The following is a 72,089-nucleotide window of genomic DNA, read 5'->3' on the forward strand; positions in this document are numbered from 1 at the left end:
AACCTCTCTACCTCTCCGTCGGACTCGCACATCCGCCATGTTTGTAGTTTTTTTAAAAACACCTTTTATTTGTAGTTCTAAGTGAATCCTCGTCCAACGCACAATGGGTTGTGAGCAATATTAGCTGTTATAAGTGTGCGCGGATCTGCACTTCAGATTCTAATCGGAAAAAGTAGACCATCCGTGTATCTTTAGTATACTTATTTCAACGCTATGATTTTGGACACTAATTCTAATTCCAAATATTATTTAGGACGGATAGTATGCGAATAGGGACGCAGCAATGCTGGTTTTGTGTATGTTTTTAAATGCAAATGAGCTGCTGTTCCCCGCCCCCTTTCCAGAAGTGGGCTGTGCCTTTACAGCTGAGGCGGTCCTCAGATACTCCGGCAACAACAAAACAGGAGAAACGGTATGGGGTCGATTTAATATATTTTGCTCTTTCTTTTTTCTTTGTAAACACTCTAGACGGACCTTACAGAATTTTTTTTATTGTTTTCGTTTTTTCTCCCATTTGGGGCCATTCACACACGTCTAAACTCCGAGTTTAAATGCTAAACTCTAAACGCTAAACTGGGTCTTCACGTCTAAAATCCGAGATTTGTTTAATTGTTTAAACTTTAGCTACTGTAACTTGAGCGCTGTGTTTTTAGAAAGTAATTTCCTGCACTAGACGTTGTAAAAGATGCAAGACACGAGCGCGTCGGTCAAACACATCTGTCCTAGCGCGTTTACATAGAAAAATAATGGAAAAGTAGTGCAGTGGAATGGAAAATGTGTTCTGTTCATTGATACAACCAACAACAGAACATTTAGACTGTTTATCATTTAGCTGAGATATTCTTGTGTTTCCACGATCTGCTCTTGCAAGGAGATAAACATTATATTTCAATGTCAGAATGTATAGAAAATGTGACCAACTCATTTTGATAAACTGATTTACGGGGAATATTAAAAAAAGGAGTGGGTGGATTTTTATCATTATACGGTGGTTGTTTTCACACAACACGCATGTAAAAGGCAATTTTGTATAATAGGTCTCCTTTAAGGTTGAGTAAGCATGTCTGTGTGGCCTCAACCTTTATAATAAGGTTTCATTTTGTTAACATTAGTTAGTTATCTACATTAGTTAAGTGAACTAACAATAAACAAGGTTTCTAGAGCATCTATTAATCTTAAAGTTAATTTCAATGTTTACTAATATTTTTAATCAAAAGTTGTATCTGTTAACAAAACATTAATGCACTCTAACATGTATTTTTATGAAGGAGGACGACACTGATAATAGAGGATGATCATTTTTCATGCTCAAACAGCAACTTCACACACTAAAGAAAGTTCTATGAATTCAAAAATATATTGCTTATTGTTAGTTTGTTAGTCAATGCTTTAAATTATGTTAACAAATGAGACCTTAATGTAAAATGTTACCTTTTTTTTTTTTCCTTGTACAGTCTTCTCCGCAGAGTGCATGAGGTCTTGAAGCAGTGCCAAGATTTAAAAACCGAAAATTATCAGAAAGAGAAGAAAATGCATGAACTATCAGAGGAGAACCAAACTCTCGCTGCTCAGGTGAGATACTTTTATTTTTCCCCCTTCCTTTCTGTCTTGCTAACCTGTTTAAAACTCATTTCTTCTCACACTGGACTCATTAGATGCGAAACACGTTTGCTCAGCTGACGAGAGCTGAGGAGGAAGTTACAAAACTCACATTAGCTCATGAATCATCACTGGCTGAGTGGAGGAGCAGAAAGGAGTTTCTCGAGCACGAGTTGAACGAGGCCGTCACACACAGGGTAGATCATTTCAATTAAATGAATCATGTTGTGTTTCTTTGCTTTGTACTCGCCCTGATTGGTATTTATTAATCTCTATCGTTTTCTTCGTCCTGTTCTCCTCGTTCAGGAGTGTCTGAGTGAGCAAGTGCAGATCCTTCAGGGAAAGATCTCCGTTCTGGAGGATGAACTCCTGAAAGCTCAGTCTCAGGAGAGAGGAGAGGTTTTGGGACCCATCATGGAGGCGAGTATGGAGGACTAGGAGTGATACTTAAAAATAGGAGTCAGTTATCAAATTAATAGTTCAGACATAAAAATGGAAATAAATCAGTTATTAAATGGACCAATCAAAAAACATTTTATAAAAAATTTGTTTAATGCTTTAAAATGTTGTAATTTTTTTCCCCCTATTATTTAATAACTACATTTTAAAACATGAATCAAATAAGCAGTTTTAAATGTCTATTTATTGTTCTATTTTTCTTTTTATTAAATTGGCTTTTTAATTCATGTTTTGTTTTATTTTTTTAAAAAACATTAAATAGTTTTAAATGTCAATTTAATAAAACAATAAATTAGTATTATTAAATTGACCTGTCACACTGTTTGACTCGTTTTAAAATCTAGTTAAATAAAATAGTTTTATTGATTTGTTTATTATTGTTTTCTTTTTTCTTTTCTTATTTTAACAACGTTATAACATGAATTAAATTAAGTTTAAAATGTATTTTCCCATTTAAAAATGATTTATGAGTTTCATTAAATTGAAAAATAAATATAAAACTTTAATCAATTCATGTTTTAAAATGTAAAGATGTATTAATTTGCTTTATTTAATGAAATAAAACAAATGAATAAAATCACTTAAATAAAAAAAAACACATTTCATGTTATTATATTAAAATTAAATGAACATATTTAAAAATTTAATTTATATTTTTAAAAGCATTTTTTTTGCCTTTTTGTGAGATGGATTGCTCTTCATTTTAAATGATTTTGCTCTCTTTAATAGTCTTGAGTGAATCTCACTTCATTGTTTATTGTATACATTTCTAGGATGCAAAAAAAAAAAAAAAAATTTTTTATAATTTGCAAACTTGTCTCTTGTCAGGCTTTGAACAAAATTGAGAGCTTTCAAACTCACATTCTGGAACTGTCCGAGCAGATTTCCCTAAAAGATGAAGAAATCAGAAATCTGAGGAACGAGTATGACTCTGTTGACCACGAGCTGAAGCTTGTGAAGGAACAAAATATTGAAATAAACGAATTAATCAAATCAAATCGCAAAGAGCATGAGGAGACTGTTAAAAAACTCCAGCAAGAGCTTCACTCTGCTTCTTCAGCTGCATCAGAAAAACAAGAGGAAATGCTGGTTCTGTCAGCAGAGGTAACCTCTCTTAAAGAGCAGATCTGCCGGTACAGTGAAAATGAAGAGCAGAAACAACAAGAAATGTCTGTTTTAGAGACCAAACACAACGTGTTGCAGGAAAGCTTGACTTCTCTCCAGAACCAATTGCTTCGACGTGAGCTTTGCCAGCAAGAAACCCTCCAAGAACAATCTCAGGAGCTTGAGAAGATCGTGAGGGAACTTCAGGCTGAGATTTCAACTCTTTCCTCAGAGAGGGACGCTCAAATAAGTGCTCTCAAAACCACGATGAAGGATCGACAGCTGAAATCTGATAGGCTTAGAGCTCAACTGGAGCTGAAGCTGGAAAAACAAAACGCCGCCATTCTCGCTCTGAAAAACCTTGCTGGACAATGGGAGCTGCAGAATAAGGAGCTCCTGGAGAAGCTGAAGATAACATTCAGACAGTTACAGCATCACAGCAGTAGAAACCAGGCTCTTCTGGTGGAACGAGACCAGGCGAAGGTGAACATCTCCAAAGCGGTTTACACTCCCCCCCCCCCCCCCCCCCCCCCCTTTCCTGAATAGTAGCGCTTTTTTTTTTTTTGAAGTGAACTAATCCTTTAATTTTCATATTAGGGTTCTAATGTAGATCACTTCCAGTATGTATGTAATGGTTACAGTGCCGCTTTGCACTTTCATGAATCACTGAATTCTCGCACACACAGGTTCGGAAGAGGTCGGGATTTCATCTGCACGTCCCGGACACACCTGAGGTACGACAGCACGAGAATATGTACATATGAGGATTTATTTTATTGGATGGGTTCATTTGTTGAATTTTAAAGGTAAATTTTAATGCGCTTTCTTTAACCCTATAAAGCCTTCTTTATCATGTTAGATGCACACATTTCTAAGGGCTCAACATGATCAAAACTTTGCTGAGAAACCGGTTGCACACAGTTCTCTACATGCCTTCTGTCGTCTGGTTGATAGTTCATACTTTTTAGCAAGTAAAAAGCCTTTTATTATAATTGGAAAACGTCCACCATTAGTCTTTTTGCTGTGAAATGTTTATAAAGTAAATGTAACAGTAAGTTTGATATTGTCAGTAATATTTCAAGATCAACACTTGCTGGACTGAAGCAACTTGGGTTTATTTGATTATCCAGATATAAATTTTTAGGAAAATCATGAGTCTCAAATATGATCATCAGGCTTTAGAGGAAGGTTTATTTGTTCATCTCTTCATTTGTTTATTTGTTATATTAACTACAGAGCTTTGATCATAATACAAATCATTTACATGTCTTAAGACATTATTGGCAGATACAGAGTGACGACTGATATTTATATGCATTTTATGTAAGCATCTGCTATACTGTTATAAAGATCTGATTGATTTACAAGCATCATAATTACATCTTACTTTTGTCCATATAAATATCAGCATCTGCACCAAACTGCATGTTTTGCTCAGTTTTGGCTCAGATGTTTTTTCCCTCCATATTCTCAGTCATACTATATGATCCTGATGCATCTAATATGATTCTCACCAAAAAACACATATGCAAACTTATTGTCTGAAGGTTTAATAAGCTGTTCCATAAAAAAAAATAAAAAAATTTAGATTTTTTTTCAAATGTCAGCCTTTAAGTAAATCTATTCTGAATGATGTGTAAATGTGTAATCCATGTGTTGTTGCTGCTGAAGAAGTCGGCGAACTGCATCTCTGGGAAAGCAACGATTAAGAGCAGGCATGCCAACAGACTTTCAAACTGTCAGGTAAGGTAGTTTAAATATGTGCGCACACACACACGTGACACTGGACCACAACACCATTCACAAGGGTACCTTTTTTTTTTTTTTTTTGAGATTTATACATCATATGAAAGCTGAATAAATAAGCTTTCCATTGATTGTTAGGATATGACAATATTTGGTCGATACAACTATCTGAAAATCTGGAATCTGAGGGTGCAAAAATATCTAAACATCGAGAAAACCGCCTTTAAAGTCCATTTATGTTCGCGATTGTGATGCATTCACTCACACAAATTATATTTTTATATTTTTACGGTAGGAAATTTACTACATATCTTCACTGAACACGATCTTTACTTAATATCCTTATTATTTTTGGCATCAATTTTGACCCATACAAAGTATTGTTGGCTATTGCCACAAATATACCCGTGACTTGTGACTGGTTTTGTGGTCCAGGGTCACATATGATGTGCACACACACACACACATGCACCTAACTCTATTCATCTCCAGTCTAAGCAAAGGCAGTCTGTGATGTTCATGATTCCTAATACGCCGAAGAGCAGCGGTGGAGGTAGTCTGCTTCTGCGAGGCCTCAGGCTCCGTGAAGACTCCTGCAAAACTCCCCCAGGGGCCAGTGGTGGCCTGAGAAAACGTCCCCGCAATAAGTCTTCCAAAACCTCCAATGCCAAACAGGTACAAACCACTAGAGTTGGGGAAAATTGTTCATGAGACTTCAGTTGAGCTGGGAGCTCTTGTTTGATTATATTTAGGGTACGTTTACACGACAACGAGAAGCTTAAAACAGATGTTTTCCCACACACAGACAACGATCCCCATTCACACGGATCCACGAAAATGACTATATTCTGCTGCCAGGCCTTTAGATGGCGATGAAACCCTATAGACTGAACACTTGAACACGTTGTTTACACTGAGACCGTTTTCAAAAACGTGCAATTTGAAACCCGTTTTCAAAACTTTGCTTTTTCAGGCCAAAACGCCGTTATCATGTAAACAAACTTTACTTTACAATTTTTCTTCACGTTTTTAGTTAAACGGTGTTGTGTAAACGGCCCCTTAGACTAATGCATGGCTAATAAACACAATATTTAAGTGTAGGTTAAGAAAAGTATTTTGTGTGTGTTTAGGGAGAGCAATAGAAGTAACTGTGCCGACCGGGTTTCCTGAAGCGTTTGACTGTATGTATCTGCTGTTATGAGGCAATGCCACTTTTATTGTGTTTAATGAACTTTCTGAAACCACTTCTCTCTCCACAGGTGAACTCCAGGATCATTTGTGAACAAATCCTTGACTTATTTTTATTGGCCATTTTCTTGTTTGTTTGTCTTCTGTTCACTGTATAGATGTGAATTTATTGTTTTGCAATGTTTATGAAATAAAATATTTTTATTAAATTTTTTTTATTTTGTAGTGGCGTTTTTAAGGGTACCTTTTTTTACTGTTAAAGGAACCGTATGCAAGATTGTGGCCAAAACTGGTACTGCAATCACTTTCAAATTACTGTAGAGCGGTGTATCCCCCCCCCCCCCCCCCCCCACCCCCCCCTGACTCGAGGTTGCCAGATAGGCTGGCATTTTTTTTATCCGACACGTTTGTAGCTGCAGCTGTGGTAACTAGAGCAGAGCTGGCAACCCCGATGCCGAAACACTACTGACTTCGTGATTGGTAGATAGCCGGAGGGTGGAGCTTCAGGCCAAAACACAACATGACAACATCAACATCAGTTGAGGGCTGCAACTTCACTTTTTAAATGACAATATCCTGGCCGGACTACTGTTGTCAGTGATATAAGTATTTGAAATCAACATGATTTCTTAATGTCTAGTGACATATCAGGGCCATTTTATGATGAATTGAAATGCATTTCTTACATACGAACCGTTTAACATTTATCTTTAACATTCCAAAAAAAAAAACAGCAGGTAATTATTTAGCAAAGACTGTCGGTACACGATCCGTTCCACCTGCACGATCCGTTTCACGCATGCGTAGTAGACGCAGTAGAAAACGCACATGCGCAAATGATAATTCTGTTTTGCGACGATTTACGGCACTGCACGATCTGTTCCACGCATGCGCATATTTGTACGGTTTGTACCGCGAGACTTTCATTCACTCACAGCGAAAGAAAATGGAGTTCAGCGGAAGAAATGAGAAGTTTGTCCTTTACGCTGCCGTTAGGCAATATTTGGTTGACGGGTTGGTGGATGCGGCGTTGAAGAAGAAGGTCTCACGAATGGCTGCAAATTTCGTTATAAGAGGTAAGTGAGTGTGTGTATCTGAAATAATATTAGCATTGTTTTAGTTAACACGTGCACATGGACACATGTGCACATACGCGCTGTATTGTAATACCAAACAAAGCAGCAAAATCGTACGTAACAAACATTGTTTGTCTATCACAGAAAGTAAATTATTCTACACTGGCCCCAGTGCACAATTCATGAGGCTGGTTGTGCTGTCTGATGAGCAGAGGCGGGCTGTCCTGGAGGAGTGCCACAACAACCCTGGCACAGGGAACCATGGGGGCGTGAGGGCGACCATGGACAGGGTTGTTGTAGGGTACTACTGGGATTACATAAAGGCAGATGTGACAGATTGGGTACTTTTTTGGAACTTTCATGGAATTTAACACTATGGCTCTCAGGCAATGAATTGATTTAGTGGCTTTGTTTGACTTCAGATAATTATTTGGTCTAAATAATAAATGTATCCATCAGGTCAAAAGCTGTCACAGATGCCAAAAGAATGACCCCATAAAGACTGTGTCTCCTGCACTTCACCCTATTAAGGTAGAGCTTACCTTGGTGTACCACTTGAAGCAACAAGTTAGGTGATGTGGTAATATTACATATCTCTACAGGTGAAAGAGCCGTGGGAGGTGGTCGGAATGGACCTCATTGGTCCACTGAAAAAAAACATGAAAGACCATCAATACGTCCTCACGGTGACAGACCTCTTCACAAAGTGGGTTATCGCTGAGCCTTTGAAGTGTGGCTCCAGCACTGAGGTGGCTGAGGCACTTGTGTCAAAGCTCTACACATTTGGTATGGTCCGGAAAATCATCACTGACAGGGGCCGTGCATTTGTTAATGAGGTATGTGTCCTTATTACCCTCTCCTTTCACCCCCTTCACACAGGACATATGACATCATCACAATTCACGCTGTTTTAAAGGACAAATCCAGTGAAAAATGAACCTAGGGGTAATTAACACATGGTTACCGAGTCGATCGTTCCCTGGGGTGCGTTTTCATGATAATCGAATGTAAAGAGTTTTATTTATAAAAACAGATTAGCTCATAACACTAGTATATGGGGCACAGAGTAAGTAAAAACAAATCGCAAGTTAATACCACTAACAAGGCTCAAAATAGCCTCACACTAACACGGTAGCATAACTAGTCGAGCAACGAACGCCGCGCTACGTTAGATTTCACTATGCGTAATTCCTATCGACCAGCTCACTTAGCGCGGCGTTCGTTGCTCGACTAGTCGAGACTGTTTTCCAAGATGGATCCTGCATGTAAATGCGTAATGTACTGTCTTTATAAAGTATCTTCTTATTAAACTGTCTGTACACTTACAAAGTTCTCAATGCTTCGGTTTGCATGTATGGACCCTCATTATGCTACCGTGTTAGTGTGAGGCTATTTTGAGACTTGTTAGTGGTATTAACTTGCGATTTGTTTTTACTTACTCTGTGCCCCATATACTAGTGTTATGAGCTAATCTGTTTTTATAAATAAAACTCTTTACATTTGATTATCATGAAAACGCACCCCAGGGAACGATCGACTCGGTAACCATGTGTTAATTACCCCTAGGTTCATTTTTCACTGGATTTGTCCTTTAAGCGGTCATTGGTCATTTCTGAGACCAATAAATATTGATAATAACCATGTGTGTCTGAATTTTGTACAGCTTAATGCACACATATTTGCGGCGCTGAACATCAAGCATGCCATCACAAGTGCATACCATCCCCAGTCAAACGGCCAAGTAAGTGTGCTATCATGACATCCCGCAAAACAGTAAAGTCAACTTTAGCCAATGTATACTAAAGTGCATGTAGTAATTCCTTTCTATGTTGAAGGATGAGAGAACTAATCAAAATGTAAAGAGGACTCTCAGAAAATATGTTAATCAGCACCATGATGATTGGGACATCCACCTGCAGGCCATAGTTTATGGAATAAACACTGCAAAACAGGTTATTATTCAAAATGACTAGATAACGTATATTGCATACATGTTTTAAGAGTTTTATTTTGTGATTTGATGCAAAACATTTTGTTTCAAATTAGAGATCCACCAAGTACAGCCCGTACTTTTTAATGTACAATAGGCACCCCCGTCTACCACAGGCATTAAATGTCTGTGAGACAGACGCTGCCTTTGAATTGGCGGACCCAGAGGAGGAGCTGGAGCTAAAACTAGCTGGAGTCAAGGCCCTCAATGAAACGGTTTGTTCAGAATTGTGTGGCTGGCATGTTCAATTTGAAAAAGAATGTTCACATAGTAATATATTCTTATCTTTAAGGTACGGAAGAACATTGAAAAGGCACAGGGGAAACAAAAAAAGGCTTTTGAGGCAAAGAAAAGGAAAGGGGTTCGCCAGTGCTCAGTTAAGGCAGGGGACGAGGTCCTAATTGGGGAGCCCAAAAAGAAGGTGAAGAAGGGAAATTGTTTACAGGATCTCCACCAAGGGCCATTCACCCTCACATCCCTGACAGAGAAGGGTGTGGCAAGTGTGGCTATGTTAGGGAAAATACAGAAACTTAATGTTGCGCAGCTAAGGCCCTACTTTCGGCCACAAGGTATTGTAATAATCCTACTTGGTGACATAGCAAATATAAACATGACACTTGACAATGACGATTAGTTTTTACTTTCCTGTTGTGTAGGTCATAGCCATGAATCTGCTGCAGAAGACATTGGACTGGTGGACCACCAGTATGCCAATAAAGGTCCACTGTGGTCCAAGAGGTTGTGTCCTCAGCAAGAAAAAGTGGTGAGTGCCAAACTAAACTGGATAGTTCACATGCACAGCTTGTTGTGTAAAATCAATATAAAATCAATATAGTTGTGATATAAATCATGCATTTATAAATAATAAATGCATGATTGCTCATTCCTAACAGGGATATTTTTTATTTCTAGCTGACCTATGTGCTGGACAGAACACGTCCAGCAAAAGAAATTGTTGTTCTGGATGGCCCAGTTTGTCTTCAAAGGGAGGACTTTTGGAGCCTGGGGCTAGATGAACAGGTGGAGAGCAATGTAAGTGGATATTGCTGTAAAGAGTTTGGATGGTTCTAATGCCTTTATTGTAATTATGCAAAACATTCTGTGCTTTCAGATTGGGAATGCGTGCTTCAGGCTGGTAGAGGAGGCAGCCAGGAGACATGTATGTATTTGTATTTACCTTGATGACTTACACATAAATTTGTGCAAAAGTGAGTACACCTCTCACATTTTTCCCAAATACTTTTCATGGGACAACACTATAGAAATGAAACTGTGATGCATCTTAAGGTAGACTCACTTTTGTGAGATATATGTATATGAAATGCAGACATACAATTTTATTCAGGGAATGGATGTCCACATTGCTGACCTATTTGAAGTCCCTAAATGGAAACTAAGGGAACCTAGTTTGCCGGTAAGTTGCATAATGTGTTGACAAGTCCAGCAGATACACCTCTTTAAGTGAAGATATGTCCAAGGAGATCTGAACATAGTTTTTTTTTTTTTTTCATAGGACAATGTGGAATCTAAAGATATCATAATTTTGCCAGCATGGTCTAGGGGGTCACAAACAGCAAGCCACTACATGCTTTGTGTACAGTTACATTGTTTTTTGTTTTTGTTTTCCTCTATTTTTAAACCATTTGGTGCCCCTATACCTGACATTAATAGGGTATGTTCTTCACAGGTGTTATTAGTTGATAAGAAGGAGGCTATTTTTCTGGACTCATTATGTCCAAATGGGTTTGGAGATGAGAAATACCGAACCATATTTAGGTTTGAAACGCATAAGCAGAGGACATTAGCAAGGTTTGACCTGTGACCGATGAAGGCTAACACAGAGAACAGAAAGTGCATGTAGTTACATGCTACTATTGGAATTAAAGTTAATACATGATAGATTATGTTTTAATAATCTTAGTTTATAGTTTATAAGTATAGTTTTCTACTTTTTTATTTAATTTTTTTTATCCAGTTAAGCCTGAACAGCACTCTGAAAATCTTTAATCTGATGACACTGTGTAACAGCCTTAACAAATACAGATCAAACTGAGTGAAATGGACTGATATCCTGTTCAGGCAAAGCCTTGTTCTCTGGCTTCAGGTTTGAGTAAAAGCCTCGTTCTCTGGCTTTAGGATTAAGTAAAAGGCTTGTTCTCTGGCTTCAGGTTTGAGTAAAAGCCTCGTTCTCTGGCTTTAGGTTTGAGTAAAAGCCTCGTTCTCTGGCTTTAGGTTTGAGTAAAAGGCTTGTTCTCTGGCTTCAGGTTTGAGTAAAAGCCTCGTTCTCTGGCTTTAGGATTGAGTAAAAGCCTTGTTCTCTGGCTTCAGGTTTGAGTAAAAGCCTCGTTCTCTGGCTTTAGGATTGAGTAAAAGGCTTGTTCTCTGGCTTCAGGTTTGAGTAAAAGCCTCGTTCTCTGGCTTTAGGATTGAGTAAAAGGCTTGTTCTCTGGCTTCAGGTTTGAGTAAAAGCCTCGTTCTCTGGCTTTAGAATTGACTAAAAGCCTTGTTCTCTGGCTTTAGGATTGAGAAAAAAAAAACCTTGTTCTATGGATTCACTTTTGCATAATTTTTTTCCAGACAACTTGCAGGAGCAGTGGCTAATGGACCGTGGGTGGAGAAGACGGGCAAAGATTTTGATGTAACTTTGCTTACTATGTAATTTTGTCATTTCATTTTGCTCAGCAGACACTATAAATGGTTGTCAACATCACATCTGAGTAACTGTATATTACTTTTCAGCCATTTCCAGTTCAGTCAGATGGACAGAGCTGTGGGATATTCATGCTTATGGTAAACTTATACAATTTCTACTCAATTGTTCCTGTTTGTCCTAAATCTCCGTAATCATTATTTTTCTCTTTAACAGTATGCCCTCTGCATCTGTACTGGTGCCATGTTTCACTTTTTGGATGTAAGTTGTAATTCATGGAATGTATGTATCCAAGAATGTTAAAAAACAAACAATGCAAGACTCCAATATTACATGTGTATTACAGACTGACATACCATCTATTCGGAAGTCTCCAGATTCTGGAGAAATTCTCGATCGCAAGGTAGGACACATTTCAAGCAGTAAAACATTGGTCTGCTTTACAATTATGCTACATTAAAAGTACCATACTTTTGAATAGGCATGGGCAGAACTTCGGGCAGCGCTTTGCCTTCTGGACAGAGGAGGCAGAACAGCTGATGGCAGGCACCCTACCACCTATTTATAGGATTTCTCGACCCCAAATAGTCAAGGTATGGCCAAACTAACCAGACAACCATTTTCACGTATGCATTCTATACAGGTAGGTCTCAAAAAATTAGAATATTGTGGAAAATTGTGTGAATTACTGAATTAAATGTAAAACTTGAAACTGATACATTATATAGATTTATACAACATGTTACGTCACGTGATATATTAAAAAATAGAAGATCGTAACAAACAGTTCAAGTCAAGTGGCTTTATTGTCATTTCAACCATATACACTGTGTATAGTGAGACAAAACAGCGTTTCACCATGGGTCAGGTCATGTGGTGTACATTTTAAGGTATATAAGAAAACATTTGGGACAGGATACATTTAGTGCACACACATTATTACAGTGCATCCGGAAAGTATTCACAGCCGTTTACATGTACACCAATAATGCGATTATTTCCAATGATCAGAGTAAGGAGTTAATCGCAGTAAGATGTTTACATGACTGGAGCAAACCTCTTCACTCCTACATGCAGTTTTTATTTTCTGATTATTCACACAATGTAGAGCACAAATGATGAACTCATATACTGTCCACTGTTTGATACTGAATTTTGGGTTTTCTTTAGATATAAGCCGTAGTAATCAAAATTAACACACATAATAGAAATATTTCGCATAGTGTCTAATGAATCTATATAATGTATGAGTTTCACGTTTTACATTTGAATTATTGCAATTGACAAACTTCCACAATATTCTAATTTTGTGAGACCTACCTGTATTTACTTTGTGCATGTTATGGTTTATATGAGTTAGCAGATGCCTTTGTCCAAAGTGGCTTACAAATAAAAACAATACAAAGGTTCGCAATTAATAGCCTAATGAAAATACAATAATATACAAACCATAACCATAACTCATAATAACTATTTAATTTATGCTGAAAAGATGTCTTTAGGCCCCTTTTGATAGACCTAAAACATCTTATGTTGTAGTGTAGTCTTAATTTATGGTATTTTACTTTTTCATAGGAGGAACAGGTAGAAGTGGAGGAGCTGCCCCTCACACTGAAACATATGTACCAGGCAGAATACATCGTGAGAAACAGTCTTGGGCTTTTCACTGGCCAGGTGCAAGAACCATCATACATGTTGATGGATCATGACGACCAAATGAAAGCGTTGAGGGTACTGATGGAGTCGATTAATTGGAGCGATGCCATGGAGCCTTTCACGTTCATTTTTGAAAACATCCAGGACATGGAAACCTTCATGATTATTTGCAAAGACACCCTCAACCTGAGAGTAAATGCTGGAGTTGGGGTGCACAGTCACCCATATAAATTTGGTTAGAGTGAGTGGGTGAGTGGGTGGGTGAGTGGGTGAGTGGGTGGGAGTTGGTTGAGTGAGTGAGTGAGTGAGTGAGTGAGTGAGTGAGTGGGTGGGTGGGAGTTGGGGTGCACAGTCACCCATATAAATTGTGAGTGAGTGAGTGGGAGTTGGGGTGCACAGTCACCCATATAAATTGTGAGTGAGTACAGTCACCCATATAAATTTAGAGAGTGAGAGAGTGAGAGAGTGAGAGAGTGAGAGAGTGAGAGAGTGAGAGAGTGTGAGAGAGAGAGAGAGAGTGAGAGAGTGAGAGAGTGAGAGAGTGAGAGAGTTTACTCTTAAATAAAGATACTCAACTGTCCACCGCTGGTCTCATGTCACTTCTGTGTGCACACATGCTACTTTCAAGTCATTTCCATTGTAAGTTTAAGTTTGAAATACTCTATAACGTTTCCCCAGACTTGTTTGTAGTTCTTTCTTCATGTAAGTGCAGATTGTCTAGGCAGAAATGCATATTATGTTCCTTATTGTCTTCTGTAAACATCATTGAAGGGATCATTTTCCTCATTTAGATTAGATATATATTAGCCTATATAGACCCATACCATACTAATACAAAATTACTCAACTTAAAAGTTAACTAATATTAGCAGCTTTTAATAATAAAAAAACGACACAAACCGTCTTTGACAATACTACTGACCTCAGACCAAAACACGGCAAGTTAAGCCTAATACCATACAGCAGTGAATCGCAAAGGAGAGTAGCCTATGGAGGAAACTGATCATGTATGTTAATGTAACAACTCACTACTCCTTTATTATTTTTGGATTGGCAACCACGTAAACACATCGTAATGCATAGCGTAAGCTACATTTAAAAGCATCAAAATAGACCCGCTGTGAAATGTTAAACACAATACAACTAACGTTACACAAATATGCCGCAAGTTGTGCCAGCGCATGCGTGGTTCCGATAGTGTAGGAAAACCGTGACGTTTTCTACTACGTAATTACGCGCATGCGTGAAACGGATCGCGCAGGTGGAACGGATCGTGTACCGACAAAGACTTCATATAAAGGTAAGGGACTTTGCTATCAGCCTTTTAAAAGGATAAAGTTTTACAGATGCATTTAGTTTGTGTAGTGTCTGTCTGTCTCTTTCTGTCCATCTTTCTCTTTATTTCTGTCTGCCTGTCTTTCCATGTCTGTATTAACATCTTTCTGTCTTTCTTTCCGTGTCTGTCCATCTTTCTGTCTATGTTTGTCTTTGTCTTTCTTTTCCGCCCGTCTGTCTTCATTTTTTTTTAAATGTTTGTCTTGCTTTCTCTCTGTCTTTCTGCATTTAGATGCATAGGTGTAAGTTACAATTAAAAGCATGGTGTTATATATCCGTACAATGTTATGATAGGTTGATCACTGTATCACACTGCGGTAGTACTTTTTTATAAAGCTTTATTATAATATTTTAAAGCTTTATCTATAATTTTTTTTTTTTTAAGAAATCCTCTTCAAAGACGATGCAGAAATGAATTGTTCTCATCAAGGTTTTCCTCTTTGTCGATGCGCACATATACGGTGTATTACAGCGCGACGTCACTAAACCGAAAGTAATGACGTCCCCGACAGGAAAGGCGGAAGAGACTGATAGGCCGTGGAGGACTGACGGAAGACATTTGTCGAAGTTTCAGACTCATTTTGACAGCGAAATAATCAACAACATGACTTCAGTTTAATGCTCGATCGCTTCCTGAATGTTTCGGGTGCGTTTTTGTCGCTTCATAAAGGTTTTTGGTAAGTGTCTTTGTCGCTTTATTTGAATTGTGTAACTCCAAAATATGGCGAAGAACGATTTCCCTTTTCGGCTTTAAAGGAGTTTCCATGTGCTGTGTTTGAAGCAGGAGCTGTGCTGTAACCGTGTGTAAGGACTTCATATAAGGACCATCATGAGTGAATACAGTGACTCTGAAGTGGATAGGTAAGTGTTTGAAGAATGTTTGGCTTTTCTCATTCCAGTCCGGTTCAACCGGCCTGTTGTTCTTAGTTCTGCCAAATCAGGTTCAGTTTGGTTACTTGTCACTCTTGTAGTCAGACCGGATCTGCAGAGCAAATTAAAGGACGAATAATAACCTAAAATCATAAAGTTAGTGATCAATTGTTGTCCATAAAAGTTGTCATACCTTTAAGTCACACACATAAAAAGGTACGTGGACCGAAAAGTAAGTGATTCCAGAATAGTTATTTAAAAGACTACCATGTGTAACATAGCAGCCAGCTAAAGTATGTTTATGCAAACTGAGTCTGACCCCTGGGTGATAAGTGACACTACATTAATAGATATATCTGTAAATGGGGTGTAATAAATTGCATCTGTAATCGTCACACAAAGTTCTGCAGATATCTTTAATGTCATATCAGGACAGGTGAGATTAATCTGAGCTAGTAGTTGTTGATCAATATGATTGTTGTATGTATCTACACTTGTTTTTTGTATTTCATTATTCAAAGATTTATTAAATGATCTCACATTTATATCTTGACATTTTGGTGCAAATTGTGTTATTCCATTTAAAACTGACAGGCAAACTTGTTGATTGTTGGGAATTGGAAATATGAGAAGATGCTTTTTCTCACCTGATGTTTCTGTTCAAAGATCATCAGGATTATCACTTCATTCCCACCAGCATGTGTGTTAGTGACTGATCAAATAACAAGCCACTTAGTTGGAATGAAAACTTTTTTTTTTTTTTGGCTTGAAATACAATCTGCGTTTAAAGAAGCAGAGTCTTTGCGAGTTCAGACATTTCGTGGACAGTCAGGTTGGTTCACACATGCTTTGATTTTTATGTACATTTAATTACAGAAAAGGTTCAGCCATCAGTGTTTTAATTATGCTTTTAATATTGGCTTCTGAATTACAGGTATCGGTTATGCATGTGCAAAAGTATGTTGTGGAGCTTCTCTGACTTCTCACATGCCCGTTTCAGCTGCTGTTATTTTGTTTGCTTTAACGTTGATGTGAACATTTGTTTTTAAGGGTCATGACAGGCCGGCCGCCCAGCAGTTATGGCTCCATGCATAGCGATGATGATGAGGATGAAGATGACTTTGAACCTCCGCTCAAACATGCAGAAACAAAGTACAGTAATATACAACTTAACCATCACAAAAAACAATTTGAGCAAAACAAAAAGCATCTTAGTCTCATTCTATGAATAATAGTAATAAAACAGTTATAAGTAATGGAGTGAATGTTATGCTTGCTTAATCATGTCAAAACTCATCGAAACTACTAGTTATTTATATCAAATAAGGTTGGATCTTGTCACGTTTTGAACATGCTACAGGAGAACTCATGTCACTTCTTTTTAATTTTATCATTTTAAATTGATGGTTCATTCTTGTTTTGAGGTTAATAGGTGTGACAGGGAGATCAGTTATCCTGATGTAATTAAAAATGTTCAGCATTATACATTTTCAGCGTCATTACTCCAGTCTTCAGTGTCACATGGTCCTTCTTGATAGTAAAGATTTTTATCCTCCTGGGACCCAGGAATAGAATTTTGTCTGCTGTAGTGGACATTATTTTGTAGTGAATTTCTCTGACATCATACATGTCACATGTCACGTCCTGGGTGTCCTGTAAAGAACACATTCAGGGCTTTTCAGAGATACCAAATGTTTGGAGGTTTCACCATGAAAACAACTTCTCCTTGGTCTTTAAAAATGTCAGACATTTATTTAGTGCTCAAATGTAGGAAATATGATAATATATTGTAATTATAATTTAAATCGGACTACTTTTCAAATTGTATTTCATAAACCAACATCTCAGGAAAACATTATGGGGTTTCAAATAAAAAAATTGCTTTGTTACAGAACAGGGCGTTGATTTCATACATGTCCACTGTAGAGGACATCAGGACTTACATCATGTTTATTAGGCATTTTGTGAGACACAACAAGTGAATATGGAAAAGTTATACATCAATATTCCTATGAAATATTAGTTATTATTATTATTATTATTATTATTAAAATGTTGCTAATTATTACTCCAATTATTACACTTCTTTTTTTCATTTAATGTTGCTCCAAGAACACATTAATGTGCACATTAGATAGTGTATAGATAAATTGCATTGAATAGGAATATACATTTCTGGCCATTTTACCCATATATTGCATAAAGTAAAATGGTGCATCAATTAATTCCGTTATATCTTTCATAACATAGTTGAGAATTATCTTTATACAAATTTTGGTAAAAAAAAAAAAAAAAAAAAAATCCTGAAACCCCCAAAATTATTGGTGATTGGGAAAAAAAATCCCATTGTTTTTGCCTACATATAATTTCATGTCATTTTATTTTTTAAATGACTGAGTCCTGGTGTCCACCACAGAGGCCATAGCATAACATATTTTGTCAAAAATGAACAATGTGATGACATGGAGAAAAAAAAACTAAATTCAAAAACTTTTTTTTTCTTCTGGGTCTCAGGAGGATATTGTTAGAAAAGGTTTCCATTTTTAATAAATGCTGTTCTTTTATCAGGATTCATTGATGAATAAAAGTTAAAGTGTCACAGGTTCTAAAAAAAATATTAAGGAGCACAACATTGATAAATCATCATATACTGATTTCTGAAGGAGCATGTGACACTGAAGACTGGAGTAATGATGCTGAATATTCAACTTTGATCACAGAAATAAATTACATTTTAAAGTATATTAAAATAGAAAACCATTATTTTAAATTGTAGTAATATTTCACAATATTTCTGTTTTTACTGTTTTTTTTTTTTTATCAAATAAATGCAGGCCTTGAGCATAGAAGAGTTATTTCAAAAACATTAAAAATGTTTCCAAACTTTTGAGCAGTACTGTAAGTTTAGTAAAGTTAAATTTTAGTGTAGTACTTATAATGTTGTGGACACAAATGTGAATAATTTCATAGTCCATTTATGCATTTATATCATATTTATATGTTGTACAGGGTCAGACTTTACCGCTCAGGATCACCAGAGACTGCGATTACTGAACGAACACACACAAATCAGTCCAGCATATTCCAAGATGGACTGGTTCTGCGACAGCAGTCCATCATGCACAGAGAAGCCTCTCCTCCAAGACATGAGTAACTACATCCACAACATGCATGCATCTAAATGAATAGTTTACCAATGCTCAAAAGACTCACTTCATTGTCATTAACAGAGAGCCCATGGCCGTGGAGCAATCTGAGGTGCGGAGCGACGTGAGGACAAACAGAACGCTGAATGAAGAGCTGGATGACCGAGAGATGCGCGAGACAGACCTGCAGGAACAGTCCAATGAAAGTGCTGCAATGGAGGTGCAGGAGGAGAGGAGCGAGGAGCCGGCTTATGATTTCGATGAAATTGTTGTACATTTTGATGAACCGAAGGAGCCTCCGCCGCCTCCTCCAGAGGGCGCCGGTCTGCAGTTTCGACACACGCACAGCTCCCTCACCCTGCGCCACATTCTAATGGTCAGTAGCTGTTTTTGATTCTGCTGTTTTGTTTCCTCCTAAATAGGGCTGTGCGATTAATCACAATGAAACTGCACGCGATTTGGCAAAGGCTACGATTATTTTATGCGCAACTTGTCAGTGAAGTACGATTCTGTGATCAGTAGTAAATGCTGCTCGATATGAAAGCCAGAGGGCGTCTCACACACACGCCAAATATGCCCCACCGCAGAAGAACGATAACACATCATTCCAGGAAATCCCTATCGCCATCATACTATCTGTAGCTGAATAAACAGAAGATTGAAACGCTTTGATTAACTAGGTTTGTCGCAGCACTTTGGAACTAAGGCGGCCGCCTAAGCAACACACGTCTTAACTATGTCGTCAAATTTTATATGAGCGATATCCGCCGTGTTACTCTGTCCTGTTTTCTCCCTTTCAATTAGAGTTTAGATTCTCTGCCCGAGCCCGATATTTCCCGCCACTATCCTCGGGCCGGGCCCTTGATCAAGCACTTGTGTTACAAAATGCAACACGTCACGTGTCATGCGCAGCGTCTCCTCCGCTCACGCATCACACCGGCCCCAGGATAATAGGCTTTAAAGACATTTTTGTTTAAAAAATATCCTATACCTAAAACCTTGTTGAGTTATATTAGAGTAGTAGCCTAGGCCTACTCCTCCTGGGCCATCCGAAGTTCATTCTTGTTTATTCTGTATTCATCATTGTTCACTCTTTTTTTTTTTTTTTACGTTTCTTCATTCGGATCCATTTGCGATCCATTCAGAATAAACAAACAATGCAGTTTACATGCTTCGTCCTTGTTGCATTATTCATTAAGATACTAATAAATGCATGCACAATTATCTGTGAACTTGATAAATGTTGCAGATATGTTTTACTATGCACAAACAAATGCCTTTCAACTTATGTGTTAAAAAATTCAGAAGTAAATGAATTTGCAGCAATTTGTACAAATAGAGAGTCTGTAGGCCTACTATACGTGTTGTAGCCATTAGGGATGGGCATGATTAATCGACGATCGATAATTGATCGTTAAGAATTTCGTCGATCACGTTTATTTGTTATCGATTAAACTAATGCAGGTTGCGTTGCGTAGTGTGTCTTGAAGCAATGGAATTAATTTTAGCGCGGAGGTACCTGTGCATCCCGGCAACGTCAGTCCCCGGCTGCCCCGGCTTGACAGTCTCACCCCAAAACGTCATATACTGACGCGTCTTGACCATGTGTCAACATACGACGAAAAGGGTACCCCCATAACGTCCATGTGTGACGATTAGGGTTATGGGTAGGTTTAGGTATGCGTTAGGGTACCGCTAGGAGGCGCTGCTGGTGCGCTTCTGTCTGCGTCTCATATTGACGTTAAAGGGGTACCCTTTTCGTCGTATGTTGACGCATGGTCAAGACGCGTCAGTATATGACGTTTTGGGGTGAGACCGGGCTGCTCAGAGCGGGTGTTTTCGGCGGCTGGACTGGCTGTCACCAGGTTGCGGTCGCGTCTGATTCCAGATCATGTTTGCTTATCTTTCTCAACAGAAATCAGTAGACTGGTGCAGAAGTTCTATGGGAACTTCATGCGTTTTCTCAGATCGGATAGCTATCTGATTTATCAAAACGATTCCATTTACACCTGGTCACATAAATGTGTTTTTGCAAAATGGATATAAATCCGATCTTGAATTCCCGCGCTATACGCATATTTAAATTGTTGCACGTCATCGAATGCAACTGATATGAGCTGCATTTTATTGATCATCAGCGAAAATTTCTAAATCAAAGACCGCAACAAGATATTGCGGCAACAGCCCTGGTAAGATCATTTCTTTACTTTTAATGAAGATGATTGTGTGTTGATGAATGACTTTCACTTTGATTTGATATAGTTTGCACGTTAGCTTGATGAATAGATGCTCATCTGTGGTGATGCGTGTTGAAGTAGCGTCGTCATATCTGGATATAACATGACATATAGCCTATAACACGCTCTCACACGTTTATTTCTTATCATTTTTGGGATAAGTCAAATTTACATATGTGGTTTCAACAACCAGATGCATTTACTCTTGTCCAGTTTCGTCTGGAATGCGTCTCAGATCTCCTCCTGAAGTGGTTTGAGCGATCGGATTTAAATCCGTCTCGAATGCGTTTCAGAGGGTATTTAGATTTGGTCTTTTCACGACCGGATAGCTATCCGATCACAGAAAACGGATGAAGTGGCCATGGGTGCTCGCAGCTGCAGGTTCCGCTGGTTTAGAGCACCGCAGGAATCTTTAAGTCTACCGAACGTCCAGTTTCACTGCCACAAGTTGATCTTCTTGTAATAAAGATCTCATCGAGGACAAACAAACTGTATTTTTGTATTTTCATTGCATTTTTAATTTATAAAAAGTTAAAGAAATAATAAATTTCAATATAAAAATATTAATGATTAATCGATAGTCGATCGTTAATTCTCCCGACGATCGACTAATAAAATTTAATCGAATGCCCATCCCTAGTAGCCATTAAATAAGCTCATTTAGTTTTTATAATGTTATGTCATATTTGTAATTTATAATGTTTTTTTGTTTTTTTTATCTTTGTTGAATATGAAAAGTGAACAGCACGAGTAAGATAGGTTGTGCAATATATCGAGACATGGAGTGGGTCAGACATGGTTTTGACCACTTCATTAAGTTAGTTTGTAGAAAGCCTTTCTTTAAAGTGAATTTCGTTTTGTATAAATTGTATCTTAATTTTAATAAATTTTTCATCAACCAATTGCCTGTATTTAATAAATAAGAAGCAAATATAGCAGACAACATAATCATGACATGGAGGCGTTGGCGCGGTCACTTGCATTGCACGTGAACTGGAGCACATCTCATCATAAATGAACCGAAACTCAGTGTATGCCTCACAGACATGAGAAATGTATCTAATGGCGCTTTTCCACTGCATGGTACGGTACGGCTCGGTTCGGTACGGCACGCTTTGGCGCTTTTCCACTGCATGGTACGGTACGGCTCGGTTCGGTACGGCTCACTTATGACGCATTTCCACTGCATGGTACGGTACGGTACGGTACAGCTCGCTTCGGCTCGCTTTAAATGGTACCACCTCTGTTGAGGTTCCAAGCGTACCGTACCGATACTAAAATGTGACGTAAAAACACTGCAGATCACTGATTGGTCAGACAGAATCATCACTACCAGCATCATTGTATTTACAACACGAGACACTAAACCCGCTAGATTTAAATAGCCAGTAGACAACAGCCAACGCTGTAGCGCCTGTTTTAAAAGTATTTGCTTAAAAAAAAAGAGTATTAACTTTAAAAAAAAAGAAATGGCTGAATCGTGGTCAGTGGACGAGGTGCAGACGTTCGACTCTCGTTGGTTGCCGAGGAGCGGATGGGGAAACACGGAATGAAAAATTCGCATTTAATATGATGTCATGGCAGTAGAGACGGCAACTATAACGATCAGTCCCACCCACTTTGAAGCGGTACTAACTGCAGTGGAAAAGCAACCGAGCTAAAGCGAACCGAACCGTGCCGTACCGAGCCGAGTCGTACCACGCAGTGGCGAAGCGAGCCGAACCGTTCCTTACCGAGTCGAACCGAGCCGTACCATGCAGTGGAAAAGCGCCATAAAAAAGCTTGAAATGTCTTTAAACAAAACAATTCAAAACGAAAAGAAATAGGCAACTCTCTGATTATGTAATCCATGATGTGCATTTCTCTCTATAGGCGCGTTCACTACGGAGATGGCGATCGTCAACTTCATCTTTGCAGTTGCAGCCGACACGGTTTATTAATAAAAATCAATGCACGCCTGTCACCTGATTTACAAATGCACGTCTTGCTTGTTGCACGCACACATATGTAGATATTACGAAATAATGAGATATGTTGAAATAACATTATTAATAATAGCCTAATAAATCTTTAAGAATATTTGATTGAATGCTGAATGTTGTGCTTGTTCAATTTAATAAAATTAATACTTATTGTTATAATTTAAATAATTGAATATTCAATATTAAGTGGCCTATGTTTGCTCATTTATTAGTAGTATTTATATATAATATATCTAGCACTCCCTCAGCACCTGCGTTAAATTCTCTGGCGCCACCCCTGGTTATAACGGCCCACGTATTAAAAAATGGTCAGGTTTAGCTCGGGCTCATAATTAGTTAATGTGTCGGGCCGGGCCGGGCTCGGAGACAACGTGCACGGGCTCGGGTAGGGTTTTTTTTGGGCCCGATCTAAGCTCTACTTTCCATCTTTAAATATGAGATAAGCCTCCGAATCCTGTGATGTATACGAACAGTGGCATCTGGTGGTTGAATGTCATCATTCTACAACATTATTTATCCGAGGAAAAAGAAAAAAAAACCGTTCATCTGGCATTTGGGTTAAAATTCTGTTGTTGTTGTTTATGTTGTTTTGCACTTTTTAGCACAAATATTTTTAAATATTTGTATAGTTTGTTAAAATTGCACATTGCAACTGTTATTTTGAAAAGCTGGTTATTTATAAATTATAAATGTAATATTTAGTGTTTAATAAATAATTGTTAAATTTAGTACAGAGCCTGTAGTCTATCACACAAACAAGCCCCCCTCCCCCCGTCTGACAGCAAACCCCACCCCACCACCTTAACTAACACATTTTCTGTGGGAAACCCTGTTTAAACATGACTAATAAACACTCGACTGCCTTCTGTATAAGAAGCCACATCATCTCACAGAAGGATGAGCTCAACTGTCGTTATGAAGTGAGTTTGGAGTAAATGCATGTTATTAAATGTTGTCTTTTGTTGGACAAGAGGTTCATAAATGCTTCTCATGTTTGGAAAGATGTTGCTTTTTCAAATGCACGTCACAAGTGACTCAAACTCAGTGCTTGTCAAATGGAGCAGCGTTTACGGAGCCGTACTTCAATGACAAGCTGTGCATTAAAAGTAATCACAGCCTTTGCGAGTTTAAAATCGCTGTAAGCCAACTCGATTTAAGTGCAATTACATGTAAAATGCGATTGATCGTGCAGCCCTACTCCTAAATGGTGGTCCTACGTCGTACAGTGAGAGAGGTTCAAAGACGGCCGTTGTCACGGTCTTGCATCCAAAGATAGCCTGCGATCATTTTCTGTCATTTATCATGATCCTCTCAGTGTGTTTGCTGCTACGACCTACGTCTACTGACTAACCATCAAAAATGCAACATGAAATGGCGTATTGATCAATCCAACATGGCACTAAAACTTAAAACTACTTTCCTCAAGCTCCATTTGCGAAGTTGTCATGCCAAGTTGGCCTCTTTTCCCAAGCCTAGCCTAGTTCATATTCTCTTTTCGCTTCCTCCTCTTTTTTTTTTTTTCTACGAAATGATCCAAATACACTGGAGAGGAATTCAAAGTTCATGATTTTGCAGTCTTTTGTCATTAATTTAATATACAGGGACAAAACCATTCAACTTTTCAACACTTTTTTGGTTTGTTTTCCACTTTTTATACTTTTGTTTTACTAAAAAAACTAAAATCGGCCAACGGTCTTTAAAATGAGATCAAACTTAAGTCTGCTCCAAAGCTTTAGATTTTTATGACAGTTTTTTTAGGACCTCAGAGTAACCTTTTTTTTTTTTTTATTGATGCACAGGGGTTACACTTTATCTTGCACTATATTCAGATAAATATTACAGATGTGTCTTTTGTCTCATTCAGGCCATGGTGAACAGTCTTAGTCAGCTCCGTCCATCAGAGATGTCGTATTTTAAGCGTAGTCTGAGCAGTCACTGCAACTTCAAGAAGAACTACTCGATGATTGCGGATCTTACTGACGCGCTGGATGTGGCTGATAAAATGATCGAGATCTGTAAGCTGGGAGAGGCTCTCCATCTCACTGTACGAAACCTCCAGAACATCAGGAGGGACGATTTGGCCCAAATCCTGAGGAAGACCTGTAGACGAGGTACAGCAGCTTTCACACATCACCTGATAGATGCTCAAGGAACAGTTGCCCCCAGCTTTAGGTGTATTCAAACATATTATTTATATTTATCATTTATTTCTTTGATCAAAACAGTAAAAAAGTAATTTAGGGCTGTCAATGTTAACACGATTAATTCAAAATCCTTAATGCGTTCATTTAATGCAAATAAATTATTGAAGCACATGAGATTGCACCATTAACGTAATTTGTCACGCAGTTAGTAGGGATGCACCAATATGAATTTTGGCCAATAACCGATAACTGATATATTGGCCGATAAACCTAAATCCAAATTTTTATATAATTTAAGAGCCTGATTAGCCTGGTTAAAACCAGACCATTCTCAGTAGTAACTGAGTTATGGTCTGGCAAAGCTTCATTAATAACTCATTTCCAAAGGGGCGTCACCAACGGAAGTCGCTCAAATGCCTCTGGGCGCAATTGGATAGACCTAAAACCAATCAGAGCGATCGTCATCGTGTAAAGCCATATGCTGCGTCCCAATTCGCCTAAGTTACACTACGCCATAAAAGTATGTACTCTTTTTGTGAAGAAAAGGTATTTACTTTTGAATATGTAGCAAAAAAGCAGGCAAGCTTTGGGACATACTACTTCGTCATCTTTATCGGACGGATCTGTCGCGTGCATCCTGTCACATAAACTGCCCTGTCAATCATCTTGTCACAGTTAAAATCCTTTATTAAATCTAATTTAATTTCCTACCGTTTCGGAGAGAAATGTAGCCGCACGTTCATCTGCCAGTGGGTCTTTCATGGAGACTGTCCTCATGTGTATAATAATGCATTTAAAAGTTGGTGCGCTTCACCAACGGATGTTGCTCTCAAATGCCTCTGGGTGCAATTGGATAGACCTAAAACCAATCAGAGCGATCGTCATCGTGTAAAGCCCGCCTCAACGTTTCTGATTGGTGCCGTGATTTCGAGGGATTAGAAATGGGCTTTAATGGGCTCTTTGCCAGACTACTTGCAAATCTAAATTTGCCAGAAGTTGTCTGGGTTTTCCCAGGCTAGAGCCTGATAACAATTTTATGTAACCTTTTTGAATTGATTCCAATTATATTTAAAGCAATTCAAAACCATCATGGCGAACTGTGCGCATCTGAAGTGTCTCTGCCAGACATAGCAAATGACAAAATGAATGTTAATTGTGAATTTTTTTTATTTTTATTTTTTTATTGTAATCTATTGACAGCCCTAATTGTGAAGTATTACAGTTTAAAATACTTGTTTTCCATGTTAATATATTTTATTCCTGTGATCAAAGCTGAATATTCAACATTACTTCTTCAGTGTCACATGATCCTTTTAGAAGTCATTCTAATAAGCTGATTTGCTGCTCGAGAAACATTTCCATCAACAATGTTAAACAGTTTCCACAGAAATCTGAAGCAGCGGAAACTGATAAAAAAAAATTCAGGATTGATCAGGAAGTTCAAAAGAGCAGCATTTATTTGAAATTAAAATATTTTGTAAACATAATAAATGTCTTTACTGTCACTTCTGATCAGTTTAATGCATCCTTGCTGAATAACAGTATTAGTTTCTTTAGAAAAAAAAATCATACTGACCCAAAACTTTTGATCGATAGTGTACATTTTTATTTTTTATTTTACTTATGACTCACGATATTGATTAAACATATACAGAAAAGAGTAATCAGTACATCGTTTAAAAAAAATTCTAGTTAATTCACAATAAATTATAACTTTTGAGTGAACTGTTCCTTTCATTTTTGAATATGGCTAATTAGTTACGTATAGAATGTGTTCTAAAATAAACTTTGCACGTTAAAAAGCGTAATAAATTCTGTTTTGTTTCTTCGCAGCCTTGTTACAGTATGATCTGAGAATAGCCCACGACAGGCGCTATTACTCTCTTTACGAGGGTCGATGTCGTCCAGGTCAGCAGCGCTACATCAGTGACGTCTACGTCGAACCCGTAACCGTCATCAGAGGCAGAAGGGACCCCATCAACCCTGAGAACGAAGTCCGACGGATCCCGTTCACGGTCGAGGAGACGGCAATCAGGGCCGCCGACATCTTCCGCCCCCTTCCTCCCGAGCACAAACCAATCCGTACGGTCATGATGACGGGAATCCCTGCCTGCGGTCTAACGGTGGCCGTGAGTAAGTTCATCGTGGATTGGATGGAGGATAAAAACAATAAGGATTTTCAATTAGTGTTCCCAATTCCGGCGAAGGAGTTGCACGTTGCGAAAGGTGGAGATCTGAGCTTCCTAGAGACGCTCTCACGCTACTTCGCCGAAGCCGAGGACATCGGATTCATCGAGAAGGAAGATTGCTTGAGTCTCTTCATTATTGATGCGTTAGAAGTTTGCCGTCATCGACTGGACTTCGAAAACAACAAAACTATAACGAGCGCCAGGGAGAAAGCGCCACTTGATGCCCTTCTGACGAGCTTAATCAAAGGCACGTTGCTTCCTAACGCTTGTGTTTGGATCACCAGCCATGTCTCCGCCGCACACAAAATCCCTCCCAATTTAATCGACAGGTTTGTAGAGTTGAGAGGATTCACGGATCAAAACAAAGAAGAGTACTTTACCAAGAGAACCACCGACCCACCCGAGCTCGGTAGGACCGTTTATAACCAAATGAAACGCTCCAAAGCTCTTGAAATCATCTGCCATCTTCCTCTCTTCAGCTGGATGGTGGCGTTTATCTTCGAACGGGCGTTTCGAGATCCCGACTACGGCAAACATCCACCTGGCATCACAGCGTTTTATTCGCAGTACGTCGTCGTCCAAATGAACCGCTCGTTCGAGAAGTATCGCGGCTGTAACGTGGAGGCGCAAAAGTGGAAGGATGACGATAAGGCGTTTATAGAACTGATGGGGAAGATGGCGTATCGAATGATTCTAGAGGGACGAGACGAGTTTACCGTGGCTGATTTGAGAAACGTTAACCTGACCTATGAAGATTTGCACACTCGAGATGAGTTAACCACCGAAGTCAGGCGGGCGAGCGAAGACGTAGAGACGTGGGTCTTCAAGTTCGTCCACGTTACCATACAGGAGTACATGGCCGCCATGTACGTCTACGTGGCGTTTAGGAAACACGCGAAAAACGTGTTTATATCGAGTCAAAAGTCTTGGTTACAGGGAACAACAGGCAAGGATCGCCCCGTGATAGAGATGTACCGTCCCGCCATCGACCGCATGCTGGCTTCTCCGGACGGACATCTGGACATGTTTATCCGCTTTTTGATCGGATTGGTGACTCCAGGAACTGAGGATAACCTCCGTGGATACGTGCTCAATCACTATCATCCCAAAGCCAAAGGCACGGAGGACTTGGTCAAATACATCAACAAAAAGATGAAGGAAAACATCCACCCCGACAGACGCAGAAACCTGGAGTTGTGCCTGGTGGAACTGGAGGAAGGCAAAGAGGAAAGATGAGTGGAAATAGTAGAAAATGGATTAATCTGTCAAGCGGGACTGTGGAACACTAAACTAAAAGCAGCGTCCCACGCAAATCAGTCTGGCCTAAGGGGGATAGTTCACCCAAACACATGTATAGATTTTAGTCACTGCTGCTTTCATCGAACAGGATGACAGTGATAAAACACTTCACTTTTTTTTTTCTGAGGTAAAAAGGCATGGGTTTGAATGACATTATGGTGTGTAATTTGCTAATGCGGGTGATTTAAAGGCACACTATGTATGTTTTTGGATCAAAATATCCCAAAACCACTAGAACAATGTTATATATTATGCTGATCTGTGCACTTGCATTATCCCAAATGTTTCTAAGAATGTTTAAATCCAGTGAAATGAGCAGTTTAACCGATATCCGCTTTACCCTCGATTTCTGGTTTTATTTTGTTGAAACCATGGAAACACCAAAGACGCTTTATTATATATTGTGTTTTATTAGACAGGTGAGCAACTCTTTGGATGCATTCATCGACAGAAAACTAATCATTGTTTCACAGCTCAACACAGTTAGTCTTTTTGTTTACATCTTGTTTTCTTGATTTACCGTGAGTACCATCTTTACCATGTTTAATATTGATCTAGCTCACTGCCGTGTGCAACAAGTGTCTCGTATAGTAGCCGCCGAGTGAACGCGCACAGTAGCATTATAACAGCTTTCAACACACTCCATATACCCCACATACGCATGACCAGAAGAAGCAGAAACGTCTGTTGGATAATAAAAGCTCCACTGCTCTCGAGCCGCTCGTCTCTCGTTATTGATCTCCCATGATTCCACGAAATTAAGGCGTCATCAAGCCACGCCTTTGTTTTGAATAAACGACCTCTAGTGGCAAAAACTTACATAGTGTGCCTTTAATCCTGTATTTGTTGGGTGAGCTGTTCCTTCTTTTTGGTGCTGAGCAGAGAACATTAGTTTGCTTGTTTGTCAGTATGAGAACAGATAATAATGGCACTAATATCATTCTAGTGCACAAGGGGCTGAAGAACTGGACGTGCAGTTTATCAACAACGGCTGGTTTGCAGAGTCACCAGCACCCAACGCAAACTCTAGTGAACGCATTATTCAGTGATTGATCTGGCTGTGTGTAACATGCAGAACTAGAATTGATTATCCTGACTGGACAGTGTTCTGATGCTTGCTTTTATTCATGCTGTTATTCTGCTATGAGCGTTTGTTGTTTTCTGGTTTGTAATCAAAAAAAATATTAATGGATTTTGTTTATGCTTCAGATTTACACTTTAGTAAGAAATCATGTAGTTACTGATCCAGAATATGTTCAAATAGTCCAGTTTGCTTGGATACACTGACATCTGAATGAATTTGAGCAACAATAGTATTTAATTTGCCACTTTTATTTAATTTTTTTCTTCTTTTTTTAAGGGTAGTGTGACTGAAAATCTGGGTTGGAAAGCCATGGGTTGTTGATTTACGTTGATTTATGTGCCTTTATTACCATTGTGTCATTGAGTAACGTATAATAAAAATGTCTCTTGGAATGGTGGAGTAATGGTATTTCTTACCATGTCAAATTTTTCTAAATATTTAATGTCAATATCTAATGTAAAGGTTATACAGCAATAGGCGTGTGTGTATATAAGATATAACATAACAATGTAACTGTTTTTTGAGGGGAACAAAATATATATGCATGTATGGTTTGTTTTTTTTGTTTTTTTTATTCTCCAAAAGTTAAAAATGCACAGAAGCTATGCCTCTTTAATATTTGTATCACCAAATTTTATTTTTCCCAGGCTTATTTTCTCATGATTTTTTTTTCTTCTAATTTATTTATTTATTTATATATATATATATATATATATATATATATATATATATATATATATATATATATATATATATATATATATATATATATATATATATATTTCTGTTTTATTTTTAATACAAAAAAAATCTATTTGCACATAACATATTGTACAGTTATTGTTTGTGCTTGGTAAGACTTGCATTTAAAGGGGAACCTGAACCACCGTTTTTCCGAGCTTTGCCGATGTTGCACGAGTCCCTGCCACGTGCTGGTTCGGGTGTATCGCGGAAAATTCTAGAGGTAATAATTGTTTCTCATTTGGACATAAAATTATTTTCCTCCAGGGGGCGTTTGGCGGCTCGGAAACACGAATCCTCCATCCAAACATTCAAATCTCAAGACATTAATTTCCTTTATTGGAGACACCTGTACACCAGAAAGCTTAAAAGTTTAAATGTATTGATTTCCTAGAATTGGAAATGTAAATCCGTCACAGCAATTATTTAGAAAATTAATTTTATAAAACAACTTCTATAGTAATCGTAATCGACTGTGATTGGCTCATCCTTACGAGCGCTGAGAAAAGTAGCAGCTGCCACGTGACAACATCAATATCAGCAGCGCCAATACCGGACAATAATTTACATTAAATGATGACAGCGAGAAACCCTAAAAGCCATTAAATTAAAAATACGCAGCGAATCGTCATAATATAAAAAATAAAATTAATAGACCCACCACATTTATCACATGTAAACTCATTCCGACCGCCGTTCTACCCACTTATTTCCGTTTCTGCGGTCGAGTGTCAGAAAAGTTCGCGAATTTTCCCGAACGCGTCGCGAGTTTCCGGCAGAGGAAAGATCCAGCGCGAGGCACAGTATCCACGGGCGCTCCAGACATCAAACCCGAACATTCAGTGCAATAAAAGACAAAAAAAAAAAAAACTGTTATTACGGGTTGTGAATACTTCATCTGTGTCGTGAACCGTCCGCAATGTCTGTGCTGTGTTATAATAAAGGCTGCGGGCAGCGATTTGATCCAGAAATCAATCCGGAGGGTGAGTGTTTGTTACACTAATCTAGTTACAAAGTTTATTCACAATCGAAAGTGTTACTTATTTTTTGTGTACCGCGCTATCTATTATTTACCTTCATACTCTTACGTTTCAATGACCAAACGAAAGCATGCATGGCTCTTGTTTCTGTAAGAAACACAACGGAGTCAGAAATATATGCAGTGTTGTTAATAGAAATATAAGGCTTGCATTTTAGAATATAATGCATATAAGTGAGTTATTGTGAACTGGACAGCACTGCATACTACTAGAGCTCAATGAATTATGTACTGTCCTTATCAAGGGCTCTTACATTATAAATCATCACCACCAGACATTATTTAATGTATAAAAGATCAATAGTTTGTAAAGGGAAATGCCACATAACTTCATATATTTGCCATATTTTTTCCTGAAACATTACATACTTGAAGCATAAACTTACAAATTATTTTAGATTTAATATTTTTATATGAATTATCTATTATTTATATTATATAATAATTATACATGTATTAAACTGATATTTGTGATCACATGCCACTCTGGCACTGCTTGACAAACATGCATATAATGTTGGTTAATATTATTTTAAGTGTTACAAAAGTTTGTCTAATTATAGCTTACTAGCTTTTTTCCTGAACTTTCCTGAAAAAAAATGGGAAAACAAATCCTTGAAACATTGGTTTACATTCATTTTGCTCCCTCATTCAGGTTCAGCTACTCTGATTCAAGAAAATTGTATTTAAGAAAAAAAAAAAAAAAATATTAATTTAATAAAAACAGTAATGTAAAAAAAAAATATTAACAATAATACACTACTACCACTGCTAATGATTATAACATTCACAAATGTTAAAATAAGTGATTGGATAATAATGTTACACACGATTCTAAGTGTTTTAAGTGTAAAATAATTTCAATCATGACAACTCTCAGATAGTTTTAGTATGTTATTGAATATGGTAATGTTAATGTATTTGGTCTTGGCGGATTAGATCTGCTACACTGCTGTGGATTATTACTGTTACAGAGCAAGTCTGGACTCGCTACTGCTAATAGATACACAGATCATGTAAGATATGCGGCTGCTGCATAAATAATATACATAAATCCTGTAGCAGATCTAGGCAGGTGGAGCTGGGGAGGTGGAGGTGTTCAGAGGAACTTCAGGGGCCTGTACCATGAAGGTAGCTGAACAAACTCGGGGTTACAGGATTAGTTTTGAGTTGACAAAACCAAACCGATGCAATCAGGCTTTATTGGTACCATGATGCAGCTCATCAACTTTCTCTGTCAACTCAGGCTTTGATCCTTAAGCTATGATTACTCCACGCACGCGTGCACATAAAAGAGTGACGTCGACACTGAACAACCAATCGCGGGTAGAGCGAGAGCGATATATTTTTCCGCGGAGGAGCAAGAGATAATCATTCATAATTACGATTAATTTAAATATGTATTTCAAGCTCGAAACAATACGGTCTCTGCTGCCAAAGCAAGAGAAGACTGTTGGAGAAAGATTGCTGATTGTTAATGTGTAAGTTAAACAAATACGTTCTATATTTATGTAAAATGATGTATGTATGTGTAGCCTATATGTGTAATATAGCCTATAGCCTATTTTTATAATATATAAAAAATGATACATGCACATTTTTTATATATTATAAAAATAGGCTATAGGCTACACATACATACTTAATTTTACATAAATATAGAACGTATTTGTACTACTAAGAAAGCTAGGGAATCCTATCATAAGATTAACAGAATAATAATAAAGATTTATAAGAAATAATTCTTAACATGTATTATATTGTATAGTACATTTGTGCAATTTGCTTTTTGAAAAAAATAAAATAAAATGTGTTCATGTGATGCCACCCTATCAATATATCTTACCGGCAATTTTATAAAAGCCCTCTTTTATGGACATGGCCGATAAATGTCCGGGGAACACTATTAATGAAACTATTCATGTACTCCTGCAGAGCGAGGACCACCTTACGAATGGTTCGACAAACCGTGTTTTCCCCGAGCTTCTGTGCGTCACCCACCGTGCAAGACTATACCACTTGCAAAAAAACGCAACGCAATATTTGCGGTACAGTAAGTGCATGAATTCGACGTGTTAAATTCTTTATGTGCGGCTCAAGAAGTTCGCAAAGATAAGACATTCCTTCCGCGGAAAATCTGTATCTTTCATACAAGTAACTATCAGGAAAGGCAAGGGGATTTTGTCTGGCTAAAAACTCTTTCTCTACGAAGTGCTCGTCTAACAATTTGCGCTGAGATGTCACAGGATTTGGAAGAAAAGGTGAAGTCATTGTAACAGACACTGGGAATAAGTTACGTCATCTATATGTTTCTTTGCTATCAGCTGATTGGTCAAACTTCAGTCTGAGATCTTGAATCCAGAACATAACCTGCCCCGGAGCAGGTTAGCCGTGCAGCGTAAGATACCATGGCGACGAACACCGATTAAAGCCGAGCTACTTTCATAGTACCTAAAACCCAGGGTTGGCGGAAACTAAACTGAAACATAGCTGGCTAGCCACCTAAACCGGCTTCATGGTACAGGCCCCATGACCAGCTTACAGCAAAACAATCAACCAGACCATTTAAATGTTGAGCAAGCGATCTCATTGGCTGCAGGATCAGCAGAGGCTTCATCTTGTGCCTTGCAGTAATGATGTGATTGCTTGCAGATTGCATGTAAAAGACCATCAGCCTGCGCCCTCTAGAGTTTCATGACTGATATGTTTTGCAGATGCGTGTACGTACCATCCTGGAGTTCCTGTGTTTCATGATGCTCTGAAGGTGAGTGCCTGAAGAAGATCGTGGATATATTAAGTATTTATTCTTTTCATTCTAGGCCCTGTTTACACCTGGGGCCCTATCTTGTACCCAGCGCAATGACTTTGTACACCAATGCATGTATCATTCCTATTTTGCACCCGACGCACAGTGGACTTTTCCCTCCACAGACGCACGTCGGTAAGTTAGGAAATGAACTTGCGCTCCCGGGGGCGGTTCAGCGCAAAGAAGAGGCGTGTTCCGGCGCAAACGTTCCCTGATGATATTTTGCAGGATTAGAAAACAATTCCGCCACTGACCACTGGCGTGTTGCGCATGTTATTCATATGCTATTTTAAGGGCGCATGCTTGGCCATAATCAATGTAGCGTGTGCACAACGCGCATGCACTTTGCTTATCTCATCTACACACAGACGCAGCAGTTCTCATTTTTAGAAAACCATACATTATTACAAGGAAAAATATTAACACACGAGGGAAATCATTGTGGTGTCCATGAAGATGTGAAAAAATAGGCATAAATCTAGCTTACACATTTACCCAAATTATTATACACCTGTTTAACCGAAGTTAATTTGGGTGGGTTTCTCCCATCCCCATACAATGTCACTTCTCTGTGTTTTACGGCCCTGACGAGAACGTCGGTCTCCTCGGCTGTGAACTGCTCCTGGCGTGCGCCTGGCAAATCCGCCGTTATAATAGCAATCCGCCATGGAACAAGTGCGCCTGCTCTTAAAGGGAATGTGAGATGTCGCTCTGATTGGTTTCATGTTACGCCCAAACCACACCTATGAATAATGAAGCTACTTCAGACCAACCCATTTTAGATTTGCGTCGGGCGCAAGAGTCATTTATCCCGCCGGTATAATACAACAGCGCCCAAGACCCGCCCACAAAGTTACTTGCGTTTCGCGCTTGATACTTGCGTTTCAGATCGTTAAAATAGGGCCCCTGGTGTTAAGATGTGTTTTGGTCGATCAGATCACAAGTAGACGAGGGAGACACATTCCCATTTACACCAGGTGTTTTAATCCATCTCTTTTGTCCACTTTAAGCCACTTCTGTCCTGATTTCTTCGAGGGGAGGGTCTATGGGTGGGTAAATGTATGGATTTATTCAGGTCTTTCGATCTAAGCTCATTTAATTTACATATGAAGCAAGACCGGAGACGACAGAAAAACACACAGAACATACTGTTGTTTCTGCTCTGACAGATGCGAGATCAGCCGAACGCTGTGAGAGTGTGTTACATATCAGAAATGATGAGAGAACATTGTGCTTGAGTTTTTTTATCTTAAAAACAATCAGACAGTAGTCTTCAGACGACAAAGTTTAAATCCCGCCTGCTAAAGCTCTTCCCATAATGTTTAAGCATTAGATCAGTAGACGGAGAGTAGACGGTCTTTTGTGGCTGTTTGAACACATTCGACCACATGAGCGTTTACACTATGAAAGCAATCCGGCCGAATGTGTTTTCAACTACCTCTAGAAGTGGTTGAAAGTGGACAAGCTCAAAGCGTCTTAGACCTGTTTACACTAGTATTTAACGTTGTCCACTTGTGACCAAAACGCATCTTAATACCAGCTGTAAACGGGGCCATAGTGTCGATATTGCAGTATTGCATAATTGCAACTTAAGTGCACATTGATTTTATTTTGTACTGTTTACTGGTACTTATTGGTGTCAGTCTTCTGAGAAATGTTTTTGTATTGTTCTGGGTGCAATAATGCATGTTTTCCCTTTAAAAGACACTCTAACGAACCCTCTGTCTTTCTTTATCTCTTGCTTTCTTCAGGGTTGGTCGTGTTGTAAGAGACGGACAACAGACTTCTCGGATTTTCTTAGTATTGCAGTAAGTGTCTCATTCTGAGATCTCAGCAGAACATTTTACACGCAAATAAATGTGTTTTTGTGTTCGATGGTGTCTAAACACCTCATGCTTCTTCAGAAGAAAAGAGAGAGAACAACTATTTTCTGTTTTGCATTGGTGTGCTTAAATTCTCAAACTGTCCGTTGCTAACCGATATCACAACCATGTAAAATTCCTTTATCTCTTCGATATCCATGAATTCTGTCACTGAGATAAAGCAAATTCATGCAAACGTCTCCTGTTTTATGTCTCGTTCTCTGTCAGGGCTGCACTAAAGGTCCTCATAACAGCGAGAAGCCGCTTGAACCCGTGAAACCAGACGTGAAGGTCTCAGGAGAGAAGAAAGAGCTGGAGGATCTGAAACCCAGGTTTAATGAGTATATCATCCAGGCCCCCAAACCACTGGAGTCCATCCAGAGACCCAGGTAACTCTTCCTCCTGCTCATCATCATTATCGCTATAATTGCTGATAAAGCTGCTTTGAAAGGATCTGTACTGTATAAAGCGCTTTATAAATGTTGTTTCAGCGCTGAGGAGCCTCTGGTGGAGCTGCAGAGGAAAGTCTCCCCGTCTCTGAACCAAACGCTCGAGAAACTCAGACTCGCAGACGCCGCTCAGCTCGAAGAGAAAGGTGACGTTACATCATTATAAACTTGCAGGAGGTTCTAGATTCATTCTCGTTTTATTTAGTTACTTGACCATCTCATGCAAAACCTGACATGTGCATCTTTTTGACCTCTAGAAGAGGAAGGAAGTGAGGTCAAAATTGGGACGGCGTGTAAAAATGGAGGCTGCTCGAAGGTTAGAAGAACATTTCTTCTGTGTGTTATGGTGATATAAGCTCTTGTTAGTCAAAGAGGACCTATTATGATTTTTCCATGTTCATCTTTCTTTAGTGTGTAATGTTGCTGTTTGAGCATGAAACAGTCCCTCCAGGAGGAGTTCTTCTCTATATCAGTGTCACTGTTTCTGAACTCCCTGAAACGCCTCCATTGTAGTCTTGAGTTTCTTCCAGGAACGAACACGTCACAATATTCCTCATTTAAATAATTAATACGCAGAATAAAGTGGCGGGGCCTGGTTGAGTTAGTTAGTAGTGTGTTGAAACTGGCGGATATGGTAAGGGGCGGGACATTTCCCAAATAAACTCAAAGCGCTTGACCAATCACAACACACTGATCCAGCCGACCAATCAGAGTGCAGTGTGCTTTCAGAAGGAGGGGCTTCATAGAGACAGGAACTAAACAGAGCGTTACTGACAGACTGGGAAGAGAGGAGCTGCAACTATGGAGAATATGGGAAAATAATGTGTTTTTTGAACATGAAAGCATGAAAATCTGTTCTTGTAGAGCCCAAAAACAAAATCAAGACATCAAATGGCCTCTTAAACATCATTAAATGCATTATAATATTGAGTGATACATTTGTCACAATGTTCAATGTTAGTTCATGTTAACTTGGGTCCGTTAAATAATATTAACAGATACAATTTTTGATTTTAATAATCTAGAAATATATTTCGAAATTAACATTACTTCATATTTTTTTTAATGAAATATGTGTGCTAATATTATGCCATTATGATTATTAGACATACAACGGACCAAAGACTGATGCAGAAACGTGTTCATATCATCCTGGAGTGCCCATCTTCCACGAGGGGTGAGGAGAATTTATAAATGACGCTGAAAAGCGACTATTTCATCTTTTTAGACGGTATTTAATGAGCATGCATGGTTTCAGGATGAAGTACTGGAGCTGCTGTAAGAGGAAGACATCTGATTTTAACTCATTCCTGTCTCAGGACGGCTGTAATAAAGGATCACACCAGTGGAGGAAAGACACGGTGAGCCGAGCAATGGCTTCACGTCCAACAGGTCAATATCACATGATATACTATGATTCTCAAACGCGTGTGTTTTCTGTCCCTGCAGGGTAACAAAGTGGCTCCATGTCGATTTGATTGGCACCAGACAGGAAGTCATGTGACCATGTCTATCTATGCAAAGAACTCGAATCCTGAGCTTTGTTCTGTGGAAGCGAACAGCATCTCGGTGAGGGAGTTCGACTGTTTAAAGTGATATACTGTGTGTTTGCCATTGTCCAGTGTGGTGATGTTATTTATTAATGGTCTGTACTTTTGTTGTCTGATGAATTTTTTTCTGCAGCTGAAAATGCGTCTGATCTTTGATGGAGAAAAAGAGTTTGAGCTGAAGATGAGCCTGTGGGGGGTGAGTTTCAGTGACCATCCATTATCTGTCCTTAAAACACATTTAGTGTCGTTGAGATAACATTATTGATTTATTCATATTTTGAACTAGCTTTTATTTTTTATATTTTGAATTTTAATTTTAGTTCATTTGTATGTTTTTGTTAGTTTTTGATTATTTTTGATTAGTTTACTTTTTATTTCAGTTTAAGTTTGATATTTTAGTACTAAAATGTTGCCTTGGCAAACGGCTGAAATACAATAAGTTAAAGTTTTTTTTAAAATATTTCATTTTATTTCCTTTGTTTATTTTATTTAAAGTAACAAATACTTTTGTTTAGTTTTACTTTACTTTAGTTTTACTAACTATAATACCACAATTTATTCAGATAATTTGATGAACTTTTCTTAATTAAATTTTATCTTAATTATGATCTTAAAAAAACATTTGTTCTAAAATCTGCTAAAGTGCTTGAAATTACTTTGTAGACAACAGTGTTATTCAACAGTGTATTTCAAAATCTAAAAATATTAGATGAAAAGTAATACATTTGAAATGTTGAAAGAAATCATATAAAGTTGAAGTGCTGAAATTTCTAAAGCTGAAATAAAAATAAATTAAAGCTTAAAAGAACAAAACTGGAATTAAAATGAAAGCTGAAAATAAAAATAAATAAATCTAATTCATAATAATACTATAATAGTATATAAATAATAGTATAAGACAAATATAAATTGTGCACACATTATTTTCAAATGTGATATTTTAGTTGTTTTTTTTTTTTTTTTTTAAATGAATGAGGTAGTGGAAGGACAATTAAATAATTGACTTAAAATATATATTACAGTTGTTTAACTATGTAATTCTCATACTTCCATTTATTTATGCCAATGTTTGATTGGATTACATTAGTACTAAAAAGTTAGAAAAAGAGACTTAACACTTTCAAGTCAATGATTTACAGTGTGAATTTCATCCATTAGATGGCGTTATTATATGTTTTGTTAAGAAGAATTCAAAGTTCATGATTTTGCAGTGTATTTGGGTCGTTTTGTTGATGTATGATTGTGTGTTTGACAGGTGATTGACATCAGTAAGAGTGTTGTTAACATGATGGCCTCTAAAGTGGAGGTGGTCATGAAGAAGGCGGAGCCTATAACCTGGGGGCGGCTGGACACGCCCCCTCCAAAGCCTCAACCGACCAATGAGAAGAAAGAGGATCAAGACCAAGAGAAAATGATCGCTTGACTCCCGCCGACACGCTCAGGCTCTCAGACAGCAGTGATCAACTAAACCTGCATCCTCACCCGCTGTATGATCTGGCAAATCTGTGAGATTATTGATTTATTTTAGTGGAGTTCATAATAATATGATAATATAGATTGTGTAGGATGAGCGCAGCCGCAGACTGTTCTTGCTTTACACTCTAATCAGTTTAGATGTGAATAAAAACAAAGCTGTGAGGGATAGAAGTACATTTGCACCATCTTTATATTAATATTAATAATATGAAATCTTTATCAAAATATAGTAAATGTCAAACTAATGCATACAGATACCTAACTAATCTTTAACTGTTGGATCTGCTGCAATTTCAGTTATTTTTATATCACATCACAACAGTCAACTAGTAATCACAAATTTTACTAGTTGGTTTTATTAATCAGGAACTTGTAATTACGGTAATTTTAACATGACATCAATGCAGCATCACTTTTTTTTTTCTTTTTTTTTTTTTACTTAATTTGTAGAAATGCTAATTTCATTGTGTGAACAATTCGTTTAATATCTCTCACAGCCTTGTTTTCATTGGTGTCTGATTCAATATGGCATCTAAAGTCTTTACAAAATGATTTCACTGAATTATAAAATTTCAATTTGGCAATAAAACAGATTTGGTCCAGTAATTCTAGCTTTCCTGTAGAGGTGAGAGTAAGATGAGTCCAATTAATGCACATATTAGACACAAAATATCAAACAAAATGTTTTAAAAAGAGTGTCTTGTCTGTATTTTTGTTATTTCCTCTGTTATGTTAGAGCTGTCAACATTTATACAAGCAAATATACGTGTTGCCTTTTTGTTGTTTTATCATTTCATGTTGTTTTGATGATTTACAGCCTTAATTTTCATGCACATTCACTCCTAAACAACAGTCTTAGCTGAGCTTAAGTTTAACAGTCTCAGTTCAGCTTGGATTAGGTTTGCTTGTGTCGTGGATTGGGAACTTTTGTTCATGTCGTTTCATGAATGTAGTCGATGAAGAATGAAGCAGCTTCACACACTTACTCTGGTTTGGCATTCTAGAAATAAACTGCATTAATCACTGAAAACTAGAATGAAATATAAGTGTGTTTATGCGAATCTGATGGATATATTGTTTATTAGACTCTCATGTTACTGTAAACATTAAATTATTGAACTGTACTCTCAAATTTGTTTTTCTGTCTTATCATTCAGTCTAACTTCAGGAGATTTTACTTGCCAAATGCTCAAATAGCATTCATTCTCTAGAGATTTTATTTTTTGTAAAACATAGTGGGAACTTTATTAGGGAGAATTTCTCTGGAATTTTTTATAAAACCATTCCATCACATGAATGTTTTATTAACTATTTGTACATTCATTCTACATTGACTGTCAGTTTTTACACAGTGTTCAAACCAGACGCGACGCCGCAACACGCAAAAAATAAAATAAAAAATAAATTCATGTTACATACGTTTTTTTTCTCTAACCATCTATTTCTTTGAAGTCCCGACTGGAACATCAACTTACAAAATATGACAATGAAAATCTCAGATATTGTTTATGTGCTTTACTTAATGTAAAAAGCGACTAATGAGTGTGTGAATATCATTTATGGGTGACCTTTATAGACACACTGACAGCTTCAATAATAATTCACCTCAGATCCTGAAAATAAAACAAACAAGAACGTTGAGACTGTCAAATCGGTGTGATCAAATCTATGACAAAGATTGTTTCAGTCACTCGATATGTATTTTTAGTAATGTTAAAGTAGTGTTATATTTATGAATTTGATTAAGGATTTGTAACCAGGGGCGGCTGGCCAATATAGGGCGCTATAGGCGCTAAAATATATTTTGCTTTCCATTCTGACTTTATAAAACAACCGGGCACAGATCCAGCATGAGGGATTTGAAGCAACTGTCTGAGAAAGTAACGAAACAGGTTTCAGTAGCAGTTTTAACATTAGTGACATGGCATCTGACGCACAGAAGCCAATGGCACGTGTCACTGTGCTTATTGCCACATCCGGTCTTCATTGGCATGTGCCAGTGGATAGTGGCATGTGTCACTGACATTACAGCGAGATTCGCGACACACTGACACGACACCTGACCTGACTGACACCAGTCGCGGAACAGAACCCGTGCACCAGCGCGATCTCTACATGGGTCTGCCGTGCACGTGAAGGACTGTGAGCGCGCGCGTAACAAATAATAAGTGAACGGAAATTACCAGAGATGATGTTTCGCCATTCAAACAACCAGAATCGATTCAAGCTACTAAGTATCAAATGCAAAGTGTTTAATGGAAACCTTCACAAAAGCTTAGACACGAATTTACGTGTAACTACTTGATAGAAACTGCGGTGGATTTTGTGAATCTGAATGTGATCAAACGTTGATCAAGGTGAGTGTTCAGGTCTCGAGACGTTTTACAGGTGACTTCCGCATTTAGTCCAATATAGCCTATTTCCCCTAAAGGACATATTCGTTATTTTATATGTGTTTGATATTTTTCATTTTAGAGCTAAACATGCTTTTATTGTTTCGTATTGTCTGTGGTTTATTAAGCATGTGTTAATGGGTGATTCTCCAACTAGGAGCACTTTTGGCACTGTGACTTTATGGAAAATTCACTCTCTTAAAACACTCTTAAAACAATCTTTCTAGCTTCATTCATTTGTCTTCTAACACAATATAACAGTGGACAGTTTTAGAATTCCATGGATTATTATTATTTTTAACAGTTTTTCTGAAGAGCGCTTTCAAAGATGTCATTTCCACCACTTTTCAATTTATGTATTTTATTACAATATAATATTGTAAAACTGTTATATAAGATTATGTATCTGTCACCAACATCAGTGGCTACCTAATCATGTAACAAAATAAATCTTAATACTTTATGAACTTAATGCATTTTTATTTAAAGTTGCTAAATGCCACGAGTTGGGATTTTTGCCTACAGCATTTCATTTTTGCTCAGTTCTATGTTTATTATAAGTCACTCACACATATATTGTAAGTAATGAACTATTACTACTTGATTTAAAATACATTTAGATCCACATCATTGGCTATTCTTTTTTTTTTTTTTCTTAAAAACTGTAGTGGTGGAAAGTGGTGGAAATTACGGTTTATGGTGGAAAGATTGTTTCTGTTTATTTTTACTTAAATTGCCAGTCCAAAATATTTGTAACCATGTATTTTATTATTTAACATATATGAGTTGAACAGTATACCTAATAGTTTTAAAAATAATGATTACAAATGATATGCAAATTATATAAACCTGCTCAAAACATTCATATAAATATAGATAAATAAAAATACATTTAGAGTGTACTGGAATGGTGATATATAAAGTTCTCAGTCCAAAAGCACAAATATATCATGAGAACATGCAAATAGCACACAAAAACAGCATATATCATGTCCAGAGCTACGCCTCTAATTTCTCAGAGGTGGAAATTAAATTTTAGCAGTTTTTCTGCAATATTAGCACTCCCTCATGTCAGGCTTAGCTACTTTTGGACTTATTATGTTGTTTACTCGTAATAAACATAAATACATTATTTTCATATTTGTTGTACATAATTCAACTGAACTACAGCCAAGGTGGAACTGACGCTGAATAAAAATACTCTGTATAAAAGCTTGAGTTACCTTGATTTATTTTCTTGTGCTGAAGAGCACATGTGCCTGAAGTTTCATCTTCAACTAATACGTCCTTTTCACTATTATTTCCATGATTACCAAGTAAATAAAATATTTAAGGTGGATCTATTAAAGTGGATTTTGTTGATGGAGGTGGAAATGACGGAAAACCTGGGGACAGACGTATTTCATTCCAAACAATAGTTTACAATTATGATATACATATGGAATATCGATGATATTATTTTATTTGTCCTTAAGACAAACATGTTAAAGAATATTTTTAAATCAATCCTTTAATATAATTTTCTAACATTCAAAGAGGGCCAGTCTGGGTTGGGGACAAGCATAAAACTGCAAAATCTGCTAATAAACAGCCTTGCAAAAGCATTTTTAAAAGAAAAAAAGGGGCAAGATTTGGTGGTTACTAGGATGTTGGAGCATGAACTTCATAATGACAGTTTATTTTTGCACTTGTTTGTTTATTTATTTACAAAAAAAGGCCAAGGACACAAAAGTGCCTGTAGTTGGAGAATCACCCTAATATATTGTGTATTTGAGTGAACGCCGCGTCTCATGACCCTGTTTCTCTGAATCTCAGGTTCCGTTCAGCTGAATTATTGTTTGTCATTTCCATTCAGAGTCAGTGGTGAAGATCAGATTCTGTTTCAACTGTTCAGCTTCATCATGGATGAAACTCAAACATCCAGAGATGAAGATTTTTATCTAGGTTGCAGGTATTTTGAATAAACTCCAGATTAAAGGAGGTGTTTTTATTAAGTTAAAAACTGTAATTTTATTGAAAACAATTAGACCAGCCAGTTTTTTAATTAAAATACCTTTTAAAAACTTATATGAAAATATGATCACCATTAATTATGATTTTTTTTCTGTTATAGTTCAGTTCATCAGAAGAGATCAGAACCAGAGCCCAGCTGTGTGTCTATGAGGAGTGACGCGTCTATGGATAATATAATACATTTTAAGAGTGGAGATACACAGACTGATCTCAGGTATTACATTTCTATAAAAATATGATTATAGTATGGCATTTTATATTATCAGAACATTATCAGTAATATATTCTACAAGATATTAACAATGTACAAGAAGAATGTTTTAATGTAATATTTTAATGCATACAGTATAGTGTTGCTCAGTGTTGTGTAAATTAAATGATCATGAAGAGTAATTGTTTTATTGATAAATGGATATGTAATATGTTGAATATGGCAAATATGTTAAACTTTAAACTCTGTTATAGTTCAGTTCATCAGAAGAGATCAGAACCAGAGTCCAGCTGTGTGTCTTTGAGGAGTGACGCGTCTATGATTCGGCCAGTAGATTTTAAGAGTGGAGATACACAGACTGATCTCAGGTATTACATTTCTATAAAAATATGATTATAGTATGGCATTTTATATTATCAGAACATTATCAGTAATATATTCAAGATATGAGAAATTATTTTTGGACATTGCTTACAGTTATTTTTTATGTGTTGCTAATATTTTAATGTGCCCCTATTATGCTATTTTAAAGTTTTCTAATGTTGTTTTGGAGTCTCCTACAACAGGTTTACATGCATCAAAGGTCAAAAAAGGTTTAATTTTCTCATAATATATATTTGCTCTTCACCACATTTTCAATGATTCTCAAACGACTCGTCAGATGAATCAATCTCTCTAAATCCCGCCTTTTCGTGAGCTACTCTGCTCTGATTGGCCAGACAGCTCAGTCTGTTGTGATTGGTTTATGCATTTGTGTCGAAAACAAAAATGCCCATTGCCATAACAACGTCAGGTCTGCGTGTCCTGAGGCTTCCTACACTGTAAACTAAAGACAGTAACGAACAATGACGTCGATTTTACCATATCAATCCGAGCGTAAGTCCGAAGATGAAACACTGGAAGAACTAGGCAAGGCAAGTTTATTTATATTGCACATTTCATACACTATGGCAATTCAAAGTGCTTTACAGAAAGGAATTAAAATAATCACAAAATAAAAGCAAGGAAAATTAAAAGAGTTATAAAAGAAATTAAAAGAGAAATATGATAGTTATAAAATGAATTAAGAGTAAAAAGATGATACATAGATACATTTCTCATCTGGCAAAACACCAGTGTATCATATTTTTCACAACTCCCAGTTTTACTCTGAGATTTGAATGAACTGATTGAATTGAATGAACTAGTCATTCAACCCGAACCTCCATCGCAAGGACGACTCTAGCAGGACGTCTCTCAGTGATACACAGTTTGGGGTACATTATGGGATGTTGCAACTGTCATTTCTCACCATCAACATTAACAAGTGCACGTCCATCAACAAACCGATTATTTTACTTATACTTATTTATTTACAGAGTATTTTTCTAATTTATTGCGGTGAACATGTGGAAACTGTATCAATTACAGTGCATACATTAATCGAGCTCTAGCGTGAATGACTGATGTAACATAAACTTTGGTAAAACAAATCTTGCTCCACGCTTAATCTTTCCTCAAAGTATTGAGAACGACAGACAATCTGCATTAATAGACACAGTTATAGGTAATAGTGGCCCACAACTGATTAGCTGAAGAATTTCCGTACACACCGGGACGAATATCGGCGCGCGTTATTCGCCAGCGTTTTTCAACGCGTTTTTTGTGTTCACACCCAAGCGATTTTCGCTGACGATGAGCCGAGTGAACATGCAAATTCATTCCCTGACATTAGATGGCGCTTAATGTAAAACAGAAATACAATACCACTCCATAACAGTCTATACTCTGCAATACCACTCCATAACAGTTCTCTTTTAACAAGATTTTTGTAGTCGCTGTCGCGTTTGTCATATAGTTCTTTATTCCGACACCAACGAGACCAGCAGCTCTACATTCATCTTGCCTTGCATCTTCCTAGTCATTTCTTCCCGGCAGTGTCTGTCTATGGGCAGTGTAGACGCTACTTGGCGTATATCTTCTTCGCTGTTACGTATGTGTGCTCGGCAAGACCGTTTTGTGTTTGAGCGCCCCCAAGTTGTGTTTTACTGTAACTTCAGAAGTTCCAGACACGTGAGCAAAAGCGCCAATCTCATTGGTCGGATAGTTTTTGACGCGGCGCGTCAAACCCAAAAAACGAACCCGAGGCGTTTAAAAAAAAAAACGCTTTTACGCGTGGCGATTTTCGCGTCGGTGTGCACACTCACATTGGCACCCTTTGTTTAGTCACGAGGCGTTAAACGTCGGCGAATATCGCGCGCGAAATTCGTCCCGGTGTGTACGGGCCTTTAGACAGTAATAATGTGAGTTAGACAGTTAGCAGGAGACCTACACAATATAAAACTCAAAACTAAGTATATTGAACACCATCTTTCAAGAGCAAGCGGTTTGCGAATCCTGCATTGAGATTTGAGAAACAGTCGTCAGTGAAATAAACGGAACAAAGCAAAAGTTTAGGAGTTTAATAAAGGTGAATTTTTACCACTGATTCTTCACATGCTCGTCCTTGGGCAGTGAAAAAAAAACAACTGGCTTTACCTTCACATTGTAGAGCACAGCAAGGCAAATTTTATTTGTATAGCGCATTTCATACACAGCAGCAATGCGCTTCACACAAAAATATAAAAATAAAAATAAAAATATGGAACTACATACAATTTTGGCAATAGTAAAAATAATCAAAATTCTATATATATAAAACACCAACAAAGAGTCTGTAAAAAAAAAAAAAAAAAAAAAAATTTTTTTAAATTTAAATAAATATATTTATTTATTACGCATTAACTGCAGAAAGCATCCGAAAAAAGCTTGGTCTTTAGTTTGAAAAATTGTGATAGTTAGAGCGTTTTTAATGTTTTCTGGAAGCTGGTTCCAGAGATGGATGCCAAAGTAGTTAAAAGCTGCTTCCCCTTGTTTTGTTCTTACGATAGGTTTTAGTAGAAGCTGTTTATGTTGTGATCTAAGGGGTCTTGGTTGAGACATGTTGAAACATATCATGAAGGTATTTAGGTCCCATCCCCTTTATTGACTTAAAAACTAATAAGAGTGCCTTAAAATTAATCCTGTATCTAATTGGGAGCCAGTGTAAGGACTTTAAAATTGGAGTAATATGATCTATTCTTTTGGTTTTTGTAAGGATCCTGGCTGCACTATTCTGTACCATTTGGAGTGGTTTTAAAGTATTTTTAGGGAGTCCTGTTAAAAGCACATTACAATAATCAATCCTACTAGAAATAAAAGCATGTATGATCTTTTCAAGATCCTCCTTAGACATGAAACTTTTAAGTTTATTAATATTTTTAAGATGAAAATATGCTGATTTTATGATTGTTTTTATGTGACTATTAAAATTTAGATTATTATCTATTAGGACACCAAGGTTTATTACCACTTCCTTTGCAATTAAGCCCTTTGTTTTGAGCAGGGTAGAGATTTTACATCTTTCCTCATTTCTTCCAAAAACGATAACCTCAGTTTTATTTTTATTGAGCTGGAGAAAGTTCTGTGACATCCAAGTATCTATTTCTTCAATGCACTGACAGAGAGTTTCAATGGGGGTATAGTCATTAGGCATTAGAGGTAAATAAATTTGTGTGTCATCAGCATAACTGTGGTAAGAGATTACATTTTTCTTTATGAGTTTACCAAGTGGTAGCATATAAAGATTGAATAACAGTGGACCCAAAATTGAGCCCTGGGGAACTCCACAGGTCGAAGATGTTAGTGTTGAGGAACAATTTCCAATTTTAACAATAAAACTCCTGTCACTAAGATACGATTTAAGCCAGCTGATCACAAAACCGGTGAAGCCAACGCAATGTTCCAGTCGATGAAGCAATATGTAATGGTCAACAGTGTCGAAAGCCGCACTGAGATCCAGTAATACTAAGATGGATGCCTTGCCTGCATCTGTATTTAGCCGGATGTCACTTGTGACTTTAGCAAGAGCTGTTTCTGTACTATGGTGAGTCTGGAAACCTGACTGAAAATCGTCTAGGCAGTTGTTAAGTGTTAAAAAAAATGTAAGTTGATTAAAAAATATCTTCTCGACATTATGCTGTCCAGTATCCACAGGAATCAGCTGTATTGTTTGAGATTCAAGTTTTCCCTGGTGTCTGTGCGCCTAATAAGGGGGTAGGCAATATGCTAATGTTTCGTCTTGACGTCACAACGAACTGACTCAACGAAACGTTTGAAAAACGATTTGTTTAATTGACTCAGAGTCGACTCTTACTTTTGAAAGACAATTACTTTATATATGGTGCACTTTCAGATTTTAAACTTTTTGCAGGATGTTTTCATTCACTTAGAGCTGTGTTACACACTACATGAAAGGTCATTTTGAAAAATTCAAAAGACTTTAATGTATGTAGTGTTACTCACACATGAGAGACTCATTTTACAGGTTTTTTATCAACATTGTGAAAATAAATTCTTTAAAGGGTTAAGGATAAATTATGTTGTTGTTTTTTTTTTTTTTTTTTTAATACAGTAATTCAATGTATTAACTTTAATCTATTTATGTTATAGTTCAGTTCATCAGAAGAGATCAGAACCAGAGCCCAGCTGTGTGTCTATGAGGAGTGACGCGTCTATGGATAAGATAATACATTTTAAGAGTAAAGATACACAGACTGATCTCAGGTATTTAATTTCTATAAAAATATGATTATAGTATGACATTTTATATTATCAGAACATTATTAGTAATATATTCTACAAGATATAAACAATGTACAAGAATGTTTTAATGTAATATTTTAATGCATACAGTATAGTGTTGCTCACACAGAGAGACATCTGTGAAAGAACTAATTTCAATGTACAATTTTTGTAATAACAGTGTAAATTAAATTAAACAGTGTAAAATCAATTGTTTTATTGATAAATGGATATGTAATATGTTGAATATGGCAAATATGTATAACTTTGAACTCTGTTATAGTTCAGTTCATCATAAGAGATCAGAACCAGAGTCCAGCTGTGTGTCTATGAGGAGTGACGCGTCTATTATTCGGCCAGTAGATTTTAAGAGTGGAGATACACAGACTGATCTCAGGTATTACATATCAACAAAATATATGATTAAAAAAAAGACATTGTGTTTATTAATACTCTGGTATTTTATTTTACAGCCATGAAGTCCTCAACAGGTTTAGATCAAATCTGATGAAGAAGTTTGAGTGTCTGTATGAGGGAACAGCACAGCAGGGAAACCCAACACTCCTGAATGAGATTTACACAGAGCTCTACATCACAGAGAGTGAGAGTGGAGAGATCAGTAATGAACATGAGGTGAGACAAATTGAGACACAATCCAGGAGAGCAGCAACAGAGGACACACCGATCAAATGCAATGACATCTTTAGACCTTTACCTGGACAAGACAAAGCCATCAGAACTGTGCTGACAAAGGGAGTCGCTGGCATTGGAAAAACAGTCTCTGTGCAGAAGTTCATCCTGGACTGGGCTGAAGAGAAAGAGAACCAGGACGTCCAGCTCATATTTCCTCTTCCTTTCAGAGAGATCAATCTGATGAAGAACAAAAGACTCAGTCTTTCAGATCTTCTTCAGGTATTTTTCCCTGAAACAAAAGAAATGGAAATATCCAAAGACAAATATAAAGTGTTGTTCATCTTTGATGGTCTGGATGAGTGTCGTCTTCCCTTAAACTTTCACCGGAATGCGATTCTATGGGATCAGACCAAAGAGACCTCAGTGGACGTGCTGCTGACGAACCTCATTGTGGGGAATCTGCTTCCCTCTGCTCTCATCTGGATCACCTCCAGACCAGCAGCAGCCGATCTCGTCCCCTCTGAGTGTGTCCATCGAGTGGCAGAGGTACGAGGCTTCAATGATCCACAGAAGGAGGAATACTTCAGGAAGAGAATCAGTGATCCGAGTCTGGCCAATACAATCATCACACACCTGAAGTCATCAAGGAGCCTCTACATCATGTGCCACATCCCAGTGTTCTGCTGGATCTCAGCCACTGTTCTGGAGAAGATGTTGAGCGAAGCAGAGAGTGGAGAGATTCCCAAGACTCTCACTCAGATGTACACACACTTCCTGATCCTTCAGACCAACATCAAACATGAGAAGGACTATGAGAAGAACGTGACCGATGAAGACATGATCCTCAAACTGGGGAAACTGGCTTTTCAGCAACTTGTGAAAGGCAATGTGATCTTCTATGAGGAAGACCTGAGAGAGTGTGGCATTGATGTGACAGAAGCATCAGTTTACTCAGGATTGTGCACTCAGATCTTCAGAGAGGAGTTTGGCTGGTATCAGGGGAAAGTCTTCTGCTTTGTTCATCTGAGTGTTCAGGAACATCTAGCGGCTCTATATGTGCATCTCTCCTGTACAAACAACAACACAAATGTGTTTGACTCAATCTCTAAACAGAGTTTGCTGTCTAAAATGAAGGACTTGTTTCAGCTCATTTCACCAGAAGAACATGTGTCATTATCTGCGCTGCATCAGAGAGCTGTGAATGAGGCTCTACAGAGTAAAAATGGACATCTGGATCTTTTCCTGCGGTTTCTTCTGGGTCTGTCAGTGGAGTCTCATCAGATTCTCCTACAAAGACTAATGAAACAGACAAGTAGATCTGACAGCAATAAGAAAACAGTTGAGTACATCAAGAAGAAGATCAGGACCATTGACTCTCCAGAGAAATCCATCAATCTGTTCCACTGTCTGAATGAACTGGGTGATCGTTCACTAGTGGAGGAAATACAACAGTATCTGAAATCTGGAAGAATAAATGAAGCCAAACTCTCTTCATCTCAGTGGTCAGCTGTAGTCTTTGTGTTGTTGACATCAGAGGAGAAGCTGGACAAGTTTAATATGAATGATTTTGTTGGAATAGACAATAAAACTGAACAACTAAAGGTTCTTCAGAAGCTTCTTCCTGTGATTAAAGAATCCAGATCAGTTCAGTAAGTATCAATCAGAACAATCAGTTCACTCTTAAACATCAGGAAAATAACAGTTCATAAATCTTCAGTGCTGCAGATGTTGTCTAGAGTTCAGTGGTCAGTATTTGATGTGTTTCTTAAACTGTGACAATGTAAAATTCCTTCAGGCATTACAAACAAAGTCAGAAAATGTGTGTATGAATAAATAATTCAGGTTTACTAGTTGAATGTTCTTGCACATAAAGAAGGAATTTAAATATTTTAAAGAAATGAAGACCAAGCAAACCACTGGAGAAACAGCTCATTTATCAAGTAGCTCAAATCTCCTAAAATTAAATAATTTGATGTATGGTTTACATAGTCATACATTTAAATGTTACTATTAGATGGACAACTAAACATCACTTGATGTTTAGATTAAAGTTTACTAAAACTTCACTTTTTAATTTTACTGTGAGATTGACAATAAAGAATCAAATCACTGAGTTTGTGAAATTAGTGATGGTTCTCTAGTAAAGTGCAGATTGTGTAGCAACAACTCTTACATAACAAGAACAGCAATGTACGAGACATTTAAGATTCTTTACAAGTCATTACTTTTGTCATTACAGTCCACAATCTCTCAAAGTTCCATTATAAACAATAAAGTTGTCTACACGGCATAAATAAAATCGGTCTTTTTGTAAATGAGAAGATTCGCAAACAAAAAAAGAGATCAGCAAACATGTCTGTGATTGGCTACATTTCTTACCGCTGCAAAAACACATTGTAAATAGAAGCTGACCATGAACCTTGGATAAGAATTTTACATTTGTTGGAAAGGTATTTGATAGTGTTTCAATTATGTTATTTGATTTTCATCTCTACAGGTTGAGTTGTTGTGATCTCACAGATGAAGGTTTTGCTGCTCTGACTTCAGCTCTGAGATCAAACCCTGAACACCTGAGAGATCTGGATCTGTCTGGGAATAAAATAGGAAAATCAGTAAATCTGCTGTCTGATGTACTACAGAATCCTCACTGTAAACTGGAGAAATTAGAGTAAGATCATATTTGACTCTCACACATGAATCACAATGTAAAGTATATTTGAAGTGTTCAGCCTCTTTCTGCTGCTGTGAGTTCAGATTATTGAGCTGTAAATGATTGAACACATGAGCTGATCCTCAATAACATGAAACTGCAGGACTGAGAGTCACACTGAAATACACACTTTCACACACAATCAACATTTCAGTCTCTTGACTTTAAACAGACTCGAGCTCAACACAGTCAGAACTGAGAAATGAAGAACATGCTGGATTCATTCTTACTGTTAATTATGTTCATCTTTCTGCATTCACACTTTCTAAAGTATTGTTATTAATTTTGTAAAATGAAAACACACTCACATACACACTCAAATTGACACTCCATTCATATTACATAGTACAGATCTAGTAAGTAACATAGTAAAACTAGCCTATGTAATGAATAGTCTCATTTATTAAAGCAGATTTTGCACAAGACTGAATTTTAATATAGTGCAAATAAGAGATTATTTTTCCTGATTGAATGATACTTTAGATGTTTTATGATCATGTTTTGTGACATTTTAGATCTCAATCTAATGATCCATCAAACATTAATTTGTGCTTTAAGTTTGAACTTTCTCTTTAATAATGGATTCACTGCTAAACTGATCTGATCTGATCTGAGAGAGTGAAGTGTGTCATTGTTCTCTACAGGTTGAGTGATTGTGATCTCACAGATGAAGGTTTTGCTGCTCTGACTTCAGCTCTGAGATCAAACCCTGAACACCTGAGAGATCTGAGTCTGTGTGGGAATAAAATAGGAAAATCATTGAATCTGCTGTCTGATGTACTACAGAATCCTCACTGTAAACTGGAGTTACTGTGGTAAGATCATATTTGACGCTCACACATGAATCACAATGTAAAGTATATCTAAAGTGTTCAGCCTCTTTCTGCTGCTGTGAGTTCAGATTATTGAGCTGTAAATGATTGAACACATGAGCTGATCCTCAATAACATGAAACTGCAGGACTGAGAGTCACACTGAAATACACACTTTCACACACAATCAACATTTCAGTCTCTTGACTTTAAACAGACTCGAGCTCAACACAGTCAGAACTGAGAAATGAAGAACATGCTGGATTCATACTTACTGTTAATTATGTTCATCTTTCTGCATTGACACTTTCTAAAGTATTGTTTTTAATTTTGTAAAATGAAAAGTATATTTGTATAAAGTTTTTTTTTTTTTTACAACACAGATCGTATCAAAGCAGCTTCACAGTATTAAATTAAAATAATACAACAAGGTTTGTTTCTAGTGAAAAAAAAAACGTCCACGTTTGGTAATACTGATCAATAGTATTATTGATTGATTAAATTAAATTAAATATCCCCAACTGAGCAAGCCAAAGGCAACAGTGGCAAGGAACCGAAAAACTCCATCAGGTGACCTAATGGAGAAAAAAAAAAAATCTTGGGAGAACCCAGGCTCAGTCGGGGGCCAGTTCTCCTCTGGCGTTTATGAACTAGAGGCCGGATTTAACTGTAAGATTAAAATTATTATATGAATGCCTGGCTGAAGAGATGCGTCTTTAATCTAGTTTTAAACTGGGAGAGCGAGTCTGAGCAATGAACAGTATCAGGAAGGCTATTCCAGAGTTTTGGAGCTAAATGTGAAAAAGCTCTCCCTCCTTTGGTGGATCTGGATATCCTAGGTATGACCAAAAGCCTCGAATTTAGTGATCTTAAAGAGCGCGATGGATTATAGGGCGATAGAAGATCCGTTAAATAGACTGGAGCTAAGCCGTTTAGGGCTTTATAAGTCAGTAGCAATACCTTGTAATTAATACGGAACTTTATAGGTAACCAATGTAGTGATGATAAAATCGGTGTTATATGATCATATTTTCTTGTAAAGTTGTATTGTACGAGGTTTTGTGGGCGTTTTTTTGAACCGATAAGTAGTACCTCTGTCTTGTCTGGATTTAATAAAAGAAAATTACGCGTCATCCAATCTTTTATATCTTTAACACACTCTGTCAATTTGGATAATTTAGCGTTTTCATCCGGCCGTGATGAAATATATATTTGAGTGTCATCAGCATAACAATGGAAACTAATTCCATGTTTCCTTATATTTCCAAGTGGCATCATATATATTGAGAATAATAGAGGGCCTAACACAGATCCCTGTGGTACTCCATAGTTTACTGAAGTTATGATTGATTTTTCTCCATTTAAATAGACAAAATGGTAGCGGTCAGATAGGTATGATTTGAACCAGCTTAATGCTTGTCCTTGAACACCAGTATAATTTTGTAGTCGATCTAAGAATATTGTGTGATCTATAGTATTGAACGCAGCACTAAGATCAAGTAAAACTAGTATTGAGATACAGCCTTGGTCAGAAGCTAAAAGTAAATCATTTGTGATTTTAACGAGCGCAGTTTCAGTGCTATGGTGCGGTCTGAATCCAGAAACTGAAACTTTTCATAGAAGTCATTTTCTTGCAAGAAAGAGCCCAGTTGAGCGGACACAACTTTTTCTAATATTTTAGACATAAATGGAAAATTTGAAATGGGTCTATAATTTGCTAGATTATGTGGGTCAAATTGTGGTTTCTTAATGAGTGGTTTTATAACTGCCAGTTTAAATGTTCTTGGAACATGACCTAAAGATAAAGATGAGTTAATAATATTGAGGAGAGGCTCTTCCACTATAGGTAACACTTCTTTCAGTAGTTTAGTTGGTATAGGATCTAATAAACATGTTGTTGTTTTAGATGAAGTGATACGTTTATTTAACTCTTTTTGTTCTATAGTTGTAAAGCACTGTAATTGTTCTTGCGGTGAGAATTGAGGCTGAATTATAAGGCGCGATTGAAGATTGAACGTTTACAATTGTGGTTCTGATGCTTTCTATTTTCTCAGTGAAGAAGTTCATGAAATCATTACTACTAAACTGTAACGGGATATTTTGTTCAGGTGACGTCTGTTTATTTGTTAGTCTAGCCACAGTGTTAAATAAAAACCTTGGATTGTTTTGGTTGTTTTCTATTAGTTTGCGGAGGTGCAACCCTGGCTGCTTTTAGGGCCTTTTTATAGTGTGACATACTGTCTTTCCACGCGATTCTAAAGACCTCTAAATTAGTTTGATTTCCATTTACGCTCTAAATTACGGGTTTCTCTCTTTAGAACATGCGTAGTATTGTTATACCATGGTGCTTTATTTTTCTCTCTGACCTTTTTTAATTTAATAGGTGCAACCACATCCAATGTTCTAGAGAGAATGGTGCTCATAGTGCTAGTTAGTTCTTCTAGTTCATCTGTTTGTTTGGGTTCAGGCAGCAGCTGAGACAGATCAGATAAGCAATTTGAGAAATTATCTATGGTGGATGGAAGGATTGTTCTGCCTGGTCGATAACGCGGCGCAGCATGACATATAACAGCAGTAAGTAATATGCAAGTTACCATGTAATGGTCAGTGACATCATCACTTTGTGGAATGATATCTATATTGGTTGGATTGGTTCCATATGATATAATTAAATCGAGTGTATGATTAAGACGATGAGTTGGTCCGGTGACATTTTGCTTGACCCCAAAGGAGTTTAATAAATCTGTAAACGCAGCCCCTAACGCATCATTTGAATTATCTACGTGTATGTTAAAATCTCCAACAATTAAGTAAGTAAGTAAAGTTTATTTCTAAAGCACATTTAAAACAGCTTGCGCTGACCAAAGTGCTGTACATAATTGTATTGGCCACAGGGTAATAAAAACACATGTAATAGAAATACATTTACAAATAAATTGAGTTTAGGCTAAAACAACATTTACAGAGAAACGGCAGGTTGAAACACACTTGGCAGGAAAAACATTTAAGATGCCTAAAAGGCCAATGTAAAAAGGTGGGTTTTAAGTCTAACTTTAAAAATATCAATATGAGGGGCATTTCTGATGTCGGGTGGTAATCGGTTCCACAGCTGAGGGCCAGCAACAGAGAAAGCTCTGTCACCTTTTCGCTTAAGCCGGGACCGTGGGACATACAGCAGGCCCTGACTGGAAGATCTGAGGGCTCTGGAAGCTGCTTGGGGCTGAATGGTATTTGCTAAGTAGCTTGGGGCCAGTGCGTGTAGAGATTTAAAAACCATTAGCAGTATTTTAAATTGTATCCTAGACTGGACAGGAAGCCAGTGCAAGGAGGCTAGGATGGGTGTAATATGTTCATGTTTTTTTGTGTTTGTGAGCAGTCTGGCCGCTGCGTTTTGAACCATTTGAAGCCGTGCCACTAGAGTCAGAGGAAGACCAAAGTATAGAGAATTACAATAGTCTAAACGGGAGGTTATAAAGGCATGGATGACTTTTTCCAAATCTTTAAAAGACAGGACAGACTTGAGTTTGGAAATTATTCTCAACTGATAAAAACTGGATTTCACTACAGATGATACTTGTTTTTCCAGATTGAGTTCTGAGTCAAAAATAACGCCTAAGTTACGTGCGTGAGTTTTAACATACGGTGCAAGGGGACCAAGGTCGACGGTGGTGGCAGTTTTGGATCTTGAGGGGCCAAAGATGATAACTTCGGTTTTGTTCTCATTCAACTGTAGAAAATTATTACTCATCCAGATTTTGATTTCTTTTAAGCAGTCTAAAAGAGGTTGCATTGAGTTGCTTGATTTTAGTGGGATGTACAGTTGGGAATCATCTGCATAAAAATGGAAAGCAATATTAAATTTTCTAATAATTTTTCCTAGGGGGAGCATGTATAGGCAGAAGAGTACTGGACCCAAAATGGATCCCTGGGGGACACCATGAAGCACAGGTGCAGGCAATGAATAATATTGGCCTATGTTAACTGAGTAAGTTCTTTGATGGAGATAAGAATGAAACCAGTTTAGAGCAGTGCCCTTGATGCCAACCCACTGTTCAAGACGCTCTAGTAGTGTACCATGGTCTACAGTGTCAAATGCCGCACTAAGATCCAACAAGACTAGGATGGCATTATTTCCTGAGTCAAGGGTGAACAAGAGGTCATTTGTCACCTTTAGCAGGGCTGTCTCTGTGCTATGGCGAGTTCTGAACCCGGACTGAAATGGCTCAAATGTCTCTGTGGAATTGAGATATGAGAGCAGCTGCGTTAACACCACCTTCTCCAAGATTTTAGAAATAAATGGCAGTTTGGATATGGGCCGGAAATTATTGTGACATTTTGCATCTAGATTATGTTTCTTTAGCATGGGCTGGACAACCGCGTGCTTAAGATATGTGGGAACAATGCCGGAGGCAAGGCTAGAATTAAGGATAACTAGAATAGAGGGACCAACAACATCAAAGGCATCCTTGATGATCTGTGGTGGAATGGGATCATGTGGGGTTGTTGATATTTTCATGTGTTTAACAATGTCACATAGCTCATTGTAGGACACTCCTTGAAATTTATCCAGTGTAGCTGTAGTTGTAGGGTGGAGTGGTATGGTGTCAGAAACAACATGAGCAAACTGTGCTCTGATGTGGTCAATTTTCAGAGTAAAAAACTTCACAAACTCTTCACAATTATTAATGGATGCCTCAATTTCTGGATAGACTTGTGGGTTAACTATTGAGTTAATAGTATTAAATAAAATTCTAGGGCGATGAGAATGTCTAGTGATAATATCCGAAAAATGCTTAGCCCTGGCTTTTTTTGCTGCACTTTGGTAATTGGCCAGAGAGTTTTTAAATATTTCTAAAGAGACTTGGAGGTGGTCTTTTTTCCATTTACGCTCCGCTCTTCGAGAAATCTGCCTGAGATGGCGAATGGAATCATCCATCCACGGTTGGGATTTAAAATTAGGGCGTTTAAGTTTCGGAGGGGCCACAATATCAAGGATAGCTGAGCAAGAAGCATTGAAAGAGGATATTAGCTCATCGGGGCTCAAGAGGTGTTCATGTGCAGTGATAGAGGCATTGCCTGCATCTCTCAAATAACATTCATAAAACTCAATAACAGTAGAAGAGTTAATATGACGAAAGTAGTGGCCAGAAGATCTGACCGAATATAGTGAGTTCAATAGTTTAACATTGAACATAATAGGCATATGGTCAGAGAAGGATGCATCCTCAAAGGTTATGTTCTCAATAGAGAACCCATGCGACATAATCAGATCTAGGGTGTGCCCCTGAACATGGGTTGCTTGATCTATGTGCTGGATAAGGCCAAATGACTCCATTAAATGACAGAGTTCATTAACCAAGGGTTTACCCGGGCAACAGACATGAATGTTAAAATCACCCAGAATCAACAAACGGTCATAAGATGTTGCATAATGAGATAAGAAGTCTGAGAATTCTTTTATGAAATGTTTGTCTGATTTAGGAGGCCTGTATACAAGTGCACATATCAATGGAGTAGTAGCAGATTCCATTTTTACACATTGTACTTCAAAGGAGGTAAAACTATCAGCAGGGAGTGTTTGTACCTTGAGTCGATTTTTAAAAATCAAAGCCACTCCTCCTCCTCTCCCCGATCTCCTTGGCGTACTTATGAATGAACAGTTTGTAGGGCAAAGTTCGCCAAAAACAGATGTTTCATCAGCACCGGAGCCAATCCATGTCTCCGTTAAAAATAACATGTCCAGATCACGTTTGATAAAAAAGTCATTTAAGATGAAGGATTTGTTAGATACGGACCTGCAGTTCAGTAGCGCCGCTCTAGACGTAAAATAATCCAGAGGCTGTGAAGATTGAGAGCGTTGCAATGGGTGAATGTTTAGGGAGTTCACCCCGCCGCTTCGGATGCGCAGTCTTGGTGGCGCTGCAGGGTAAAGCGTCGATGACCGAGCAGGAGAGATGGCAATGTGACAGGTGTATCTCAGATCCCATGATCGGCGAGCCAAGTGAAGGCTTCTGCCTCCCGCAATGTCGATTGAGAATATCCGACGCTGCAAAATGGAAACAGCCGATCCCCTGATCCGAACTCGGACACCGCCGCGATTTCCTCGTTTCCTGCGCCGCTTCTTGCGATGGGAAATACAGCAGGAAAGCCGGCGAACGCAGTCCATCGGAGAATTGATGAACGTCGGATGACATCTGGAGTGTGGACCAAGACGCCCAGTGGATTGTAGTTCAAGAGAGTTTTGGATATGTAGCAGTATGGAGCGGTCATAAGTCACAAGGGCATCAGCACAGTGCCACAGCGACAACAGAAGGAAAACAGACAGGTAGAACAGCAATCGGGCAGGTAGGAGCTGACGGCAAGCCGACAACACTGGCGCCATCTTTCTCCTTTACAAACAACCTGACCCCTAAAGCAATTAATGGTTTATCGACGTTGACCAATAGATCTGAGAGAAAATCTGCAAACTCTTTTAGGAAATCAGCATAAGGCCCTGGCGGTCTATATATGGTAGCCAAGGCTAGAGATAATAGGGATTTTTTTTCTTATATCTGAAAGCGTAACATTTAGTACAAGTACTTCAAACGAATTAAACTTGTCACCTGTTTTCTGAGTAACATTAAGAATATCTCTGTAGATTGTTGCAACACCGCCGCCACGACCAATCAGATGGGGCCCATGCTTATAACAGTATCCTGGCGGAGTAGACTCATTTAGACCGAAATAATCATTTGGTTTAAGCCAGGTTTCAGTAAGGCAAAGTACATCGATGCTATTATCTGTGACTATTTCATTTACAATAACTGCCTTAGGTGTGAGTGATCTAATGTTTAGAAGACCTAGCTTTAGAAATTGTTTTTGTTCACTAATAGCGAGATTTTCTGTTTTAATAACAATTCGATTTTTCCTAGATCCTGCAGTAGATTTATTATTTGATTTCACTAAGCGAGGAATAGACACAGTGTCTATGCAATGTTCTACACTAGTATTTATATCAATTAAATTGGTGCAGCAGAGACTTTAATTTGGACTTTTGGTTACTAGTCAAACGGTATTTAACATCTTGGAGATGTTATCCGACAGAAGATCCGCTCCGATTCTACTTGGGTGTAAGCCATCAGCGCGGAAGAGCCTAGGACGCTCCCAAAACAGATTCCAATTATTTACAAAGAGCAGTTTCTGCTCATTGCACCATGACATTAACCATTCATTTAGCACGAATAATCTACTGAACTTTTCATGCCCTTGTTGGTACGTGGGAAGTGGTCCAGACACAATGATCGTTGTTTCAGGCGATGTGCTGCGTACCGTCTCGATCAGGCTCCTGAAGTCTTTCTTCAGAACCTCCGTCTGCCGCAGCCTGATATCGTTCACTCCCGCGTGCAGCACGACAGCTCCGACGCACTCGTCACCGTTCAAGATCTCGGGTACCCACGCAGCGATATCGAAAACACGAGCACCAGGAAAGCAGTGACTGCGCACCTTACTTTTACCTAACGTAGCGTGGACGTGCCGGACGATGGAATCGCCGAGGATCACAGCATCGCGTTCCGTTTCGCGAAGAGGGGAGAAGCGGTTCTGGGTGGAGATCTCGAAAACCGGGAGGGGCGGAGAGATTCTTGCTCTGGTCCTGGCTCGCGTCTTCCGCTGCAGGACCACCCTGGCTTCGTGGTGGTGTGTCGGAGCCGAAGTGAATGAAACCATGGCTGATCGTGGCCTGGGCACTCGGGACCAATGCTGAGAAACGCACGGAGTAGACGAGGTCGGGGTCAGCGGGTTACTAACGTTAATCGCTGATTTGTGTGCATCGGTGCGTGATGTTTCAAGAGCTAAACGCCGGTCTCTAATCGACGCATCGGCGCGTGCTGATTTAAGAGCTAAACGCCGGTCTCTCAGCTCGGCTTGTTTCTCTAAAAGGTCGCGGATCTGCTTCTCTACAGCTTCCAGCTCGGACTGCACCGCGTGCAGCTCGAATGTGTCCTCACCTGCACCAAAAGGTAGACAACATACATCTGATATATTCGCCATTTTAACAGATTGACAGTAAGTTAGCAACGACGCTACCAGTGATGCTATCAATATTAACACTAATTTATGACTGAAGTCTTGGATATAATCCGTCTTTTTAGTGGTACGGGTGTAATGTAGACGCACGATAGGCGAGAAAATGTTCGTTTGTAAGTGAGTGTAAAGAAGACGCGCTCAGCCGTGACCCACAGGTGTAAACCGGTGTTGGGTCACAAATCGGCTTGAGACGCGTCTGCTCAACAGTCCGCGTTGTAACTATGAGGTTTGAGCAGCAGTGCTTCTCAGTGAAGAAAAGTAGAAAATGTTCGTTGTAAGTGAGTTTAAAAAGAAAAATCACGGATTATGAATCAAATCGACTGAGCTCAAACTTAAACAACGCGTTCAAAGCGACTGAAGGATTGCCGTAAAGCAGAATGCCATGTAAACACTCAAATTGACACTCCATACAAATTACCGTATTTTCCGGACTATAAGTCACACTTTTTTTCATAGTTTGACTGGTCCTGCGACTTATAGTCAGGTGCGACTTATATATCAAAATTAATTCATACTGACTGACATGAACCAAGAGAAAACATTACCGTCTACATCCGCGAGGGTACAGATGCTGCTCCTGTAGCATACCCCTGAAAAACTGTTAACTGAAACATTAACCTAAAGACAACTGAGAAAGCCTGAACACAAAGAAAATGCCCCCAAAAAGAAAAAAATCTCCATGTTTTCGGTGCTGATGCGGTGGTGATGCGTTCATGTAACATGTAAGATTGGCCTTGCCAATAAAGCACCTAAAAGCTGTCACAAAGAACAGGCAAAAAGTAAGATTATGAATATGTCAAATATAGCAAGGAGACATTTTAATTGTTTATAATAAACAAGTGTTTTCTGTGTCAGTGTCGGCTGCAAAGATGAAGTTGACGATGCTGACTCATGATCTTTGCAGAAATGAACGTGCCAGAGAGAAATGCACATTTCATACGGATTACATAAGCAGAGAGTAGTCTGTTTTCTTTCGTTTTGAATTGTTCTGTTTAAAAGTAGACATTTCAAGCTTTCTATATACAGTGAGGAAAATAAGTATTTGAACACCCTGCTATTTTGCAAGTTCTCCCACTTAGAAATCATGGAGGGGTCTGAAATTGTCATCGTAGGTGCATGTCCACTGTGAGAGACATAATCAAAAAAAAAAATTTCAGAAATCACAATGTATGATTTTTTAAACTATTTATTTGTATGATACAGCTGCAAATAAGTATTTGAACACCTGAGAAAATCAATGTTAATATTTGGTACAGTAGCCTTTGTTTGCAATTACAGAGGTCAAACGTTTCCTGTAGTTTTTCACCAGGTTTGCACACACTGCAGGAGGGATTTTGGCCCACTCCTCCACACAGATCTTCTCTAGATCAGTCAGGTTTCTGGGCTGTCGCTGAGAAACACGGAGTTTGAGCTCCCTCCAAAGATTCTCTATTGGGTTTAGGTCTGGAGACTGGCTAGGCCACGCCAGAACCTTGATATGCTTCTTACAGAGCCACTCCTTGGTTATCCTGGCTGTGTGCTTCGGGTCATTGTCATGTTGGAAGACCCAGCCTCGACCCATCTTCAATGCTCTAACTGAGGGAAGGAGGTTGTTCCCCAAAATCTCGCAATACATGGCCCCGGTCATCCTCTCCTTAATACAGTGCAGTCGCCCTGTCCCATGTGCAGAAAAACACCCCCAAAGCATGATGCTACCACCCCCATGCTTCACAGTAGGGATGGTGTTCTTGGGATGGTACTCATCATTCTTCTTCCTCCAAACACGTTTAGTGGAATTATGACCAAAAAGTTATATTTTGGTCTCATCTGACCACATGACTTTCTCCCATGACTCCTCTGGATCATCCAAATGGTCATTGGCAAACTTAAGACGGGCCTTGACATGTGCTGGTTTAAGCAGGGGAACCTTCCGTGCCATGCATGATTTCAAACCATGACGTCTTAGTGTATTACCAACAGTAACCTTGGAAACGGTGGTCCCAGCTCTTTTCAGGTCATTGACCAGCTCCTCCCATGTAGTTCTGGGCTGATTTCTCACCTTTCTTAGGATCATTGAGACCCCACGAGGTGAGATCTTGCATGGAGCCCCAGTCCGAGGGAGATTGACAGTCATGTTTAGCTTCTTCCATTTTCTAATGATTGCTCCAACAGTGGACCTTTTTTCACCAAGCTGCTTGGCAATTTCCCCGTAGCCCTTTCCAGCCTTGTGGAGGAGTACAATTTTGTCTCTAGTGTCTTTGGACAGCTCTTTGGTCTTGGCCATATTAGTAGTTGGATTCTTACTGATTGTATGGGGTGGACAGGTGTCTTTATGCAGCTAACGACCTCAAACAGGTGCATCTAATTTAGGATAATAAATGGAGTGGAGATGGACATTTTAAAGGCAGACTAACAGGTCTTTGAGGGTCAGAATTCTAGCTGATAGACAGGTGTTCAAATACTTATATGCAGCTGTATCATACAAATAAATAGTTAAAAAATCATACATTGTGATTTCTGGATTTTTTTTTTAGATTATGTCTCTCACAGTGGACATGCACCTACGATGACAATTTCAGACCCCTCCATGATTTCTAAGTGGGAGAACTTGCAAAATCGCAGGGTGTTCAAATACTTATTTTCCTCACTGTATGCCTCAGGGCTGTGAGGCAAGTAGGCTACCTTATACGCTGAGTTTCGGTTCATTTAAGAGACGAGCTCCAGTTCACGCGCCGGCGCCTCCGTGTCGTGGTTATCTATTTTCTACTATATTTACTTCTTATTTATTAAATCCAGGCAATTGGTTGATGAAACATTGATTAAAATTAAGATACAATTAATACAAAACTAAATTAAATTTAAAGACAGGCTTTGTGCTTTCTGTTTGAGGTCTCTGTGAAAGTTTTAAAGCAGTCTTATAGTGCCGCTTTCAGAGCGTTCACGTCCGTAACGGAGAACTGTCCCGTTTGTAACGTTTTTTTGTTTTTTTTGTGAAATAAATTTCTAAATAAATGCGACTTATAGTCCAGTGCGTCTTATATATGTTTTTTTCCTCTTCATGATACATTTTTTGACTGATGCGACTGAATTTTAATATAGTGCAAATAAGAGATTATTTTTCCTGATTGAATGATACTTTAGATGTTTTATGATCATGTTTTGTGACATTTTATATCTCAATCTAATGATTCATCAAACATATTAATTTGTGCTTTAAATTTGTACTTTCTCTTTAATAATGGATTCACTGCTAAACTGATCTGAACTGAAGAGTGAAGTGCGTGTCATTTTTCTCTACAGGTTGAGTAATTGTGGCGTCACAGATGAAGGTTTTGCTGCTCTGACTTCAGCTCTGAGATCAAACCCTGAACACCTGAGAAAACTGAATCTGTCATGGAATAAAATAGGAGAATCAGTGAATCTGCTGTCTGATGTACTACAGAATCCTCACTGTAAACTGGAGTTACTGTGGTAAGATCATATTTGACTCTCACACATGAATCACAATGTAAAGTATATTTGAAGTGTTCAGCCTCTTTCTGCTGCTGTGAGTTCAGATTATTGAGCTGTAAATGATTGAACACATGAGCTGATCCTCAATAACATGAAACTGCAGGACTGAGAGTCACACTGAAATACACACTTTCACACACAATCAACATTTCAGTCTCTTGACTTTAAACAGACTCGAGCTCAACACAGTCAGAACTGAGAAATGAAGAACATGCTGGATTCATTCTTACTGTTAATTATGTTCATCTTTCTGCATTGACACTTTCTAGAGTATTGTTTTTAATTTTGTAAAATGAAAACACACTCAAATACACACTCAAATTGACACTCCATGCATATTACATAGTACAGATCTAGTAAGTAACAGTAAAACTAGCCTACGTTGTGAATAGTGTCATTTATTAAAGCAGATTTTGCACAAGACTGAATTTTAATATAGTGCAAATAAGAGATTATTTTTCCTGATTGAATGATACTTTAGATGTTTTATGATCATGTTTTGTGACATTTTAGATCTCAATCTAATGATTCATCAAACATATTCATTTGTGCTTTAAATTTGTACTTTCTCTTTAATAATGGATTCACTGCTAAACTGATCTGATCTGATCTGATCTGATCTGATCTGAGAGAGTGAAGTGTGTGTCATTGTTCTCTACAGGTTGAGTTATTGTGATCTCACAGATGAAGGTTTTGCTGCTCTGACTTCAGCTCTGAGATCAAACCCTGAACACCTGAGAGATCTGAGTCTGTCTGGGTATAAAATAGGAAAATCAGTGAATCTTCTGTCTGATGTACTACAGAATCCTCACTGTAAATTGGAGAAACTGTGGTAAGATCATATTTGACTCTCACACATGAATCACAATGTAAAGTATATTTGAAGTGTTCAGCCTCTTTCTGCTGCTGTGAGTTCAGATTATTGAGCTGTAAATGATTGAACACATGAGCTGATCCTCAATAACATGAAACTGCAGGACTGAGAGTCACACTGAAATACACACTTTCACACACAATCAACATTTCAGTCTCTTGACTTTAAACAGACTCGAGCTCAACACAGTCAGAACTGAGAAATGAAGAACATGCTGGATTCATTCTTTCTGTTAATTATGTTCATCTTTCTGCATTCACACTTTCTAAAGGATTGTTATTAATTTTGTAAAATGAAAACACACACTCTAATTGACACTCCATATATATTACATTGTACAGATCTAGTAAGTAACATAGTAAAACTAACGTATGTAGTGAATTATTAAAACAGACTGAACACAAGACTGACTTTTAATCAAATAAGAGATTATTTTTCCTGATTGAATGATACTTTAGATGTTTTATGATCATGTTTTGTGACATTTTAGATCTCAATCTAATGATCCCTCAAACATATTAATTTGTGCTTTAAGTTTGAACTTTCTCTTTAATAATGGATTCACTGCTAAACTGATCTGATCTGAACTGAGAGAGTGAAGTGTGTCATTGTTCTCTACAGGTTGAGTAAGTGTGGCGTCACAGATGAAGGTTTTGCTGCTCTGACTTCAGCTCTGATATCAAACCCTGAACACCTGAGAGAACTGAGTCTGTTTTTTAATGAACTAAGACATTCAGGAGTGAAGTTGCTCTCTAAACTGAAGGATGATCCACATTATAAACTGGAGACATTTTACTACTGTGAGTATATCTTTATTTTAAGCCTTTAAATTGATCCAATTTCAGTGACAGGTCTCATATGTGTGTAACTGGAGAATATAAGATAATAATTCAGCTCCACTTTAGTCTCTGTAAACTGTTTTAATAAGAGTTTAATTCTGTGATGTGAATATGATCTATGAATAGGCGAGGTCTATATGAATATTTTCATCCATGTTTACATTTTGTTTCAATTGGAATTAATTCATTCCGACTGATGAATCCAAACGTAGTGTTTACATGAACGATAAATAAAATGATCGGGTTGATGTGTGTGTTTATGTCACAAGCTTCAAATCAGACTTGAGTTTTTGACATGCACACACTGCACGAATATTCCCCACTGTTTGCACACACTATTCTCCTACTTTGTTTGTTTGTTTTAAACGACAGACATAATATTTATATATGACGGGCCAGGTCGTAATTAGGAGACAATGAGCACTTTCCAGTTTGGGTTTTCAATCTGATCAAGTGTTTACATGTCCTCTCCATCGGATTAGAAAAGAAATAAACCATCCAATCCAATCGAAATATCATTCAGATCGAGTTCATTCGATTAAAGTGTTTACATGAAGGCTTTTCAGTCGGAGCCGTCAATCTGATTACTAACAGATTATTTGGTTGCATGTAAACGTGGTGTGTGTGTGAGAGTGATAATGTGAGAGTTGTTTATCATTTGCTGTTATTAATCTATTCCAGTTTTTCATTAATATCTCTGGCTGTAATATGAATATACTAATATCTCTGGCTGTGTTTTTCCTGAAATGATCTCCAGATGTGATGTGACTCAGTAATGTCTCATACTCATATGTGTCTGTCTGTGTGTTTTATTGTAGGACTCTCAGTGTTTAGACGTCAGTTCAGTTTCCTCAGGATCAGCTGATGGTGAATAAAGAGCCGAGACTGAAGACACAGAGACACACAGCGATCACACTGATGTGTGTGTGTGACTTCACACCAGTTTCTTGTTTTATAGTAATGGCTCATGAAAATGAGTGCTGAAAATAGCAGCTTTGAATTGTTTCAAATTTGTTAGATATTGATTACAATGAAGATCGTGAAACACTCATGTGTCAAAAGGTTAAAGCAAAGTGAAAACAAGCCTTAGACAATAGATTTATTGTGCAATACAGACAGTGTTGGGAAAAGTGTTATACGTTTTATCAAGAGTTTCACTACAGAAGAGATGTTGTAAATTATACCAGCAGAGGAAGACAAAGATTATGCAAATAATTTCACTGAACATTTATTTCTGTCAAATATGTTTTTATTATTAATCTATTTTTTATATGATGATCTATTAATGTTTACAAATGGCGCCGATGTATGGCGACACGCTACGAGCCTCTCTCACGCCACGCTTAGTGTTAGTTTTAACCTTATTTATTAGCTTGACAATACTGCCTATGTCCTCCTCTATTACTTATGATCGACAGACTTTATTGGACATTAGACAAAATGTTCCAAAACTGTCTACAACATCTATGATACCTGTGGATATTATCAAAAGATCAGAAACCTGGTGCTCTGGAAATCAAAGGAGATATGGGCGAAAGAGAGGAAGACGCGGGGGACTGCTGGTGAGGTTACGGAATCGACCTACACGGCCTCCAATACCAAGCATGCTGCTGGCAAACATGCAATCTATCAGCAATAAGATGGATGAGCTTCGCTGCCGTGTTAGTGTCCAGCGAGATTTGGGAAATTGCTGTGTATTCTGTTTTACTGAGACATGGCTAACATCGGATTATCCTGACAGTGCCGTACACTTGGACGGCTTCTCTGTATTTCGCTCGGACCGAGCTAAGGATACGACTGGTAAATCGAAAGGTGGGGGTGTGTGCTTTTTGGTAAACAACTCGTGGTGCACTGATGCGGAAGTGATCTCTAACTCCTGTTCGCCGGTCCTTGAACAGCTTACCATCAAATGTCGGCCGTTTTATGCACCACGAGAATTTCCATCAGTTTTACTCACTGCAGTATACATACCTCCCCAAGCCAACACCAAGGCAGCCCTGGATGAGCTCTGCGACGCTGTCAACAGGTGTGAGAGGCTGCACCCGCAAGCCCTCTCCATAGTAGCCGGAGACTTCAATCATTGTAAATTGAAGTCAGTGCTACCGAAATATTATCAACACGTCAGCTGTGCAACCAGAGGCAACAAAACTCTTGACCACTGTTATTCAACCATCAAGGGAGCTTATAAATCAATCCCTCGGCCGCACTTTGGGAAATCAGATCATTCCTCTGTAGGCTACTGCTGCTCCCCGTGTATAAGCAGGAGATAAAGAGGGAGAAACCCACTGTGAGGACAGTACAGCGCTGGACTGCTGAAGGTGAGCTTATGTTGCAAGACTGTTTCGATTCTACTGACTGGTCAGTTTTTAGTGATTCTGCTACCTTGCATGAGTACACTGAAGCAGTTACGGATTATATTAAATTCTGTGTGGACGGTTGTATTCCCACACGTACTTTTTGTGTTTATCCTAATGAGAAGCCGTGGGTAAACAAAAACGTACGCGCGAAATTGCATGAGAGGACAGTGGCTTTTAAATCTGGGGATGATGCTCGTTACAAGAGCGCGAGATACGAGCTTAGGAATGCAATTAAGTCTGCTAAAAAACAACATCGGGACAAGATAGAGCGATATTGTTCTGAAGGGGACTCTAGGAGTGTTTGGCAAGGCCTACAAGCGGTCACTAGCTATAAGGCCAAACCGCGCGGCGTCATAACAAGCTCTGCTTTCTTCCCAGATGACTTGAACAATTTTTATGCTCGTTTTGAATGCGCTGCTGAGGCACTGACGCGGGGAACATCTCCTATTAGGGATGAGCATGTTAAAGTTTCCGATGAGGATGCCTTCGGCAGTCAAGCATATCAGGTCTCATTTGCTGATACATGTAAAGTTTTTAAAGCTGTGAAACTAAGGAAGGCTGCTGGGGCTGATGGCATTACTCCGCGAGTCTTAAGGACATGTTATAGCCAACTTGCATCTGTTTTTACCGATATTTTTAACTTGTCACTCTCTCTTTGTGTGGTTCCGAATTGTTTTAAAAAGTCAATTATAATTCCTGTGCCTAAGAATACAACTGTCACCTGTATGAATGATTTTAGACCTGTAGCCTTGACTTCTGTGATTATGAAGTGCTTTGAACTGCTCGTGAAATCATATATTAACAACTGCATTCCTGTCTTCACTGATCCACTACAATTTGCATATAGATCAAATAGAGCTGTGGACGATGCTGTATCTTTGGTTTTACATACTGCGCTTCAACATCTAGAGGGAAGGGATACGTATGTCAGGATGCTGTTTGTTGATTATAGCAGTGCTTTCAATACCATCAGACCTTCCATTTTAATATCTAAGCTGTTAGACCTGGGCCTCTGTACTTCCATCTGCAGGTGGATACAGGATTTTTTAACAGGTCATCCCCAGACAGTTAGAGTAGGCACTACATACTCAGCACCTATAGTGTTAAATACCGGAGCACCTCAAGGTTGCTGTCTTAGTCCTCTATTATATAGTCTGTATACCCATGACTGTATTGCAAAATATCCCACAAATAGTATTGTGAAATTTGCAGACGATACTACTGTGGTAGGACTTATTGACAGCAACAATGAAACTGCCTATAGGGATGAGGTGAGTAATTTGATCATGTGGTGCCGTAGAAATAATCTGTCCCTGAATGTGGGGAAAACTAAGGAGGTCATCATAGATTTTAGAAGAAATAAACCCACACATACACCTGTCTACATAAATAACTCTGCAGTTGAAATTGTTAATACTTTTAAGTTTTTAGGCATCCATATTTCAGACTCCCTTTCATGGTCTTTCCATATTACCTGTGCCATTAAAAAGGCACATCAGAGGCTTTACTTCTTGAGGTGTCTCAAGAAATATGGTATGTCACTTAACATTTTAAAGAATTTTTACCGCTGTACAATTGAGAGTATATTAACAGGTAATATTACAGTGTGGTTTGGCAGAGCTACTTCAAGTGAATTGAATTTTCTGACAAAGGTGGTTAAAACTGCATAAAAAATTATTGGGGTTCCACTGGAATCGCTCCAGGACATTTATTGGAAACGGAGCACTGGGAAGGCGTTGGGTATTATACAGGATGTTAGTCATCCGGCACATAGTCTCTTCTCCCAACTCCCATCAGGGAGACGGTTGCAGAGCATCCCAACGCGCACATCACGTTTTAGGGACAGTTTTTATCCACAGGTTGTAAGGCTACTGAATGATAGTGCAAGAGGAAGGAGGGTTGAGGTTTGAGCTGATGTTTTAAATTTAATTTAATTTTTATGTTATTTTATTTATTGATTGGTGCTGAGAGAGTGCTAAGGCACATTGTATTTCATTGCTGTGGTACTCTGTACGAATATGCATATGACAATAAACTTGAACTGAACTGAACTGAACTGAACAAATAAATCTTCACACATTCTTTTACTGGTTTCTTGTTTTTTCCCCTCCTGCTTCTGAACACAGTTATTACTAATTGCAATGTTAATTATGACCGCCGCTAGCGTAGCTAGCCGGTCATATAGGGATTGTCAAAGTTTTTTTTTTTTTTTTTTTTCGTCACCTTACTGAATTTTTCGTCAACGATACCAGGGACACCGAAGCACCGGGGAACATGAAATTTGGTGGGCATGTAGCCCCACTAGACTTCTAAGGAAAAATTTCGTTTGGTCCCCGGGGGCCACTCCCCCCCCGCGCTGGGCCCCCCCAAACCCCCAAAAATTCAGTTTTTCCTAAATAACTACCTGAACCGTGGAACCGAGGATGAAGAAATTTTTATGGTATGTTAGTCTACTAGACTTTTACGGAAAAATTTCGTTTGGTCCCTGGGGGCCACTTTCCCCCCCGCGCTGGGGCCCCCTTAAATTTTTCGTCAACGATACCAGGGACACCGAAACACCTGGGAACATGAAATTTGGTGGGCATGTAGCCCCACTAGACTTCTAAGGAAAAATTTCGTTTGGTCCCCGGGGGCCACTCCCCCCCCGCGCTGGGCCCCCCCAAACCCCAAAAAATGCCGTTTTTCCTAAATAACTACCTGAACCGTGGCACCGAGGATGAAGAAATTTTTGTGGTATGTTGGTCTACTAGACTTTTACGGAAAAATTTCGTTTGGTCCGCGGGGGCCACTTCCCCCCCGCGCTGGGGCCCCCGTAATTTTTTCGTCAACGATACCAGGGACACCGAAACACCGGGGAACATGAAATTTGGTGGGCATGTAGCCCCACTAGACTTCTAAGGAAAAATTTCGTTTGGTCCCCGGGGGCCACTCCCCCCCCGCGCTGGGCCCCCCCAAACCCCAAAAAATGCCGTTTTTCCTAAATAACTACCTGAACCGTGGCACCGAGGATGAAGAAATTTTTGTGGTATGTTGGTCTACTAGACTTTTACGGAAAAATTTCGTTTGGTCCCCGGGGGCCACTTCCCCCCCCGCGCTGGGGCCCCCTTAAATTTTTCGTCAACGATACCAGGGACACCGAAACACCGGGGAACATGAAATTTGGTGGGCATGTAGCCCCACTAGACTTCTAAGGAAAAATTTCCTTTGGTCCCCGGGGGCCACTCCCCCCCCGCGCTGGGCCCCCCCAAACCCAAAAAAATTCAGTTTTTCCTAAATAACTACCTGAACCGTGGCACCGAGGATGAAGACATTTTTATGGTATGTTGGTCTACTAGACTTTTACGGAAAAATTTCGTTTGGTCCCTGGGGGCCA

At 38.3% G+C, this 72,089-nt stretch overlaps 4 protein-coding genes and 2 long non-coding RNA genes across 9 annotated transcripts in view; all 6 read left to right on the forward strand.

Moving 5' to 3' along the window:
* Window positions 1-3,708, forward strand: part of LOC309505873 (nuclear mitotic apparatus protein 1) — a gene marked incomplete at its 3' end in the record, with an annotated part of 12,895 nt that extends 9,187 nt beyond the window's left edge. Inside the window, exons 11-14 of the mRNA XM_082179336.1 lie at window positions 1,455-1,572; window positions 1,656-1,796; window positions 1,906-2,019; window positions 2,887-3,708. Of these exons, the coding sequence (XP_082035462.1) occupies window positions 1,455-1,572; window positions 1,656-1,796; window positions 1,906-2,019; window positions 2,887-3,708 (1,195 nt within the window). The remainder of the gene's footprint in view (window positions 1-1,454; window positions 1,573-1,655; window positions 1,797-1,905; window positions 2,020-2,886) is intronic.
* Window positions 3,709-3,801: 93 nt separating this feature from the next.
* Window positions 3,802-6,278, forward strand: LOC309506173. 2 transcript variants are annotated; one of them, XR_014208674.1, is made up of 5 exons: window positions 3,802-3,896; window positions 4,837-4,905; window positions 5,401-5,583; window positions 6,039-6,089; window positions 6,168-6,278. It is a non-coding gene; the product is annotated as an uncharacterized lncRNA (long non-coding RNA). The 2 variants fall into 2 exon arrangements; XR_014208675.1 differs by lacking the exon at window positions 6,039-6,089.
* Window positions 6,279-13,792: 7,514 nt separating this feature from the next.
* On the forward strand, window positions 13,793-14,048 carry LOC309505535. The gene is made up of 2 exons (XR_014208480.1): window positions 13,793-13,886; window positions 13,975-14,048. It is a non-coding gene; the product is annotated as an uncharacterized lncRNA (long non-coding RNA).
* A 1,251-nt stretch (window positions 14,049-15,299) lies between these two features.
* nlrc3l (NLR family, CARD domain containing 3-like) lies at window positions 15,300-30,146 on the forward strand. 3 transcript variants are annotated; one of them, XR_014208513.1, is made up of 8 exons: window positions 15,300-15,480; window positions 15,585-15,664; window positions 16,724-16,825; window positions 18,683-18,823; window positions 18,904-19,195; window positions 24,903-25,149; window positions 27,016-28,965; window positions 29,346-30,146. XR_014208513.1 is itself a non-coding variant. In XM_082179010.1 (7 exons), the coding sequence occupies exons 2-7, from the start codon at window positions 15,633-15,635 to the stop codon at window positions 28,605-28,607; spliced, it is 2,406 nt and encodes an 801-aa protein (XP_082035136.1). In that variant the 5' UTR covers window positions 15,300-15,480; window positions 15,585-15,632; the 3' UTR covers window positions 28,608-30,146. The 3 variants fall into 3 exon arrangements, 2 of the variants coding, with proteins under 2 accessions (XP_082035136.1, XP_082035137.1); XM_082179010.1 differs by having other exon boundaries at window positions 27,016-30,146; XM_082179011.1 differs by having other exon boundaries at window positions 15,588-15,664; window positions 27,016-30,146.
* Window positions 30,147-31,224: 1,078 nt separating this feature from the next.
* Window positions 31,225-40,809, forward strand: chordc1a (cysteine and histidine-rich domain (CHORD) containing 1a). The gene is made up of 11 exons (XM_082180240.1): window positions 31,225-31,478; window positions 34,249-34,298; window positions 36,092-36,148; window positions 36,431-36,591; window positions 36,694-36,797; window positions 36,909-36,967; window positions 37,758-37,828; window positions 37,910-38,012; window positions 38,101-38,220; window positions 38,335-38,397; window positions 39,457-40,809. The coding sequence occupies exons 1-11, from the start codon at window positions 31,415-31,417 to the stop codon at window positions 39,622-39,624; spliced, it is 1,020 nt and encodes a 339-aa protein (XP_082036366.1). The 5' UTR covers window positions 31,225-31,414; the 3' UTR covers window positions 39,625-40,809.
* A 3,378-nt stretch (window positions 40,810-44,187) lies between these two features.
* Window positions 44,188-67,623, forward strand: LOC309506435 (NACHT, LRR and PYD domains-containing protein 3-like). Its single transcript, XM_082180382.1, has 11 exons — window positions 44,188-44,297; window positions 44,549-44,662; window positions 48,804-48,917; window positions 49,219-49,332; window positions 49,409-51,217; window positions 52,066-52,236; window positions 52,923-53,093; window positions 64,434-64,604; window positions 65,308-65,478; window positions 66,142-66,320; window positions 67,178-67,623. Coding segments are annotated over exons 1-11 (3,084 nt in total). The 5' UTR covers window positions 44,188-44,229; the 3' UTR covers window positions 67,180-67,623.
* Window positions 67,624-72,089: the final 4,466 nt, after the last annotated feature.

The sequence above is a fragment of the Leuciscus leuciscus genome (assembly GCF_965113295.1).
Source record: "Leuciscus leuciscus genome assembly, chromosome: 9".
Lineage (NCBI taxonomy): Eukaryota > Metazoa > Chordata > Actinopteri > Cypriniformes > Leuciscidae > Leuciscus > Leuciscus leuciscus.

Coding starts and splice junctions, on each gene's coding strand:
- LOC309506435 (XM_082180382.1), top strand. CDS start 44,230: ATGAGGAGTGACGCGTCTATGGATAATATAATACATTTTAAGAGTGGA. Junction 53,094..64,433: donor TGTAAACTGGAGTTACTGTG/GTAAGATCATAT, acceptor TTTTCTCTACAG/GTTGAGTAATTGTGGCGTCA. Junction 65,479..66,141: donor TGTAAATTGGAGAAACTGTG/GTAAGATCATAT, acceptor TGTTCTCTACAG/GTTGAGTAAGTGTGGCGTCA.
- nlrc3l (XM_082179010.1), top strand. CDS start 15,633: ATGAGTGAATACAGTGACTCTGAAGTGGATAG. Junction 15,665..16,723: donor AGTGACTCTGAAGTGGATAG/GTAAGTGTTTGA, acceptor TTTGTTTTTAAG/GGTCATGACAGGCCGGCCGC. Junction 25,150..27,015: donor GAGGAAGACCTGTAGACGAG/GTACAGCAGCTT, acceptor GTTTCTTCGCAG/CCTTGTTACAGTATGATCTG.
- chordc1a (XM_082180240.1), top strand. CDS start 31,415: ATGTCTGTGCTGTGTTATAATAAAGGCTGCGGGCAGCGATTTGATCCA. Junction 34,299..36,091: donor TGTTTCATGATGCTCTGAAG/GTGAGTGCCTGA, acceptor TGCTTTCTTCAG/GGTTGGTCGTGTTGTAAGAG. Junction 36,149..36,430: donor CGGATTTTCTTAGTATTGCA/GTAAGTGTCTCA, acceptor GTTCTCTGTCAG/GGCTGCACTAAAGGTCCTCA.